The sequence below is a fragment of the Diaphorina citri genome, unplaced genomic scaffold (genome assembly GCF_000475195.1).
Source record: "Diaphorina citri unplaced genomic scaffold, Diaci psyllid genome assembly version 1.1 scaffold106, whole genome shotgun sequence".
Classification (NCBI taxonomy): Eukaryota; Metazoa; Arthropoda; class Insecta; order Hemiptera; family Psyllidae; genus Diaphorina; species Diaphorina citri.
The window spans coordinates 79125-151213 of record NW_007377543.1 but is presented as its reverse complement, the minus strand read 5'-3'; the positions used below and the strand labels follow the sequence as shown (position 1 = coordinate 151213).

At 36.5% G+C, this 72089-nt stretch overlaps 5 protein-coding genes and 1 long non-coding RNA gene across 6 annotated transcripts; 4 read left to right on the top strand and 2 right to left on the bottom strand.

Moving 5' to 3' along the window:
* The first annotated feature begins 6048 nt into the window (after positions 1-6048).
* Positions 6049-8321, top strand: LOC103524584 (tuberin). The gene is made up of 4 exons (XM_008489609.2): positions 6049-6266; positions 6425-6727; positions 7122-7337; positions 7896-8321. The coding sequence occupies exons 1-4, from the start codon at positions 6126-6128 to the stop codon at positions 8304-8306; spliced, it is 1071 nt and encodes a 356-aa protein (XP_008487831.1). The 5' UTR covers positions 6049-6125; the 3' UTR covers positions 8307-8321.
* A 2639-nt stretch (positions 8322-10960) lies between these two features.
* LOC103524582 (serine/threonine-protein kinase mig-15-like) lies at positions 10961-16428 on the top strand. The gene is made up of 8 exons (XM_026819949.1): positions 10961-11155; positions 11646-11772; positions 12307-12564; positions 13420-13596; positions 14030-14235; positions 14696-14825; positions 14979-15037; positions 16085-16428. The coding sequence occupies exons 1-8, from the start codon at positions 10961-10963 to the stop codon at positions 16166-16168; spliced, it is 1236 nt and encodes a 411-aa protein (XP_026675750.1). The 3' UTR covers positions 16169-16428.
* Positions 16429-33845: 17417 nt separating this feature from the next.
* Positions 33846-34664, bottom strand: LOC103524581 (innexin shaking-B-like). Its single transcript, XM_008489607.2, has one exon. The coding sequence runs from the start codon at positions 34345-34347 to the stop codon at positions 33973-33975; it is 375 nt and encodes a 124-aa protein (XP_008487829.1). The 5' UTR covers positions 34348-34664; the 3' UTR covers positions 33846-33972.
* A 136-nt stretch (positions 34665-34800) lies between these two features.
* LOC103524580 (nose resistant to fluoxetine protein 6-like) lies at positions 34801-58945 on the bottom strand. Its single transcript, XM_008489606.3, has 11 exons — positions 57904-58945; positions 52329-52498; positions 51911-52095; positions 51132-51313; positions 50842-50889; positions 50438-50605; positions 49362-49584; positions 43199-43328; positions 37148-37322; positions 36679-36821; positions 34801-35641 (listed from the first exon to the last, which is right to left on the bottom strand). The coding sequence occupies exons 1-11, from the start codon at positions 58916-58918 to the stop codon at positions 35510-35512; spliced, it is 2571 nt and encodes an 856-aa protein (XP_008487828.1). The 5' UTR covers positions 58919-58945; the 3' UTR covers positions 34801-35509.
* Positions 40351-42885, top strand: LOC103524575 (cytochrome b5-like). Its single transcript, XM_026819952.1, has one exon. It carries the CDS (start codon positions 40534-40536, stop codon positions 40927-40929), a length of 396 nt encoding a protein of 131 aa, XP_026675753.1. The 5' UTR covers positions 40351-40533; the 3' UTR covers positions 40930-42885.
* An 11049-nt stretch (positions 58946-69994) lies between the features above and the next one.
* LOC113465437 lies at positions 69995-70467 on the top strand. The gene is made up of 2 exons (XR_003390153.1): positions 69995-70135; positions 70411-70467. It is a non-coding gene; the product is annotated as an uncharacterized LOC113465437 (long non-coding RNA).
* The last annotated feature ends 1622 nt before the right edge of the window (positions 70468-72089 follow it).

Below are 72089 nucleotides of genomic sequence, written 5' to 3'. Positions count from 1 at the left end.
AATTGTGGTATTTAATAATATTAGACTATTTTACTATTTGTACGCATTAGTATTTAGGTTAAGCTTTGTTTTGATATTTGCAAGATTTTCAATCTTCTTAATGTGAGGTACCTATTCGAATTTTGGTGTTCGTGCTTCGTGCACAAACTCATAATTTTAACTAACTTTTGCTAACGAAGATTTGGCATGTGTGTTGATGATTTCTGGTTTATAACGGAAAGTAAAACAATGTAGATATTAGGTACATTAGTTTTGTTTTTCTTCAGGGCTACGTCACTAGAAATTAGGAATGAGTATCTCCCATCTTATTTGATTTTCCATATTTTCATCTATTCTGAAGAGGTGAACTTTAAAATTAGGAAAATTAATTTCCATATTATTTCTTCTTTTTTAAGAAGAGTCGGTTCTGATGTAGGTAATAAAAAAAAGGTTTCCCTCAAATTATTCTTTCAAGTTCTTTTTAGTTGAGTTTTCTTAAACAATTTTCCTTTCGACTTCTTTAAAAAGGCAAAAGAAAACTGCCAGTCTTCTCTTTCTTTCTTCTTTTTGATGTATTGTTTGTTTACTAAAGTTTATTTAGGAAAAACCCGAATGTGAAAAAGTTATTTCATAATTTTCAGGTACACCTATTTATCTTACTGTACTACCGTACTTTTTATTTTATTATTTACATAAAAATGAAACTCCAGCTCCCTCTCACATCTCACATACCTAATACAAGACAACAGGAGGCAAGTTGAAAAAAGTGATTTTTCCGCATTTCCTCTCAAGAAGCATGACATTCCAGTGAAGAAAAAAAGGTCAGAACGTAGTTTAAATCAATAATAGCAAACAAAACTGGAATACAAAAGCAACAGAGATACAAACATGACAATGTGAGCTCAAGATCTCTGCATGTACCTGTAGTTCAGAAATGTGCCCCCTCCACTGAATTTTATTCTCAGGCACCTGTATGATAGTATGATCTAGGTATCAGCTATCAAACAATAATAAAATCTTTAGTTAGTTGTCGTTTCTCTTGAACGCGATCTTTTTGAACTGAATTTTTAATTTAACAATCAAAGATATCTACGATTTTTCTTCAAAGATTCTATTGTTTTAGTTTTTCCGGGGATTTAATTTTTTGGTTTCATTAGTGTTTGTTGAAATAAGAATAAAAAAATAATTAGAAATAAATTAGGAAAAAATAAATCGGTGTTTATAAAACTTAATTTCTACATTTAATTATTTAATTAAAGTGAATATTTTTTGTCAAATTGATTGCTCAAACCAATAATACGTTAGATCAAAATTTAATAGGTACTACCTAGTTATTTACCAAATCCTACCTCAGTAGTTTTTTCCGGCTTTTTGAAGTTTTTGTGTGTATTTTTTGTGTTATCTAATCATCCTTAGTTTTTTTTTATTGTTTTATATTATAATTAATTGTTCAAAATCCACCTATTTTGTGCTAAATCTATTATTATATTTTAAATATAAACTAATATTTTCCCATTTTGTTCAAAATTAATCTCCAAATAAGTAGCTTTAACACAGGTACAATCCAGAAGTACTTACTTTAGGTACAGAAGTAACTCCTTAAGTGAAAATTGATCTTTGTTTACTAAAATAAACAAAAAAGCTTTTGCTTAACAATGAAACAATGCTAATCACCCACTTCATAAAACTTCCTTGTTGAAACATACCTTTCTTATAATCTTGGCTCCCGAAACTATTAGGTACAGTTTTTAATAACTCTCAACCAGAAAATCTATCTTAATCTATTATTAAATTTATTGTTATTTTCTCTTTCAATTAATACCTACTCAAATGATGTACTTACACACAAGTTGGTAGTTAGAGTACCTATAAACATACAATTTCAAATCTTTACAGTAAAACGTGTTTTGTTTAAAATGTCTTTATTAGTTTGATTGTAATTATGTAGAAGATCATTAATTATCTTACTATTGATAAAGAAGAAAGATCAACATACCTGTGTTTTTTTTTTTACTTTTTTTCCCATTCTAAAGTTAGTGCAAGTGATAATACCTAACCAATTTAATTGATCCTAGTGCATTTCTCATTTTCGAGTTGTGTCAGGAAGTATTTTTTTTTGGTTTTGCCAGGAGTGCTACCTACCTACTTTTGGATATTTCTGCCCACCATTTTGAACAGGTGAGTTCTATTTATCATTATTTTCCGTATTATATTACCTATACAATACACAAAATGTATGTTGAATTATGTACAAACGTAGTACCCATGTCAATCATAAATATAGCTCTACCAACCATCATACATGACAATCTTAGAAGAGTCCATAGCCGGTAGATCAAAAATATAACCGAATTTGTTGTCATCTTCATATTACCTATCTGAATAAATGTAATTATGTACATAATATGTACCTGCCTATGTAAATGTACTACCTGGGTGACATCATGGACAAATGGGCTACACTCTTGACATATTGACAACTCCAGCATTGTAAGACGCAATTTTTCAGGAAAATATTGGCATGTGCAATTTATAGCAATCACCTTTCATTTATTAATCATACTTCTGAAAACACCACTGAAAAAGTGAACGTGGGGACTAACGAAAAACAAAATGCACCTATCCAAGAAATGACAAGGAATTCAAGGAAATGAAGTGTAAAAAACTTGGTCCAATATCAGTCACAACAGTTGTTAACTCCTTAAAATCAAATGGTTGTAGTGTTAGATAATCTTACACAAATCAAATTAATGTTAATTGAAGAAGCACCTGCAATCCCTGTGGATAGCAACAATGGCAACAGAAATACTGGAATATTACGGTACTTACCTATTTAATTTTTATGGCCGTCCTTTTTTAAAAAAAAAAAAAAAAATGAAGTATAACAATACTTACTAATAAGGTAAATAAATAATCAAGTTTGTCCCATATGTACCTAAAGTATTTTTTGGATAAACAATGTAGGTAATTTTTATCAATCATTAGTGAGATAGTGAGTCACTGATACATTATTAGAGTAGTTGGAAACAATATAAAATCAAGTAACGAATTTATTACTGCAAAAAATACTTATCTACCTCAAAATGCTATTGGTAAACAAAAAACAATATATTGAGTTAAAGTTAAAGAGCATAAAAAAAAGAAGAATTGAATACGTATTTGAGAAAAAAATATTTAGGACAGAATGTGGTCAAGCTTCGAGGTCAGAATAAAAGAGAGAATAAACAACAGAATAATTTGGTTATTTGGAATTTGGGTAAAGAATTTGGTTTTGTCAATGATACTGAGACTGGTAGCCTAGTTACGGATCATCTCATATGAATGTAGACGTATTGTTAATGCTGACAGTGTTGAATTTGATGAGCTTTCTCAAGTAGATTTTTATAACCAACTAGGTTTCAATGAATTTTTCAGCATCTGCCTAGTGCACTCTTTTATCAACCAATCTATTCTTTAAATCTTCTGTGGTATCACTATTTAGAGTCTATAATAGTTTGACTATGCTGAGTTAACTAACTAACTTGTAAACTTAGGTATTATCAAATTTTCATTGAACAAGCATCAAAACAAAGAAGCAAACATGTTTCATGAGTTATCAGATTTTCAATTAGTCTCAAAATTTTCGGCCAATTGTGCCCTGGTACTCATAGATGCATACGAGGAAATACTTTACAAAAATGATGTAGAACATGAAAAATGAGAGCAATAAGTTGCTTTAGACTCTGAATGCGCGCATCACTGACACCGAGTCTTCGGTTCTAACTGACTACTAGTTAGAAATGAAGTACGAACTCGAAAATGAAAATAATCTACAATGAACATTTTTGAATCACTTGAAACAATATTGTATTTCCTAACACAACATATTGCATTGGTCTTTGAAGTTCTTTAATAAAAGATGGAAATGATGGAATGCTTTGGCCATACATACAGACTTATGGAAATGAAGAAACCACAATTTTGGTCAACTGAATTTGTCACGTGCAACAAAAGAAATTCTTCCTTCTTTGAACATATTCAAAACATTTCTGCACACTGAAGAAGTTAATCATAACCAGAAAAGAATTAATTAGTCGGTATTAATTAAGTAGTGGTTCTTGGTTTTTTTAGAACTATTTTTCTTTTAAATAGTAATTAGTGACGCTAAGTTTCTATTGTTATGATCAAGCTGGCAGCTTAATTTCAGACTCTGATCTGGAAATCAGGCTCTGATTTTAAAAAAACCGCCCTCTCTGGAGCAAACAATCTATGGATTCTATGGAGAACAAAAATAAAACCAACAAAAGAATAGGTAAATTTTCCTAGAGATTTTAGTCTAACATTTCTCAGGGTGCAACACCTACGCTACGAACCAAAACCAAAATAGATCAGAAGGATCATCTACAATATTCTACATAATCAAATTCAATGCCTATACCTAATAGCTCAGGTATCCTTACTTCAATCAGTCAAGAGAGTTCGGCCAAATCCCATTTCATTATTGGAAGAAAAATGTATCCGGTGCCCATTCAGCAGAAAAAAGTAAAACCAAGTAGTGTAGTAGCTATCCCACATAAAAAGCCTCTGGTGCCCTTACATTGTAAGCCCTCTCACAACATCACCTTATTCTGGTCCTAATTAAAGCTCAGAGCATGCATTGTTTATGAAGAATAGTTTATTGTTATCTAAACTGTACTTATCTTTATGATAATGTATTTCTAACATATATGTTGCTACTCTACTGGTAAATCATATCTTAGACAGGGTGGACGAAAATATTAATGTGAAACCTTAAGTGGTCGAGCATTTTAGATCTTAGCTTGCCGGACTTGTATTAGGGTAAATTTTTTGATGCTTTTGGTGCTCTCCGTGTTTTGGTAGGTATGTCTAATGTTCAATTTACATACATGACTAGGTTTGAGAATTTTCACCAATGATTTTGGAATTTTGAAGTTCCGTGTCTTATTTCAAGCGTGCCGAGAGGTGCGCTAACGTCAAAAATTCGGAGCGCCTATATTCACACGAATTGGAGTTTCATGGTTTTTGGCATTTCACTGAGACACCCATTAACATAATTTTGAGCAATAAAAATCACAACAACAATAACAACGAGCACACACTTAAGGAACAACAAGCATCGGAAGTCTCTCATGTGTGGCAACCCGACAAACATAATAATCATAATATATGCTCCACAAGCTTACCAACCTGTGTATACCTAGGTAATAATTATGATTAAAATATTTAATTATTTTAATTAGGATACGCTACCAGCAATTATTGTTCTTTTCTTCTTCTGCGCGTATTATTGTTTTATGAATTTGTAGTGTAGGCCAAATTAGAGGAACAAACGAATGGTCTGGTAATTTTAGAAGTGCATGCAACAATAGGCGGTAAGAATTTGATTTGTGCAAAATTCAGAGGTTTTGGGCTTTCATAAAATCCGCCCGGGGCGGGAATCGAACCCGCGGCCTAGCGCTTACAAGGCAGACGCACTACCAACTAAGCTAACTAGGCTGGCAAGTTTAGATTTGATTTATTTGTAGTAAATTAATATTTTTTTTACTGGTTGAGAATTATCAAATTCAAACTCTTTGAGTTGCTAAACTAAGACGATTGTTTTCATTTCGAAGTTAAACAATTTTATTGTTACCTTAGACTCACATGGTCTGTGTCATAGCATGCCCGTTGTCCATCCTGTAATATGTCCCTCATCAGATAGGCGATTAGAAACGAAACAGGAAGACACAAGTAACACGTACTATTTGCAATCAGAGTACGAGTGTTTTTTTACTCTGGGAATCAAACCCCGGACCTTATACATTACAAGGAAGCGCATTACTAGAGATAATTTTTTTTTGTCGATTTTGAGAATCGAATTGGAGACCTTCTGTATGGGAAGCGTGTGTGTTTTTGAACATTTGAAATACAATAACTCGCAGGTATCATAATAAATTTAACAATAGAGACAAAAAAAGGGGGCCATTTATAAACCTAAATATAAGTTTGGTACTTTTAATATTATAAGATATTTTTTTTTTTTTTTTTTTTTTTTTTTTTGTTATTAAGATATTTTATTATTCCCTCTGTTTGAAGGTCATTACCCTGCTACCCGTTCCTCATCGGATGCCTCCAGTGTGAGTGAGGAGGGGCGCAAATATCCCAACATGGCGGACAACAAGTCTGCCTCCACCTCGAATTTGACCTATACACACACCTCCCTAGTGACAAGTAAACCTCCCCTAGCAGCCAGTGCTGTGGGTAACTCACAACTCTCACCCCGTCTCCAGTCTAAACTACTGGGAAGGGTAAGTTTGAACTACACAATTGAGGCTCTTAGTAATTCTGTGATATCCACGAAAATTGTGAAAAAGCTCTCAGCTTCACCACAAATAAATTATGATTTAGATTTTTAGATTAAGATTTTAGTTGAAATAATGGAGGTTCTACAAATTCTATTCTACAGGACGGGGAATCATCGGCTCTACCGCCCCTCAAGAGAGGCCGCGGTCACACCATTTCAGTCATGAGTCCTGCACATCGCAACAAACACTTCCACAAGCTGGACCTCGAGTCCGTCAAGCGATCCATGGGCCGAAACTCGAGGGAGCCTGTCCGATATGGATCCAACCCGAGTGCGGTGTTCCTGTCCCTGTTCCATAGTCCCCAGTTTGGGGGAACCAACGAGAAGCCGATCCTCGTGTCCAATGAACAGGGGAAGCGCGCTATATCCAACCTCGACTGGATTCCGCCCTATGAAACTCATAAGGTACGTTTTATTACCATTTGTTTTTTTTTTTTTTTTTTTTTTTTGTTTTCCCCCCTAAAAACCTAAAAGGGTTCTTTTTTTTCCTTTTTTTTTTTTTTTTTTTTTTTTTTTTTTTTTGTACTTATTTCATACCTATACTTGTACTTATTTCATACTTGTACTTATTTCATACCTATACTTGTACTTATTTCATACTTCTACTTTTACTTATTTCATACTTGTACTTTTACTTATTACAAGTAGAAGTACTTGTAAATAGCCGAGCAGCTGCACTGGACGGTAACGCTGCTTTCGCGATCTTTTTCCAAAAATTATCTAGAAATTCGTTTTAAAAAATGCCCTTTTCTTTTATATCAATATTCCTTTGATTTTTACTTACTTGTACTTATTTCAGGTGGGTGTCCTGTACGTAGGTCCGGGCCAGGGTAATTCTGAGCAGGAGATCTTGCGCAACCAGTACGGTTCCATCCGATACATGGACTTCCTACAGAGACTCGGTACGCTCATCAAACTCACGGACGCGGACCCGCTCAACGTGTTCCTGGGCGGATTGGAAACCAACGGATCCGACGGAAAGTACACGTACAGCTGGCAAGATGAAGTCATGCAGGTGAGTGAGCTCTCTAGGCTTGCACGCAGGAGGTCCGTGTTCGATTCCCGGCGGGGCCGAGGTTTTTTTCGGCTCTCTGCTTGGAGTTCGGGGTGCACTCAGCCTCGTGAGGACAATTGAGTAGCTACTACTCATCGAATAGAATGGAATATACCCTGCTTATCCTGCCAGAATGAGACTGAAAAGTCCCTTTACTCCCGCAGTCTAAACAAGGTCTTTTATATTTCATAGGTGGGGTTTACAAAAATGCAAAATAATATAACCTTGTTAAAAAAATAAAAATAAAAAATAAAGAAAGGGACTATCAAGTCCTATTCGAGCAGTACAAATAAGCACTACTATTGTCTGTACAGTATTCTACAAGGGCTGCTACTCTCCAATGCCAGAACACGCCAAGTTGTGCGACAAACAAAAAGTACTCCTCCATTCGTTTTCCTCTATTATTATTATGTTAAGGCGGTCTCTTCCTGATCCCTTGTGTGCCGCGTCCATTTCAGTTTAGGACTATTGCACTGGATGTTGTTTTCCTCTAACTAATGAATTTATTTATGTCGTCAGGTTATATTTCACGTAGCTACCATGATGCCAACTTTGGAATCAGATCCGAACTGCAATAACAAGAAGAAGAATATCGGCAATGATTATGTCACTATCGTGTATAATGAAAGCGGCGTAGACTACAACATACGCACTGTCAAGGTAAGATTATGTCCAGTAGACTACAACATACGCACTGTCAAGGTAAGATTATGTCCAGTAGACTACAACATACGCACTGTCAAGGTAAGACTAGCAGGTTGCCCATGCTTCGTCACGGATAAAATTGATCATAACTCGAAATCGGTTTGGATTCATCAAAATCCTTTCTCTTATCTAGAACATATTAAGAATCTTCCTACCAAGCTTCAGCTTTCTAGCTGTTTGGGTTCTGAAGATAAAGTAAAGCGATCACTGTGTGAATGGACCTAGCTTTTATATGTAAAATTTATTAAAGATACTCGGTTCAAATTTGTCCACAACACAAGCACCCTTTCGTGGATTCGTAGAAGCTTAACCCATCCTTTAGGGCTGTCTACCCCCTACACCTAAGCCTCAGATGGGGCTTTTTGTGTACCCTTTAGTTTGGCAAGTATGTATGTCTTTTATTTTCTTTAACGCCAGCCTAGTTAGCTTAGTTGGTAGTGCGTCTGCCTTGTAAGCGCTAGACCGCGGGTTCGATTCCCGCCCGGGGCGGATTTTATCCTGATGGGATAATGTTCGTTCTCGGAACGGCTGGCTTTCTCCTATCCTGTCTTCCTTCTCTCTTCGATTTCGGGACGATAAGACCATAGCAGTTACAGTTCCCTCTGTCAAACCTCTTTAAAAAAAAAAAATCTTTATTGATAGAGGGAATTGTACCGACGGAGGTATTGAGACTTATGTGGCGTATGGTACAGGTGGGCCAATAAATGGTACGTTTTTTAGGTGGGCGAATAAATGGTACACTTACCCTACTTACCTCTTTATTGATAGAGGGAATTGTACCGATGGAGGTATGAACAGTTCCCTCTGTCAAACCTCTTGGGAGGAAAAAATCACTTAAAAACACGAGCCGTTTCTCATTTCCCAGCATCATAATTTAAATACCTACATTCCTCCCGTGGGTACCTCAAAGCCGTGTGGCGGCAATTGTCAGATCTTGACAAAACTTCTGTTTCACTTTTGGAATCACCCTGTTTCACTTGAAGTGCAACACTTGATTGTAATAGGACACTTTAAGGTACCTGTCCACATGTAATATTTTCAACAGACTTATCTGTTCTTTCATAATATTAAGAAGAAATCATGTCCTCCTTCTTAAGAAGTGTTTAATATTTTTCCCTTTACCGATGGTTTCGGCTGCTTTAAAGTTTAGTTTTTTCTCCTTATTCTAAAAAAGTAAAAAAAGTTAGACTCATAATTTAAATACATTCCTCCCGTGGGTACCTCAAAGCCGTGTGGCGGCAATTGTCAGATCTTTTGAATGAAGCGCCCTTGTTGTGTGTTTCTCCCCAGTAATAACCAGAGACATCCAGAATATGGCAAATAATATGGCGCCATGGCAATATGGCATTTGAAGGTCTCTGGTAATAACAGATTTAATGAGATTCTATGTCAGAAAGCTCAAAACTCTCGCTTTGCTCAAAGCTTGTACCGCTCTGTGGTATTCAGCAATGTTTATGAAAATTTTTTTTTTTTTTTTTTTTTTTTTTTTTTTTTTTTTTTTTTTTTTTTTTTTAAGTTCAACAATTTTATTAATTTCTTTCTTATTTACAACCTCGCTGTTTTTCCAAACGAATGTGTAGATTATTTCACCTTATCTTAATATTGTATAAAAGAGAAAAATAATTATTATAAATTTGTTTAATTCGATTTATATTTAATTTCATTTTACTCACAATTATTATTTATAATCAACGTAATTTTGACAAGTAGAAAACACCACCATTCACCATCGAACCATCACGAGAAAATCATGCTAGTTGTTTTGGACTGTTTTTTTTTTTTATTATTATTTTATTTCGGCTGGGTTATTTTCCTGTCTGTATTGGTGATATCTTCCAGGTTGCTTTGTACCGTTGTCATTGTTTGTGTTCTTGCCCTGTTTTTGTGTTCGTTTTTTTAACTAAAAGTGTTTTAATTTCCTATGGGAGTTGCCAGCAGTTTTTGGTTCTACAATGAACTAAAAAATGTGTGTAAGCAGGAATGTTTGTCACAAATGTCGCTACTTGATTAATAAACCTAGCCATATTTTATGACCTGGCTTGGACTCGAACCACCAACTTCCAGGTCCGAAGTCCACCGCGCTAACCACAACACCACAAAGATTGGATTCATTTGAATTATTTCTCGATGAAAACTTTCCAAAAGAACCATAAGATCGTTGATCTCTCAGTGGAAAATTAAAATACATGTTTTTTTTTTACTTTCCTTTTCTTTTAACAACTGTGGCAATTCTGATATGAAATTAATTTTGTGTTGCTTGTGTTATTAACTCTCTCCTTTGTTTCCTTTTCCTCTCTCCCTCACCCTCCATTTTTCCTTCCTCTCTATTTCATCAATACCTATTCCTCATTTCCTATCATCACTCTATCTCTCTTTCTTGTCTCCTTCTCCTTCTCTATTCTACACTAACATTCACTGTTTTGCACTGCACTACACTATGTCACTTGTTTTAAGTAGTTGTAAGTCATAAGTTAGCTGTATCTGTGTAGATCTACTCAATAATGTAGCCTTTTGCAGTCGATTTTGAGTAAATCCTCATGTTATTGAGCGATTTTTTCACTTCATATTTCTTTGTATTGCTAATTTTAGGAGGCTTTCCTCCTAATTGGACCAAGTTTCTATGTAGTTAGTTGAGGGTTTGTTACGTTTTTTTCATTTCCTAACAATTGCGAGAGAGGAATCCTGTTTTCTCAAAATTTAATATAAGATTTAGAAAATGGTGGTCTGACCAGGGTCAATTATTGTTCCAAACAGGGGAAAAGGCATCGAGTACCACTGTTTACCTTGAGCTTAAAAAAAAAGAGAAACTCGCGGGTGGAAAATAGCACTCGTCTTTCTCCCTGAAATTCCTTCTGACTAATTTTTCGAGAGAAAACAATATGATGTGTCTAACTGTTCTTACTGTTCCGCTGGTTTTGTATTTTCAGAACCGAGATAACAATCATCGTGGTGAATCGTACGCCTCTCAGAATACACCGGGAGCTCGCACCTCTTCAGTTCTACCGGATCTACTCACTCAGACCTCTTCCAGTTCTGGTGCCCCGGGACAACGCCAGGACAAGTCTACTGAAGAGGTGAGAACACCATTTTTGAAGAGGTTTGATAGAGGGAACTGTAATTATAATTACTAAGATCTTATCGTTCCGAAATCGAAGAGAGAAGGAAGACGGGGTAGGAGAAAGCCAGCCGTTCCGAGAACGAAGATTATCCCATCAGGATAAAGTCTGCCCCGGGCGGGAATCGAACCCGCGGCCTAGCGCTTACAAGGCAGACGCGCCACCAACCAAGCTAATTAGGCTGGGTCACCCCTGCTGTTTTATGTAAACCACAGGACAGGGTAAATGCGCTTATCACAGGCTCGCCTTTCTTATTAAAATTCCTTGTATTTCGCACTTCTCAAAAGTTATGACGTAAAATTAGGGAGAAAAACATTGCACAACCATTATATTTGCTGCCGTGACGTCAAAATTTCATTAAGTTCCTTTCATATTGCTCTTTTTAAGATCTGCGCTTGTGCAGAAACCCAAGAAGAATATAACATTTATTTTTCTCTCTGGTTTCCAGTCTCGTCGTGAAAGTCATGTCAATGTAAACGTTACACCCACATGTCAGGATCTAAGTTCAGACACACCGGAGATACGCAAGTACAAGAAGAAGTTTGGTAGTGAAATCCTGTGCGCTGCTCTGTGGGGTAAGTTCTGTTGCGTATTTTTACTGGGGTAAATTCTGTGAGAAATAGTTCTCTGTGTTTATTGGGTTAAGTCTTGTCAATGGAAATTTTGCATTTGAAGAAGAAATTGGTCGATTCCTATGTAAAATGTTGTGAAAACCCAAATTCTGAAGTCAAAACGGCGAAAATGTATTAAAAAAATGTTCGGTATAGAAGGAACTGCAACAATGGGAGTCTTATCGTTCGGAAATCGAGTTTGCCTCAGGCAGGAATCGAACCCGTGACCTAGCGCTTACAAGGCAGACGTGCTATCATCCAAGCTAACTAGGCTGGTTAAGGCTAAAAATAGAGTGAAGTGGAGAGTATAAATCTTTATGCTCTTCGCACTATGAAGTTTGAATTTGTTTTTCCCTCTCTACCTTCTCCATGTTATCCGCTCGACTGTTTTTAGGGTAAGGAGACCCTTTAGTCCTATTCAAGCAGTATAAATTGTTGGAAACTTGTTTTCACATTTTACTGATGATAATAATAATAAATTATTCTTTCCCTCCGCAGGTGTAAACCTCCTGATCGGCACGGAAACAGGCCTCATGCTGCTAGACCGCAGTGGTCAGGGCAAAGTCTACCAGTTGGTGAACAGACGTCGGTTCCAACAGATGGAGGTACTCGAAGGTCAGAACATCCTGGTCACCATATCCGGGAAAAGAAACCGAGTGCGAGTGTTCTACCTGTCCTGGCTGAAGAGCAAGATACTCAAGATGGACGGACAGGTTGAGAGACGGAACGGATGGATCAATGTGGGAGACTTGCAAGGTAACATAGAACGTGGAAACAAAGTGTAGAAACAGGAACAATATTTAGCAAAGTCTTGGAACACTTAGCAACGTCTAGGAACATTTAGCAAAGTCTAGGAACATTTAGCAAAGTCTAGGAACATTTAGCAAAGTCTAGGAACATTTAGCAAAGTCTTGGAACATTCAGCAAAGTCTAGGAACATTTAACAAAGTCCAAGAACATTTAGCAAAGTCTTGGAACATTTAGCAAAGTCTAGGAACATTTAACAAAGTTTAGAAACATTTAGCAAAGTCTAGGAACATTTAACAAAGTCTAGGAACATTTAGCAAAGTCTAGGAACATTTAACAAAGTTTTAGGAACATTTAGCAAAGTCTTGGAACATTTAGCAAAGTCTAGGAACATTTAACAAAGTTTAGAAACATTTAGCAAAGTCTAGAAACATTTAGCAAAGTCTAGGAACATTTAGCAAAGTCTAGGAACATTTAACAAAGTTTTAGGAACATTTAGCAAAGTCTTGGAACATTCAGCAAAGTCTTGGAACATTTAGCAAAGTCTAGGAACATTTAACAAAGTTTAGAAACATTTAGCAAAGTCTAGGAACATTTAAGACCTCTCTGATACGCTGAAGGCTTGGGTTCTAGGAACATTTAGCAAGTCTTGGAACATTTAGCGAAGTCTAGTCTTCTAAACTCTGACATTTAACAAAGTAAATGTTCCCAGACTTTGCTAAATGTTCCTAAAATTTGTTAAATGTTCCTTGTGTTTGTTAAATGTTCCTAAACTGTTGAAATCTAATTGCACCTAAACACTAGCACAAGTTAATTCTACGTTATTCTATTCATATTCTATTGATATTCTATTCTATTTTACAGGTGCAGTACATTTCCGTATTGTCAAATACGAACGTATCAAGTTTCTGGTCATCGCACTCAAGGATTCAATAGAAATCTATGCATGGGCACCTAAACCCTATCACAAGTTCATGGCATTCAAATCATTCGGTGAACTCGGATACCGACCCCTCCTAGTAGATCTGACCGTAGAAGAAGGTAAGTGTGAAATAATGGATTTGTATTTTAATTTGATTTATTTATAGTCTGGCTGGGGGACTTTAAACAGGGAGTATACCAGACCTAGAACTCGTGAACATCGTCAAATGTCGCAAACTTCAATACTTAGGTCACATAATGAGGAACCACCAAAGATACACCAAAAGATACGAGCTACTGCGAGGCGGAAAAAGAAGCCCAGGAAGAAGAAGAATTTCCAACCTCAGATTCTGGGTTCAACAAGATCTTAGCAGAACTGTTCCGGATAGCAACCAACAAAATCAGAATAGCCATGATGATCGCCAACATACGGAATGGATAGGCACGCGAAGAACAATACCAGCCTGAATTTTCCCTTGCTAAAGAAATCGCACTCAGCGAAGTAAGATTTATTTTTCGTAGCCAAAACCTAATGTCAGCCTTTATATTTCAGGTACTAGATTGAAAGTGATCTATGGGTCGGCGGATGGGTTCCATGCTGTAGATCTGGACTCAGCCATGGTCTACGATATCTATCTACCTAAACATATTCAGGGACCAATATGTCCACACTGCATCGTGGCGTTACCTAACTCTAACGGCATGCAACTACTCCTCTGCTATGATAATGAGGGAGTCTATGTGAATACTTATGGAAAGGTAAGAAGTTGATTGATTTGTCAGTTCTAATTCTAGATTAAAAGTCCTTTGTGATATTTTTCGAGATGAAAACATGAAGGACGGGATCGTTTGGGGACAGATCGAGAAAAATCACACAAAACCTGTTCAAATTGGATAGACTTGTTGTTGTTTACTAATTCAAAGGAATTGAGTATTAGATCAGGTTCCTAATTGGGTAGAATTGGCAGAAATCATAAAACAAAACCTTACTCATTTACAAAGTGTAGCAGGCTGAACTTTTAGATCAACCTAAGGTCCAAGTTAAGGTCGACAATTTTACATACTAGATCTATTGTTAGGTGCCAATTTTAATCGCATTTTCCGAAAGGAAAGCTCACCGAAATTCACTTCAAAACATTTCAGAAATTCAGTTCAATTTTCATCATATTTTCCGAAAGGAAATCTCACTTGAAAGCAAACCCTTCATTTTGTATTCCAGGTATCCAAGAACATTCTGCTACAATGGGGTGAAATGCCAACGTCTGTAGCGTACATAGGTACCGGCCAGATCATGGGATGGGGTAACAAGGCTATTGAAATACGCAGTGTAGAGACTGGACATCTGGATGGTGTATTCATGCACAAGAAATCTCAGCGCCTCAAGTTTCTCTGTGAGAGAAATGATAAGGTGAGCTTAGATTATTAATATTATTATACATAGATCATGGGATGGGGTAACAAGGCTATTGAAATACGCAGTGTAGAGACTGGACATCTGGATGGTGTATTCATGCACAAGAAATCTCAGCGCCTCAAGTTTCTCTGTGAGAGAAATGATAAGGTGAGCTTAGAAATTTCCCTTGTTAATAACAAAGGTTGAGTAGCCTAGGGCATCCACGCGTGAAATTTTGTATTAAAAACCAAATGTCAGCCCAACCCAATCACCCTAGGGCTGATTGAGAGGCTGACGATAAACGCCGACCCCGTCTGAAGACGTTAAAAGGCGAGGAAGAAGAAAATGAAATAAATTGGTTTTCAAAAATTATGGTACCTACGTTTTTTTTTTCTCATTATTTTATGTCCTGAATATACTCAAGTTTAGTGGTTAGCCAACTTGATCACTGAATTATCATTGTCATGTTACATTTGATCATCAATAAAGTTTGCTAATCTTTGATTAAGCCTAAGTGTGTTCCCGGTTCCCGGACCTGAACTTTCCTTTTTTCTCACTTACCCCCTCCATTTGCTCATAAAACTCCTAAGTAAGTGTTTTATTATTCAAATACAATCGTAAGCAACTTGCCTCTTCAGTGAACAGTGAACACGTGAACACTAAAGTAGATATAAAAAGGAACAGAAAAATGGGGACTATAAAGAAACAACTAGAATTTAAGTAAGTATTGGTGGTGTAGTGGTCAAGGCGCTCGCCTGGTAAACAGGAGGGCGTGGGTTCAATCCCAGCCGAGGTATGGAATTTTAGCCTCATATAATTTGAGAATTTGACCACAATAATAGTAGGAGCCCACTGCTGGAGTAAAGGGACTTTACAGTCCTATGCGAGCAGTATAAATAAGCACTACTACTATTACGAGTATACCACTGAGGTTGGCTAAGAAAGGTTGAGAACAGCTGTCGGTAGAGCTAACCGATGATATTCCGCCCGGGGCGGATTTTATCCTGATGGGATAATGTTCGTTCTCGGAACGGCTGGCTTTTTCCTATCCTGTCTTCCTTCTCTCTTCGATTTCGGGACGATAAGACCATAGCAGTTAAAGTTCCCTCTGTCAAACCTCTTAAAAAAAAAAAAAAAAAAATAATAAAAAAAAAAAAATAAGCACTATTATTATTATTTAAATTCTAATCCTTATCTCTTGTATTTATATTGCAGGTATTCTTCTCCTCGGCTAAAGGAGGTGGCCATTGTCAAATCTACTTCATGACCTTGAACAAACCTTGTATGGCCAACTGGTAATACCACCGCCATTTTGAATCAATACAATACAATGCTCCGCCATTTTGAATCAATACAACTTTCGGACGCCATTTTGGATTAATAATAAATACTCCGCCATTTTGAATGGATACAATTTCCAGACGCCATTATGATGGATCATTAGTGTGGACTGGTAACACCCGCCTCCATTTTGATTCAGAACTATACTAGTTTACTAGTGCGCCATTTTGAATCATGCCAGGCGCCATTTTGATTTAATGAAGACTATTTCTGGCTCCATTCTGTTGAATCCTTATTGTTAATTGGAAAGTTATTGTGTGTGCAATTTGTAAAGATAATAATCAGGGCTTGGTGTAGTTTTGTAATTTACAAAATTTCAATAAACAGATTAAGGTTCGGTTTATCAATAGATCTGTTGCGCTTACTTGGGTGATGTTTCAAAGTCATAGAGGAAAAATGAGGACCAACGGAATTTTTCTTTTTCTTCTACAAATTCTAGATCCCGAGATAAATCGATTTAAAAAATACCGGTAATTACGCTCCCGTAGGCGATGACGTCATAATTCATGACTCCCGCTTCGTTTGTTTGTGCGCAAGCGTTTCTGCGCATTTTTAGGTTAAGTCTGACGTCACAACTCTTTGAACTTTTTAATTAGAACGGCAATTAAAAATTGAATTTTCGACCTTTTAAAATTACTTTCTCGGAGTTTTGACCTCAGATTTGAATTTTTCCCAACTTTTTACATAGGAATCGACCATTTATTTATAATTTTTACCCATTTGCAACTGCTCCATTGCTTTTATCGGGCTGTTAAAATTATCGGCCAGTTAAAACACATTAAATTTGACAGCCTGATAAATGCTATTGATAAACCGAACCTGAGATACAACTTTTAAGAGGGTCATTAAGGGATAAGTATGTTATGACACAGACTAAAAGAGTCTGAGAAACTGTTTCGTTGCTGTCGAAACAGGCAAAGAGACATTATCTATTTTCTTTTTTGGCACATTTTTTGAAACGTCTCCTTTATTTAGTTAGGATTTACGGATACGAATATTACGTAAGGAGCGCTTGTAAAATACGAATTATGTAAAAGATTTATATTATTATCATTTTGTAAATGATTTTCTTTCCCTACTCTTCCGTTAGATTAGATTTTGGGCAATAGACAGTGAAATAGATTTAAGGCAATAGAAAATTTGATTTAAGGAATAAGAAATTTTGAATTGATAAATTTAAAATAAGAGTGAATTTTGATTTTAATGGTAAACGTACGTAAGCAGAGTTGAACTTTGGTCACTTCTGAGCAAACAAATTTAGAATCTGGACAATCTCGATTTACGTAAAAGGGGAATGCGGACTTAAAGCATATTTTTTTATCCGTATTATTCAGGGAAATCTGCAACAGAAAAAATGATAATAGACCGTCCCAAAATTGTCCAGAAATATCAAACTTCCGGAATTTTACCCAAGAATTCCAGATTCGATTCCCGGAAAAGTTATAATAAATAACTGATTGACTGATTCCCTATTTAAGTATTTAGCAATAATTCGTATTTTTGCTATCGACTGATACATAATGCTCTCTATCTTCTACCTCCGTTTGTTCTATTTGTTAGAACACATTAACAAAACTCTACATAACCATATGTACTTGTGTCACATTACTGCAATAAACTTCCTTTCTTTTCTTTTTTTATTAAATACAAAAATAAAGATATTTTATTATAAAAAAATATATGCGATGGATAGATATGATTCCTAAAGACATTGAAAAAAGAGGTTTAGATCCAAACTCTGTAGTAATTAACGAAGAAAAGTTCAAAGATAGAACATGGTGGAGAGGCTTTGTTCACAGTCAACCCATTTCTGGAACGACTTAAGATTTGATGATGATTAAAATAAAAAATCTTTGACATTTTTAGGTTGTTTATGATTACTTGGGGTTATACCCAGGCCCATCTTTGAGTGACTACAGATTAATCCAATGGGAATAAGTTAAACCTCCATTTGTGGCTCTGGGTATACCTTTTAGTGGTATAAGTATCACAGCAGAATAATTTATTTCTTATTTTAACTGTTTCTGTTTTCTGTCCATCTTTCTTCATTTCTCTTTTCTTCTTGATTCTCCCTTCTTCTTTCTCTTCTGACTAGTCTTGAATTTGGGTGCATTCATTGAATAGTGATTATTCATAAAATAAAATTAAATAGTGATATTTGGGATGAAGCAATCAATCTGTCTAAGAAGCTTCATGGTGGATTTCACCAATGACTTCATGAGATATTTCACTTATGGGAGAATTTTTAATGATCCAAACTCGAGTTTTTAAAAACTCCTCCTTTTTTGGATCACTAAAAACTTCTTCTTTGGATCATTAAAAACTCCTTTTTGGATCATTAAAATCAGTGAAATCTCTCAAGTCATTGGTGAAATCCACCATCAAACACACAACTGTGCCGTGATTTCAAATTGTTGAAGTTTGCACTAATATGAGGGTACTTACTTACCTAGTGTGTAACAAATTAACATTTCATTTCAAATGGAAATTCCAAGTATACCTACAGTTTTATTTTAGTTTATTTTTAATTCTTTCAAAAAAGTCATGTAAAATATTTCTATAATATAATTTATTATCCCCTCCCTTTAGTTATACTCGCGTATTATAAATCTTATACTTCCCAAGAATAAATGGAATTCTTCTCCCATTTTTACGACCTACTTCTCAGATAAATTTCCTTTGAGGAAATATCAGAAATTTTACTGTAGGGGATTTTTTCGGAGAAATTCCCCGGTGCGGTAATTGGCCATTGAGAGATAGATTTACATTTACGAAAATTTATTCGAGAAATTCCACTGTACGATAAAATTGTCTCTACGGAAATTTATCTTGTAGTCGTGGAAATTGAAGTTTGAATCGTACGATAAAAGACGCTTTGTTTTCGGGGTTATTTTTGGGCTTGTAAAAATGTTCGATTTTTAGCTAAATCTCTTTTAGGGGTAAGCTATTATTTTTTTTTTCTTACTATTTATATTATTAGTTATTATTTTATATTTTTTTGGTAACTATTTTTCAATTGCAGAGGGGGAAAATGTGAGTAGTAGGTACGAAATGCAAAGTGGGAACTTTTTTATGGAACGTGGGCTAGATGGAAAAGTTCACCCCAGACAAATCCTGTCATAAAAGAGTCAAACGTGTGATAGAATGAGACCTTTGATCCCCTTTGCTGAAAAATGGTTACCTTTCTTAATTTATTGTCAACTGGAAAAAGGATTCTACCCAGATATTCAAGAAACCAAAACAGGTGGTTGGTAAAGGGACTTAGTTGGGAAATGATGATTTATTTTATTGATTTATATTTTATATTTATACTACTTGAATGGGACTAAAATCCCTTTAGCCTCGCAGGAGGCTACTTTCATTACTGTGGTCAGATTATCAAACAATCAAATTTTATCCTAAAGATTATTTATCTGTGGGATAAAATTTCATGCCTGAGCTGGGATTGAACCCTCGCCCATTTTCGGTATTGTTTTCTATTCTATTGAAGAATGGCCCTTCTTTCAAAGACCCCTCATAAGTAGGTGAACTTTTTTTATACTCTCGTGTACATTACAATCCAACTTATTCTTTTCTATACTTATCCAATATTTAAATCTTTAAGTTAGTTCTATATCTATTTCTTTTTATACGGTACTTTTTTTATTATCCCCGTAGGCATATTTTTTTTTATTAAAATGTGTATTATAAAAGTCGAGTGCTCTATCAACTCCAACCCTACTGAACTTTTCAATAGAGATGGGTTCATAGTGAGTGAGTCGTAACAAATAACTCTTTTTCCAGTGAACTACTCAATCCAATGAGTCTAATGGGTAACTCACGCTTCAACTTTCTCTACAAGGAGGAATTGACTCAATAGCCGAGTTAGTTCACTGAAAAGAGTAGTTCTTTTTTGTATCTCACTCACATATTTTTGTCCTTATGTAGGTATGTAATCCCCTTTTTCTAATTTCCAAGTCGAAATAATTAGGGTATTTTGATTTACCTATTGAAATGTTGAAATAAAAATTTTTAAACTATAATTTGAGGGGGTCAGAAAACAACATGGGGAATGCATATAAAAATCCTTTTTCCAGACTAAACACGACTTTTATACTCGTATTTTTTATTATTTGTTGAAATTGTGTACAAAGAAAAAAATAAAAAAAAACAACATTATATTTTATATCTCAGAAATACAAACAAAAATATATACATGCTTCTTTTTATTATACAAAGTATTTTGTGTTTTTTTATTTTATTTCATAGCTCTTTTTCTCGATTTTTTACATTTATTTATGGCTTAAGGCCCGTATCACACTGGAAGATTTCGAACTCTTTGAAAAACTGGAAGCAAGCAGCTAGCCTAGGCTGGTCCGATATCTGTGCTTTTCCTTTTCAAGTAGACCGGCCTTTGAAAACCTGTCAACTAGGTTAGGTTGGTTATGGCTAGGAGCCCTTGAGAGAGAAAAAAGATGGGTCACCGACGTTTTTATTTCGTAGTAATAATGATACAACCACACTAGACGCCACATTAGACTCCAATGGTCTGTGTCGTAACATGCCTATGTGGTAGTATGTCCCTCATCAGATGGGCGATAAGAGACACAATAATTCCCATTTATAGGTGCTGGCTCAACACAAGAACATCAGAAAGTAACCCGTTGAAATATTTTCAATCGAAAAACGAGTGTCAATTTTTGTTGATGGTGGGAATCGAACCCGGGACCTTGATTGCAACCGGGTTACCACTGGGCTAAAGCCATATTTCATTATGTGACTACTTTTTTTTTAATCATCATACGAAATTTCTCTTTGAACTAGTCTGGACTGGCAGCGGGTGTGGTAGGGGTAGGGGGCCATTGTCCAAACTAGTCCAAAGAGAACTTTCGTATGATGACTGAAAAAAAAAAAGTTAAATAATAAAATACAGCTATATTTGAAATCGAAATACGAGTGCAAATTTTTGTCGATCGATGGTGGGAATCGAACCCGGGACCTTCGAAGCGAGCGCGTTACCACTGGGCTGACTGTGCCCTCATTAAGCACTCACATGGATTTGTCTCTTATACCAGAACCTGGCGCGGAAGTCATCTGAACAGGTCAGGAACGAAGCCGAGGTAGGCGCATGACACAAATGTCTCACCACACCATTATGACCGAGCGATAGGAGGTTCTGGCGCGCCGCGTTGCGCGCATTCCAGGCGCATAGGGACGTTGTAGCTTCGTTGGGAAAGAGGACAAAGTCTTCGGTGTGATTAAATACGGCTTGGGCGCGGTCAATTTCACCTTTGTATGAATAGAGGACCAATGTCCACATAAGTGGACATATGTTTTGTAGTCTCTGAGGACCAAGATTTTTTCTTTCATTTTTCTTAGAATTTTTTACAGATTTGAAAACTAGAAGTCTTTTCTGACACATTGGAATGAAAAAATTCCAATAATTATGTTTCCTTTACCTTGAAAACCCCTGCTAAAAATTGTCCATTTTTGTGGACATTGGGCCATTACTAAGACAAAAAAATCCAACACATTTATATTTTCTTCTCTTATCATTTTTATTTTTTATTATCACATACTTAGTTTCAAATAAATAAATAAGGCACATTTCTTGGGTAAGTTCAAATAAACAAACAAGGAACATAATTATCTTGGTGGATAAAAAAAAAAGGTAGGTAGGTACCTAATTAAATAAAAATAAAAAGGCACACGTCTTGGTGGGTAACAAAACAAAAAAGTACCTAATTAACTAAAAAAAAAAAAATAGGAACATTTGTTTCTAAGGAGGGTAAGTATAGGAGTTGAAGGAATAATTCTAGCATGTTCAGGAGTTGAAGGAATAATTTGGACGTCCTGTCACAATATTTTCAAGAATCTCTTCACTGCTATTACTCATATTAGGTATCATCCTCATTTCCTTGTCTTGCTTGTTGTGCAAATGCTGCATAAAAATCCTTAAACATGTCCACTTCTCCTTCTGGTTCATCAATCTCAAAGTCAGGTGAAGTCTGACGTCACACATATTTGAACTCTTTCATTAGAACGGAAAATTGAATTTTCGACCTTTTACAGTTATTTTTTCGGAGTTTTGACCTCAGATTTGGATTTTTCCCAACTTTGTACATAGGAATCGACCATTTATTTATAATTTTTACCCATTTGCAACTGCTCCATTCTCTAGAGCTCTAGACTCACTAGCGTATTTAAAGTTTCAGGGGGTGGGGAGTATTTGAGTACTACTTTACACAAATAGAATTAGATATTCGCAACCAGGCCCGGTCATGCAAATCACTGCAAAATTTACTATTCAAAACACTGCAAATTTACTATTCCAAACACTGCAAATAGATACAGAGGTAAACATTGTACCTAGACACACGAGTATTACAGAATTACGAGCTGTGCGGATTGTGCAGCCCCAAAATAGCATGGATTAATGTAGTCGTGACGTAGGTTTAAACGTTGAAACGTATGTATTGTAGGCATATATTATTCAGTTGGTTCTTGTAATAGTGGGCTAGCTTATTGTTATTAAACCCATTACCCATGAATCTGCGGTTAAGAGGGGTTTATACGTTTATAGCTTATACTACTGTCGACTGGTCCATCAATATCATTGAATGGGGAGGGGGCGAGAAAGAAAGTTCAATTTTCGGACACTTTAAATGATCCCTTATTTCATGGGGAGTATTCTGAGATGGAAAATTTTCGACCAAAATCGGCCGCCGTAGGTGGCTCGGGACTTTTTTGTTTTAACACGTATTCCGCAAATGTCATAGAAAGTCGTGTGATGTTCACACCAGATTTTTTTCAATTTCTCTCCTTTCATCCCTCTCTCCTTTTTTCGTCATCAGATCTCTCTCTCACTCTCATGTTCTTCCTCATTATTCTTCTTGTTTGTTTAAATATTTCTTTTTTAATTGTTCTTTAAAAGTTTTTTAATTGTGTGTTTCAACATGCAAAGTTTCTCTCTCTTCTCTCTCTCTCTTCTCTCTCTCTCTCTTTCTCCTTTTATTTCTTTTCCTTCTTCCCTTTTATTCTCTCTGTCTCCCGCCTTCTTCTTTATCTTACATACATTGTTTCACATTCTTTAATGAAAAAGTCTTTATTATTATTGTTCTAAAGTTTTTTCGCTGTTAAAGGCTTCAAACGCGTTTGGCAGTGTAACTGGTGAGGTAAAGTTTGGATTTTTGTAGAGCTTTTGCGTAAAAGGGGCGCTCCGCCCCGCCAATTAACTTATATTATCATTATTGGGATTAAAATAATAGTTCAAATATAATAATTATACATAAATAAACAAGATATAGGCAGGCAATCCCGTGTATAAGCTTTTGGCCTTCAATTCGAAGATTTTGCATTCACAAATCTGTTCATTTCTTAATAAATCTCAAACGATATGTCCGATTTTAATAAAATGGGGCAGAAATTATCCTAATTCCCAATATATCTTAAAGTCTTCAACTCTTTACTATGATTGAGCTGTGTGCAAATAGGAAGATATCACATAATTCGAGAAAAACACAACAAAAGACTTTCAATATACAAATTATTATTTTATTATATAAAATCAATTAGTTTTTAATTAAATTTATTTAATACCTATTTGGGGTTTTTTAAAAGTAAGAACTTAAGAAGGTATTCACAAGATGGTAAAAAGGTCATCATAGCCTAAAGAAGCTTATAAACAGAAAACTTCAAGAGTTTCGATTTCAAATATTAAGAGTTACAATTTCAAACTTTGTTTCCAATTAAAAATCTCAACTTGGAAGTGTTTGAAGAGTAGATGTATGTAACATTATTTTTGACGCACCTCTTTTCAAAGGACATATTTGAAAAGGTGGTATTTTTTTCGAAGGAATACCAAAATTGTGCTGAACAATCAGAGACAAGATTTTCATCCTTCTAAGAACTGAACCGATTTTGGAAATTCAAATTTGGAAACAAGGAGAAAATTTATGTAAAATTTTGTCAATTTAATTATTAAATATTATTCGTTATCGCCATTTTTCCAATTTTCGCTTCAAGAAAAGGAGAACCAAATCACATATCAAGGGTACCATCACGAGAAGAAATTTTGAATTTGAACAAAAAATATTCCTATAGCGGGGAAACTCCTGTCCCCAAGAAGGGCTCTCCTAAGAATTTCGTCTCTAGCTATCGTCCTATTTCAATCCTTTCTACCATTCCGAAACTCTTTGAGTCTATCGTTCTTCAGAAGCTCTTTCCCCATTTAACTCGTCTCGTCATTTCAAATCAACATGGATTAGGCCGCGGGTTCGATTCCCGCCCGGGGCGGATTTTATCCTGATGGGATAATGTTCGTTCTCGGAACGGCTGGCTAGTCTTTCTTCTGTAGCGCGTCTGCCTTGTAAGCGCTAGGCCGCGGGTTCGATTCCCGCCCGGGGCGGATTTTAGCCTGATGGGATAATGTTCGTTCTCGCAAGTAGAGTGAATCCAGCAGTACGTGTTGAACACTTCCTCAGGAATTTCCGGGCTGAAGATGCAAGAGATGGGGTTGCCTACGAATTGGCGGGCCGCCAGCGTTATGCATGCCCCCAGCAGGATAGCACAAGTGACTCGGTAGTGCAGCTTCAGAATGAGGCCGTCTATTTGACAGTTGGATTGGGAGGAGAGAATATGCTTGATGTCACCGAATAGTTCCAACATTTTAGATTCCGATTGATCAACTCATTGTGCTACAGCAGGGTTTGATAGGTATTTTCACTGGTAAGTATGCCATTGCTTCTGGAATCTGGACTATCTACAGATTTTGCTACAAATGTTTCAAACAGAGGTGATTCTTCTAGGAAGAGAATTACGCTATTTATTTGACAAATACACAGGGGATAGGGATACCAATAAAACAGAATTAATGGGTATTATCTATAGGTTAAAGCTCGAGTTGTTTTGCGGCTACTTCTTGTAATTTTATTGTTCCATTTTGGAGGCTAATCTCAGTATAAATCAAAAGATGCGGTTGCTATTTTTCAAACATTCTTTTCTTGTGTTCATTTGGGACATACAAGAGTTATCGCTAAAATTGCGGATTCCTCGGTCATTTGTGTGCTAAAATGCGGATTCCTCAATTATCTGTGTACTAAATTGTGGATTCTTCACTTATTTGTGTTGCAGATCGAAATGTGTCCGCGTGCAATGGTTCATATTTCAAAATTCATTGTAAAAAGAGTATTGTTATGAGAGTATCCACCTCAGTCACAAGTTGGTGCTTGTCCAGATTATGTACTCGCAAAAACTTCGCAATATTCTCGTACGAAATGAACTCAAAACTTCGAGTTACGTCCTTTCACTGTCGTGGGAACAACACATAAACGGCAAAGCCTTTCTTTCAGAAAAGGAATTTTTGGCGTGTTTTGGGTTCAAATTTGACTTGGCAAAAAATTATCTTTTGTACAGAGACAGTATAAATGAGAATTAGCAATTTTTCATTTATAAGCTGATACCTGTATACGTAGCGTCGGTTAGTAGGTAAGTACGTATACGAATGAAAGCTCAGGGACCTATCCATGTACGTACTTCGGTTCTTTTTATTTTAGGCGTATAGTTCTTTTCCGCTTACTATTTTCCGTTCCTTTTTTTTTTTTTTTATCATTATTACAATTTCGTTTTCTCCTGGGGTAAAAACTTGACCCTTGGGACTGCAAGGGTGCCAATACAAGGAGGTAAATAGACCTGCCAAAAAAATTTAACGACTCCGTTTTATTGGAATGCAAAATGTAATGCGAAACTTTGCTTTCAATTTTTCCCTACCGTTTCCAACTGTGCTTATGCTTATTGTATTATGATGTCCAAGTAAATGCTTCATTTACGGGGTTATCCGGAAAACTTGGAACTTTTTTCTGGTGGAACTACAATCAAGAAAAAAGTACGAAAATAATTTATTGTGTACTTCCTTATCCCAACTTATAACTATTAGCTGAATTCTCTTTAGGGATGGGCTCTTAATTTTATTTTGTTAAAGCGATCCCTTAGATCCCTTCTGTGCAGCGTCCTTTTCATTTAGGACTAAGCACTGCACATCTTAAAACCAAGTTTAGTAGGTATAAGAGTATTACTGAATTCAATTACCCATTTCAAATTTATACAAAATAACTATGAAATTAAAAACAAAAACTTCCCAATAGGCTGAGATATACAGAACGAAAGTAAAATTGAAGACAAACTAGAGAGACAATTACTCGTAGAAGAAAAAATGCACCGTCAATAAGTCAGTACCTACTCAGTACGCTGTTCTTTTGAATGAAAACATCATTTAAACACCCTGTAGATGCAACTGAATTGAAAACAGACTGGAATATCTTGTGTAAAGTTTCGTTCAAGTTTCGACTGTCCATTTCCCATCATCTTCCTGCCAATGCACCTAGGTGTATCCCGAGGTACACGTTACAGAGGCGGATATCAGGATAACTCAAATTCTTAATTCTTCGACAGACGGGGTCGGCGTTTGTCGTCAGCCTCTCAATCAGCCCTATCTAGGGTGATTGCTTTGGGCTGGCATTTGGCTTTGGCTACAAATTTTACGAGTGGATGCCCTTCGCACTCCACCTTTGCTATTTCTTTAGCGAGGGATGTAAGGGAGCAAGGGACGATAACTCATATTGGACACTTGTAAATGTATTGTTCCCTTTGAGAGCTCACTGAATGAAAACATCTGGGCAGTTCGAATGGTCTTGTTTGTCAATCCAGTGACTATGGCAAAGATTATATTATCCCAGAGTGTAAAGGTTATTTTATCCCAGAGGATTCTATCTAAATCCTGTCCAAAGTCGGAACATCCAAACCAAAATACATGTTTATTCAAACTACTGATACTTATATCTTGCTGGACAGATACTTATGTCTTGATCAGACTAACATACTTAGATAATTCACAAACACATCTGTGTCTTGAATTCCTGGATCCTGAAATTCCCTCGGCTCTACGAAGGATAACTTCCCGTTCCTGTAACCACAAGCGTCCATGCCTGTGGTGTTCCTATCCTGTTTGTATTCCTGTGTTCTTACCGGGAACTCCTCAGGGTTTTCACCTTAACTTGAAGCTTTCCAACGTCTTACTTCCCTCTTCTCCTGTGAAAAGGGAAGCATTGTACTAACTGGGGACCTACTTATTGTTATACACATGATGTACGTATCCTTTCTATCCTTGGCTGCATACGTATCCATTCCCTCACTCTATCACACCTAATAGTGACGAATACGATATACAGGAGATGTTTTCGTGAAATAGTTTCAACAATGGGACTAAATGTTCGGGCAAAGAAGAGAAAAACACGGAAAACTACACTTGGTTGTTCTCTGAAACCCGATCAAAGATATCCCTAGGTCGATATTAGGACAATCAAACTAAAGATGGAAAAGCACAAACTATATAACTAAAGCACAAACACAAGCTACGAAAGCTACAAATCGTTCCTAGACACTTCTGATTCGCGGGGTAAAGATGGACTAACAACCTCTGAACTCGTTTTATGTGCCAATTAAATATAAAGACTTAGCGCCAATCAATTTAATTTCAACTTATAGGACTTCACACTTTAATATTATTTCAAGCCTTCCCTTTCCAATAATCCCCTCCCACCTATCAGCCTGTAATCCCGTTAAGGTGAGAATGTTTGGAAGATATTGTACTGGTTTGAAAAGTTTTCAACCAGGGATCTAATTTTGATTTTAAAACTAATTGATTCAGAGATCTCAATGTAGATAATCTAGTAATGTCTACGTTGTGAATCAATAGGGGTACCTATACGAGTAGATACGGAATCGGAAAAAGATAGGACTGAAGGCCTTTATTTCTTTATCCTTTACTATACTATGAGGATGAAAGTACAGTAAACTGAGACTTCCAAGTTCGAGCTCCTTATCCGGCAGGGAATTTGAAAACCAACAGGGTGAAAGTGTTATTGAACTCAGAAATTGGAACAAAGTCACACCCACTCAAAGTTACAAGCGTAAAAAAGAACCACACACGAACACAATGCGAATACTGAGACTGTTTGCGAATACTGAGACAACACCTTCCAACTAACAAAGACACGAAACCCCTCCGAATTTATGAGGCGCAAAACAGTTGACATTTTGCTGCTCGGTTGCAATTATATCAGGAATCCGTAAAACGGGATTTGTACATTGATTTACAAATAATTGGCACGGCGGTACCTTTCAGTTAATGAGCCTTGACGGTACGCATTAACCTGACATGCTGAATTTGAATTGCAAAATATTTCAATTTTCTTTTTTATTGTTTTTCCATTGGGTCATTTCAGTTTCCCAGTTTTCGTTACTTTCATCATTGGGTGTATTGTGTATGTAATAGATATTATGTATGTAGCTATCTAGGTAGTTAAACTGTGCAATTTTAATTTCTATACATAATTATATTGACATATTATTCTATTCCTTTAATTACATAATTTATGCCTTTTTACTGAGATCTTAGGACTCAGTAGATCGAAATATAATAATCAAACAAGCCTCAAACTCATATCATTAAAACATTTACATTTATACTCATATTATTCTAGATTTCCTTACGGTTGAGATAGGCTGGGGGAGATTGTTTTATTTTGCCAGATTTTCTGGAAACGATGCGTATAGCTTTCGCGTTGATATGGAAATAGATTGCACGATCTAAGGCTCAACTCTAATCCAGTGCATTATGCTTTAGGCTAAATATAAATATAGTGCTTATTGTCTTACGTTTCTTTTCTTCCAGTGAGGGGGAAGATAGTAAATTCCCTTACCTAATTCAAACAATAATGTACTTATTAGTTTTGAATAAATAAATTAATAGTAATAGTTAGGTAATTAGCAGTAAGTATGGAATTGCTCAACTCTGATAAATAAGTTAAAATACAATTGCAGTAAAATATAATAGAATACCCTGTTTACATTGCCTGAATGAGACATAACGTAAAAGAAATCAAAAAGTAAATCCCAAATAAGAGAGATAGGTTATTGGGTATTGTAAGAAGTATAGGTATTACGAGTAGGTTTAATATTGTTTCACGTATTGGTGGAGATGTCTCAAACACCATGCACTGTTTACTGCATTGATGGTGATTCAGCCATCTCCACTCATCAAGCAAAGACTAGGTGCCTACTCTGTTAGCAATAGGCACATAAGTAAATAGTAAAATCGCAGTTCATGGATCCTGGGAAGCTTTTGAATTGTAAAAATTTCTCGAATTGTCGTAAAGTGTGCTTCAAACTATATCTAGATTCTCAAGCATAGAATTCCTCAAAAATCTCACTTCAGCTGCTGTTATGGTATGCCGCCAAATCTATTTCCGTCAGATGAAATTTGTCACGATCTGAACTTCAAATTGAAAATATTATTGATTTTGTTCAGTTTCTTCTATCGTAAAAGATGTTGTGTAATTCATAAATGTCAGTTGTATTGTGAGAGAAAATAACACTATCGGAAATAAGAATATCCGGTATTTTGTGTGCCTACAATGGTATTTTGGCCAAGCTTTATCCGACAACTGATACAGCAGTTTTATTCATAGGCATCATAGCTGATACTTGGATGGGTCACTGAAAATCAACTTTGCCTTCTTGTATTTGAATTGTTAACACCTTCCATCTTCAAACAGGTAGTTGTTTTTCATGCAATAAGTACGTCTGCCTTTTTGCCAACAATATCAGACTTATTTAGATTGAAATGAATTTACTCTGGATTGAATATTGGAATAAGTAAATGATTGGGTAGGTCGTGATATAAAAATAATGCAAAATATAAAGAGGTACACATTTAAACATATTATAAACGGGGTTGGTGAGAAGATGGGATAGCGTGTGTGTTGATAACAACCCAGCTTTCCTCATTAATGTATTAGGATTCCAAGACCGGAGAATTTTCAGAAGTAGAAAAGGTTAAGTGGCAGAGAAAGTCTTAGATATTAACATCCTGTTTCAACTTTACATTTCCATCAGTCTTATCGTCATTCTGTTCCGATTTTGCCGGACCCTGTACATCATACAGCCTCATAAAAATTACATATTTTACTCTCCACTTCAATTAAAAATTTCTATTTTGATTTATATGGAAAATGTTGTCTTACCGCTCACTTATGTTTGAACAATAATACAAACCATACGATACGATAAAATGTATCAGGGGGAAGACTACCCAATTATGACGACCAGGAAATGTGTATGCAAAATTTCAATCAAATTTACACGTCTATAATGTGCTGTCTTAGAACGATATGTAAATCACTATCTTAACTTCTACGAGAAGTCTAAACAAGACAAAATTTGGAGCTTTTGGATACTCCTACAAATTGGGCTGATTAAGAGGCTGACGAAAAACACCGACCCCGTCTGTACACGGGAAAAGGCGAAGAAAACGAAGAAGATATTCCTACAAACTACATAGGTAATTTGGTAGGTACCTAATGCAATAATTATTAAACCAAGCGATAACCGCTCTTAGGACGGATGAACCAGAGAAAAACTCTTTCGGACGCGGCAAGTAAATACTAGAGGTAACATGTTGCGGAGTGGTGATGCGAAAATTAGGTTGTGTTCGAGGAAAGAATACGTCGGAAAATTGCTGGTGTGAAATTCTTGCATCATTGATACGCTCAGGGAATTTCCTCCAGTCACTGCTTGCCTGGCTAGTTTAAATTTTATTTCTCTTTTTCCTTTACGAATAGTGGAAAATCTTCATTGTTTTTAGATTTTTAACTGCGAGGAAATCAGGGCTTTTGATTTATGGCGGTGGCACTTTGAATGCATCTCAAGATTGGACTTTTCCCCGTATGGGAAAGGATGAATGGGGACCAATAAAACAAAAGCCAAAGGTCTTTGGCCCTGGTCAGAGAACCCAATTGAAGAGTAGGAGCAATATATTGAAACAAGTCCACTTTGATAAAGGACCTTTCGATGAAGCCCTTATGGGTACAATCAAGGTTTGAAGCTTCTTTTCATATTCTTGGTTAATTGTTTCCCATCAAACTTGTCATTGTTTTGACGTGGGTAATGGGTACGCACTATTCTGAAAACAATAAGTTTTTGTGAAAATCTTCTTTTCCGAAGTGAGTAAAAAGTTTTAAAAGAAATGTACTTCAATAGGTACGCCTTTGAATTATTCTTGTGCGTCAAGAAGTTACACGATTAATCACAGGTGAAATTAACAATCTCTTGTTCGCATCAAATTTCCTCATATTTTTCTGCCTTCCCTCTGCTTCTAATAATAAAACTGTATCGTCTTTGCATCCCCCGAAGTTATGTTAGCGTAATGGGACCATTCATAAGCTAAAAGTCTAAATAGGACTTTTGGTTTGGCACTTTTTACCCTTCCTTACTTATACGAAGGAAAGTAATGGGCTGAAATTTTCGATGGTCAGTTTTTCATGTCCAAACTTCAAAAATCATTTCTAACACGATTTCTTTTCCACTTAACATAAAAATCTCTTGAATAGCTATCCGATATCTCCTCTCTGCACAAATGTCCACAGAGAGGGAGAAGAGTGATATTTATCGTCAGCGTCTATGTTACTGCAGTCAATGCTATAGCTTTCACTGTACGCACATTTATCTATACACCTTGCTCTCTCTATGACTAAAAGGAAGCGCGGAGGAATTTTCATCTTGAGGACCTTTACGTGATGTGCGTGAATGAGAGGACGACTTGAATTTTAAATGTCCTATGATGGTGTGTACTTGTAACTTTCAAATCACGACAGAACGGGCAATATTTATTTTTTCCCCTTTCTTTTTTTTCGAAAAGGGTTATTTTAGCGTCTTTCCTGCGACGTGACGTCATTTTTATGGCTAGGATTCTTAATTTGCCTTTTCTTTGGTTGAAATACAAAGTTTTATGAGTAATTTCAAGATGATCCCAACATGTCACTTTAGAAATTTTGGCAAAATCCTCTCTAATCGCATATCTAGAACATACCTATTATGAATATCAATTTCAGCTTTCTAGGTGTTGTGATCTCGCTTTTATATAAGAGCAAAGATTCTTCATTCAGTATGTTCAGATCAGGTGAAAATACAATAATAATTGTTCAATAGCAAAATCAAGCGTTAAACAGCAAAATTTAGTCTCGGAAATCTTAATTTCCAAACTCGCGAGAGAGCATTGGAAATGCAGTGTCCCTCGGCATGTGGAAATATTTTGTAAAACTTAATGTTTATGACTTAGTCACAATATACCGCCTGCCTGTTCCCTACTGCAAGCTTGTATTAATAGAGCACATCCCAGGCGCAAACATAGAATATTGAGAGCATCCCAAGAGATTAAAGTTCAGATGTTGTCCTAGAGTACGTTCGTTTCAAAAGTCAATCGGACAAAGGGTTATTTTCACCAATAATACTTTAAATAAGATGGCAAAGTTGTTGAGAATTTACATTAACGTCACATGTAAAGTGTATGAATATTTGCAAAAGGGAACTCTGGCCTTTAGTGGTCCCTGAGAGACAATGGCTAGAAAGCAAATAGAGTGGGAATAAATGTGTTTAAACTTCAAGAACAGTCACTTTTTAGAGACAATTTTCGTAACAATCGGAGGAAGTAAATGATCTTTATTTTGCCTTTAAAATTGCCTGAATCTTGTTCAGTATTCAGATATCAAACATCCTAAATGCGGCCCTGCTTGAAGTAACAATTATTGCAATAAATTACCCACTATTGTAGGACATTTTAGTGGTCGAAAAGAAGTACATTAGAAAAAACCACAAGTCGAAAAACCACAGAGAAAATAAAATCTTTACGTGGAAAAAGGTCAAGAAATAGAAAAGATGCGGTAAGAGAGACAAATTTTTCATGCTTATCGTGCTAGTTACTCAGAGTTAATTTTGGGAAATGCTATGACAAAACCAACTTGGTATCACCAAAGTTGAAGATGAATTTGAAACAACCAATTTATGATATGATTTGTACATTTTCAACTCAGTTGTACGAGTATCCTTATATCACTTGCTCAAATAGGAAAATCTTTTGAAACTAAGATGAATTTGAGCTACGAGAAAAATCTTTCTAGGGGTTTTTTTGTTGTTGCTATAATTGAATTGCGCTCACTCTATTTAGGTAAAGAAAATGACCCATCCAACAATCTTCATAATAGCAAAGGAACTGATTCGGTATACATAGTTTGAGGAATCCAAACTTTTCATCATTATTTTACTATAGTTCGCCAAGTAGGTACATAATTATTAGCGGATCACAAGTATGCAGGGACTAGCTTTCGGATTATTATAGGTATTTGTTCAAAACCCAATCGTCAAATTTAATTTTAAATAGTCAAAACATTACTTCATTTAATTTATTATTGCAAAATTTCCAAGTTACAGAGGTCGTTCACCCTTCAATAGACCTGTCCAAAGATGTTTGTTGCATTGTATTTAATAGAAAAACGTAGAATTGATGAATATCTCGACGTATTGGCAAAACATGGATATAAAAATAGTTTGTTGCAAACACGGAGTAAAATTTCACTTTCAAAGTAGGTGAGTAGGAAGAAGGAATATTTTCAATTGAATCATCGGAAACTTGAACACATTTGGACACAAATCATACTTCTATTTTCACACATTTAGTAAGATAATTTTATAAATAAAAAGATTTTCACAAACTGTACTTTGAATTTCAAATTAAAAATATTGATAATAATTCGACAAGGAAAACATTCCGCAGTACAGGACGAGGATATATTAACCTACGAGTAAAACACTAGAACAAGTATTACCAGCATAAAAGCTAGCAAGATAGCCTTTAGTACATGAAAGACTCGGAATACAACAAAAAATGAAAATTACCTGAGTTTTACCTGGAAAAATAAACAGAAGCAGACCCACTGGTAGTAGCCATAGGTTTTCCTATCCTCCACTTTGCCCCGTGAGTTATCTACTCCTGGATAAGGGACTGCCACACCAACTTTCTTCTTGAAAGCTGCCCGGATGGTATAGGTCGAATGAATCCAACAATAGGTATTGAGTACATCCTCTGGAATATCCTTGGTGTGAACACAGTCTATTGGGTTTCCAACATACTGCCGCGTGGTTACAATTAAACTGAAAGCGATCAAGATCATAACGGTAATGCTGTAATGGAGGCGAAATATTGGCGAGTCAATATGAACGTGACTGACTTTGATGAGGTTCTTTAGTCCGCGAAACACGTCAAGCATGACTTGGTTACGATACAAATACAAACATCACTGCTAACACGCGGCAACATTCCTACCCAAACCCTCACAACCATGTGTCAGCCGTCAGCAGTACTCTCTTCGCCACACCGGACTCACGGAAGCTAAATTTAAACTTCGGCCTCTCTCGTGCATCTCCGTCACACCTCTGAATTTTGAATTTTATTACTACAAAATACTCGCGGAGCGGTAGGATTGTTTAAATTTCGACTTGTAAACATTTCGCAGCCTTCGCCCCAATGTATTACAGTTTTTATCGCTTAGAAACAATAGGTAGAAGTAATCATCTGACCGGGCACTTAAGTCTAAGCTCACGGTTTATGCGTGAGGATTATACTCCACGGGACCTTGATTTGACGGGCATTATCTCAAAACGGACAATTCCTAACATTCCGCACAAGTTTCACTTAAGTTATGAAAACAACACAAGCTAAAGAGAATTCAAAGTACATTTTCATTTATTACTCACTAGTATACCTACTCACTAGTGCATAAATCATAGAAAGTTCCACAAAGGGATGTAAACAATTTTTATTGAATTATTTGAGAAACATCTTACACAGACACACTCTAGTAATAAGTTAGATTTAAATGGTAATAAACTTCTTCGGCAATAACTTTTGGTTTATATCTCTGGAAATCCCTTAGTCCCAGGATAAAAATTCCACATGGCCAGTGCTATTAACTAAGTGTACGAATATATCTTCGAAAGACCGGCCATTCATGTCGGGGTTTGCCTGACAGTTTTGCCCGACAGGGTTACGTCTGTCACTGGCAAAACTGAACGCGAGTGGCCGTTGTAAGAATAGCTCTAATAGTCATTAGGGCCGTCTAGCTTCAAGACAAATCGGCCGTCTGGCCTCCAAAGACGGTTGAATGCCAATAATACAAGCAAGCTTAGTGGCACACATGGGATCAGTGAGTAAAGCTTCGTCATTTCCTACTGATCCAATGTTTGTGTTCTGTTGTTGTTAACTTTTATTTCGACATTTCAATCTTCCTCCACCAAGGGGGTTTGTCCAGAGTGCCGAGGGATCTAAAGTAGTGGGGTTGACTGGACATTCAAAGATTTGCGGCACATCATGCACAGCTGTTCTGCAAAATGCAGAATTGTGTTTTGTTTTTTTCATATTGGTGAGAGATTTCATTGAAGTCTGTGCCTTCTCTTGGTAGGAGAAATGATCTTGAGCATGGTAACAATGGGTGCCTCAAAAGCGAGAGATACGAGGAACGAAATGAGGTAGGATGTCACTAGTTGACCTATGAATAGAGTGATCTGAAATCAAGAAACAGTAAATAAGAGTACATTGAAAGGAATAGGTTGAGACATTCATTATAAGATGCTAGAATTACACCATTGAGAGTGGTCTGTCCCAAGTGATTTGATTACAAGTTACATATTAACATATGTCGTTTATCGTTTAAGTAAGTAAGTAAAAGTCGCAGAATGGATTTAGGCTTTGCATAATACAAATTTGTAAATTTGTTTGCATTCCGTAAGTATGCTAAATATGGACCCCGTCAGTTCCAATGGATTGGTCCAAACTATAACAACAAAAGTGACGTAACGAAGTCAAATTTATTGATTTCTTAAATGAACCGTTACGAAAACTAGTAAATTACACTGCCAAAACAATTTCAATTCTCAGTTTTGAATGTGAATTTAATATTTTTGGTTCCGGTTATTTGCAGAAAACAAGAAGGCATAAAATTGAAATAAAATTTCCCCGTAATTTTATTTTCTAACACGTGTAGTAAGTAGTTATTAATCTGTCTTGGTGGGAGGGGGGGGGGGTTTCCTCACCAAAAAATGGGAAAACTGCTTGTTATAATATTTTCAATGTTTGGGGGGGGGGGGGGGGGGTTTCCTCACCAAAAAATGGGAAAACTGCTTGTTATAATATTTTCAATGTTTCATAATATACAAACCATAAAATTTTCATAATTTACATAATTTTATTACCTGTTGAGGCTGAAACCGACGAAAAATTTAGCCTAGCTTTGTTGCTTACGTCAGCACGAACAATAGGAATTGGAAATGAGACAAACGGAGAGGTTGAAAGAAAGTCATTAGTGATTAGTACCTACTTCCTGTAATATCCCTTTTCCCTGTACATCCCCTCCTGGAAATCCACCACAAAAGTACTCACGTTTCCATTAATGATAGTAAAAATCTATGACCTCACCATTATGAAGAAAATCAGAACTCATCAAAATTTACTTCACAGAACATTATAATTAATCAGATTTTGACAGACTATGATCAAAGTTGTGGGAGGACCGAACTGAGGATCTCTGGACTGAAGAACTTACCACAATATCTTTGCCCAAATGCATAGGACTATCCCGGGTCATAACCATAGATCTCATGACAATGGGATGAACTAGGTACGCGCAATAAGTCACTCGACTGAACGGGTACAAGCACTTTGCAGAGAGGAGAGAATTTACAAAGCCTAAAATAACAAAAATTAGTAAGTAGGATTAAACACGACACTTGGTAAAATAACTTCAAATAATAGTGCTCATTTATACTGCTCGCATAGGACTGAAAAGTCCCCTTACTCCAGCAGTAGGCTACTACTATTATTGTGGTCAAATTCTCAAATTATTTTGAGGATAAAATTCAATACCTCGGCTGGGATTGAACCCACGCCCTCCAGTTTATCAGACGAGCGTCTCGTCTTGACCACTACTCCTCCGAGGCAGGAAAATAAAGGGACTTTTCATTCTCATGCCGGCAGTATAAAGAGATAAACAGGGTATATTCTATTCTACTTACCTCCGTACCCCGTAGAACAAGCTATGACTATGAAAGCCAGAGCTAACGCCCACAACGAGTGACTGAGAGCGGAATATGCGGCAGCAGTTAGGGGATGAAGTGAAGACCCGTATACTCCAAACACCATGCCTAGCAGCAAGAATATCGATAGGAACCAACCCGTTATTACGGTCAACTGAAAGCAAATTGAGAAGAATCACAAAATTCAAGGGTTAGAATATTTAAATTTGCCTTTGGGCAGCCACTCACTATCAGGTAGAACTGACAGGCGGACCTTTTCAGCCGTACCTGTCAGGTCTACTTGATAGAGACTGGCTGGTCTTTGGAAATAATAATAATAATAATAATAATAATAATAATAATAAAAATTTAGGGATGGCGATTTTTATGGGAGCTGACGCCCTATTCAAGTTGAATTTTTATGGGAGCTGAGATAGTAAAGAAGCTTGATATTACAACTTTCCATACCACTAAAACATAGAATATACCTTGTTTAGTCTCATACTGGCAGGATAACACAAGGTATATTCTAAAGCCAACACCTGAGAATCAACAGGTAAAAGCCAACACCTGAGAATCAACATGTGATCTTTGCTAGGACATTTCTTTATCTCAACTCCCTGTACCGTCGTTATTAATCAATCGATTAGTTAGTTCTCCATAAATCATTACCGTTAATACTCGGCGGGATAATTCACTGCCTAATTACATGGTCAATTGATCACATTACGGTGCCGAGCAGTCTAAGTCTGCGAATAATAAATCCGTTCTCGCCCCATTATAATTATTATTATAACGAATTGCTGCCTGGTGGGACCATTAGGCTATAATTTATATTTTCAACAAGAGAAATGACATCTTTATCGAGACCTCCCTCCATGTTGCGCCTTCGAATTGTCCGAATACTACGTGCAGGATAATCTGAGATGTAATGGTTTCATCTCTTGCACACAAATTACGAGTATAACACCTATTATTATCCCAATATCCCATCAATCATATGAGACCTTGTTTAGACTACTGCTGGGGTTAAAGGACTTTTTAGTCCTATTTGGGGAGGATAAACAAGATATATTCTATTCTATATGCAGTCGAACCCAAATGGGACCCGTCTAAACGGAAAACCTGGATAAGCGGGAATAAATTGTCGGTCCCCTGGATTCCCAATCAGGCAAGTTCGAATCTATAAGCAAGGATCTTTATATAAGTGCAATATTTATTTTAAAAATGTCGTATCACATACACAAGACCTTGTTTAGACTGCGGGAGTAAAGGGACTTTCCAGTCTCATTCTGGCAGTATAAGCAAGGTGCATTCTATTATTTTCCCTCCTTCAATTACATATTTTACATGATTAATTACAATTTCTATTTAGATACTCGATTACTCGTACATGTAGTCTGCACTGATTCCCTATTTGTACTCATGGTCACATGAAGTTCCCATGTGTTTACCATGCAGCAGCATCTAACACTGTCTTATTGTATAGTGCTGCTACTATGTGCTACTCGTCACAACTTTTTGTGAGTGTAAGACGAAAGAGAGAACAAAATCAGACACGATTTTTTCTTTTTATCGTTCAAAAATAAATAAATAATAATAATAATCAGGTATCAAAATGGTTACAAATATACAAATACTCTTATCATTTTGATAACAGGGTCTGAAAAGAAAAAATAAGAATGTCTGAAAAGATTCCATGTTCCATGACTTAACTATGGTTTGGGGACTTTGGGGTTGGTGACGGTACAAAGTACATGCGATTGTACTGGGGTTTCTCTCATTTCGAAAGACCAAAGGTTAAAATTTATTTAAGGAAATAAATGAAAATCACGATTCATATTTAAATCATTACATTCATTATACAGCCGTTTAAAGTAGGTACCTAAATAACCATTTATTTATTAACAAATACACAGTACCTACAATTGTACAATTCAACATCATTAAATATAATACATGTTATGGCTTACTCTTTATCCATGGAGCAAAAAAAAAAAAAAAAAAAAATAAATAAAAAATAATATCTGGTGTGAACATCACACGACTTTCCTTATCCTATTGAATGATGATGCTTAGTTGGGTGTTGTCCTATTTTAACTTTTACAATATCTCTAACCGTTTAGTCAGTATCGCATTTGCGCGTGCGCAAAGGCAGGCTAGCAACCGTGAGCTCATGGTGGATTTCACCAATGACTTAATCAGAGATTTCACTAATGGGAGAATTTTCAACTATCCAAAAAAGAGTTTTTCATGATCTAAACAGGAGTTTTTAAAAACTACTCCCCTATGGATCATTAAAAACTCCCTTTTGGATAATCCAAACTCCTTTTTGGATGATTGAAAATTCTCCCATTAGTGAAATCTCTCATTAAGTCATTGGTGAGATCCACCATCAAGCCGCCTGGCATACTGGCATGCTCAACGCGCACTGAGCCGCATACAAACACGCGTAGTTATCACTATCACAACAAGCTCGCTATCATTAGGGCCTTATGAGTTGGCATCATTATCAGCAAGAGTATTATCACGAGGAATGAGATGCCCAGCTGATGTGCGCACTGTATCATAGCGAAGTTAGGAGCGGCTGCACACAGAGCCTGCAATATGAGAGTGATTTGCTTGTGAATGCGCGTACTATGCGCGTTAAATTGCCAACAAACCTGCCTCGGTGGCGTAGTGGTCAAGACGCTCGCGTGGTAAACAGGAGGGCGTGGGTTCGATCCCAGCCGAGGCATGGTATTTTATCCTCATTTATTTGAGATTTTGACCATATAATAATGGCGCTATAACCACATCGGCAGATATTTGCCTGAATTTAATGTGAGGGGGGAGGTTTAAATACGATTTTACGCAATTATGTAGGTGCCCTGGATATTATAATAATTATATTCATTAGAATATTATTTTTCTCTGATTGAAAACAGAGTTTCATTTTTTTTTTTCAAAACGCTAATAAATGGTAATTTACCTACAGATAATATACTAGGTTGTTAAATGTGATAATTTCCCTTGAAGATTATTTAGGCTCAGACTCTTCGGGATATTTTATAATTTCATTTTAAAAAATATTGTTAGAGGATACCTACGTGTTTTGAATCACGTATCCAGAGCGTTAGTTGTGTTCCACGGTCCAATGTACGCCAGTCTCAGTACTAACTGTACTAATGATGTTGTTTAGAAACCTGGAATTGTTTATTTCGAATCGGACCTCACTAGCTCAGTTCAAAGTATTCAGTGAATCAAACAACAAGACCGTCAAGGTATACGTGATCAATATTCAAGTAAAGTAGTTTGTGCTATTAGGAAATAGTTAATTTCTAGTGCAGGTGGTGTGCAATAACAATTTGTTCAATTATAGATTTTTGATTAATCTAAAATTCAACATGTCCAAAGAATTTACCTACAAAGAAGTGGTCGAGAGTACAGACAAAACTGCCAATCTTATTGTCATCAAAGGTGTTGTCTACAATGTAGCACCTTTCCTCAATGAACATCCAGGAGGTGAAGAAGTTTTACTAGACCAGCGAGGCCAGAATGCTACTGAACATTTTGAAGATGTTGGACACTCAACCGAAGCTAGGGAACTCATGAAGAAATACAAAGTAGGTACGATATCAGACCCTGAGAATATTCCAGAATCAAGTACTGGAGGTTCCTCAAGTTATGACGGCAAGTATGTACCCCCCAAGTCCACAGATGAAGAGTCAGGGATGCCCTCATGGGTTGTACCTTTAGTGTTTGGACTCCTAGTGGTTCTAGTATATCAATATTTCCAATGAAGTATTGGATAGAGGAGAACTCAAGGACGCAATGACTTGCTCTTTTATTTACATCTCGGTTCTTCCTCATTACAAACTTGTGGGTTTCTGTCTTTGGGTGATGGCTTGCACCTTATTTATCAAACTAGTTCTTCATGTCACCAGGAAAACCAGATGTTTTCTGGAAATTCGACTCATAGGTTGAGTCGGATATGAAAAACCCGCCAATGTCAAACATCAGTTACATTCCTGTGGAACTTCCTCACAAGTTTTCCTTGGATTAGAGCCTTACAACATTTACAACGGTTATACTTGTTCGCGTTTCAAGGTATTAGACTTAGCTAGGTATCTATTTCAAGGTATTTCATTATTCGCTCTTTCATTTCAATCTTTAAGGAAGATTCGTTTGGTTTTGTGACACGGTCGCTTCGTATCGAATACTGCTTCATATTACCAATTTAATACCTACCAGTAGGTACATAGATATTAAATATACATACAATGACAGTGAATACCGGTCGCTTAGAATTGAAGTCTTCTTTAGACTCCAATGTATTTGGCTCCTTAGTCCCAAGTTCAGTCATGTTTCGCCAAAATAAAAACCTAAATAGAGGATCTCTTATCTGATTGGTTGACTGCCAATTGTTTACTGCACTCGACCAACTAGAAACGAAAAAACAAGCCAATACAGTGACCGTGAAATTGAACCTTGAACCCTGCAATTTATTTGATCAGGGGCCCCAGTTAATAAGTACTTAGACTTAGCTAGGTAACTATTTCGTAGAAAGATTCCCATTTCCATGAGGCTATATAGGAGTTCAATGCATGAGCGAGAAGTGAGGCTTTATATCCAAGGTCGGATTTCAACTTCAAATTGAATAAAAGGTCTATGAAATCCGGTATAAATATTTCAACACGCGGTTTTGTCATTACTTTACTGACCCCGCCACAAGCTGGGGATTTTTTCCCTCTTAGAATCTGCCAATGGCTAAATTTGTATCTTTTCTAAGAAAATCCTGTGTAGAAACCAACGGAGAACTTTTATAGCCACCTAACACCGTTATTCTCCTGAACTGTGTTACATGAGACGTTTGCTTTTATCGAAGCTATACGGTGTTAGGCCAGGTTATGTAAGTCGGCATGATTACCGTACGTCCGAGGACGTGATAGATAGCGTTCAGAGGAGAAATATTACATGATTTCATTCAGTGCGATCCAGAGGTCAATTAGGTACCCAGTTATATTCACTCGGTAATTAACGATAAGATCGCATGAGAACATTTCCAAACTGTTCTTGTAACACGAGCGCTAAATAAATCAATACTATTATGAACGATTATCATAGATAAAAATCAGAAAATTTCAAGTAATTTGAAACCCTATGCAGTACATTATCCAATAGAATTAATAGTAGGTACCTTATGTATACTGTCGGCTTGGAATAGACTATTTCATTACGGCAAAAGACCTTTTTTTATTTGTTGAAATCTCTGGCCCAATAATTGTAAGGATAGTGTTGAAAATATGAATTATTTCCCAATATTATGTTGATGTGATGAAACCATTTGTTGGAATATGTATTGGGTATTGTGAATGTCTAGGTTCAATTTGTTTCAGGGATTCTACCAATTATGGCCGAACTTACCACAGAGTTTTCAGTTAATCCAGAGTTTGAGAAATGCTGGCCTGTGTAAATCAAATGGGTGACGTCAAAGAACACCCCACTGTGTTAATTCTCAGTGGTAAGATCGGCCATAAATAGTAGAATCCCTTAGAAGAAGTCTTCGAAAAGTATAGGGAGACACATTTTACCTATAATATTACACAGATGTGAGGAACTTGTTCAATAAAAATTATTCTCTTGGACCTCTGCGTGAAATGACCCGCAATAAAGGAATACGTTCGTGTGTTCAAGTTGGTGGAAGAAAGTGGTCTCGTGAGATGAAGGTGAAAGTTAGTCCGGTACCGATAGAACCCTAGTCCGGTTGACCTCCAAATAAGATACAATTTACTCGGCCTCAAGTATGTAGAATTGCACTAAGAGGAGGGTTAGAGCAAAAGAATAAGCTACTTGGCATGTTGGAAAACCTTCGTACTAGCATTGTGAAAAATGAGTTTATGCAGTCTAACTACCTAACTGGTTGCTACGTACCCAATTTTGCGAATGTAATTGAGCGGTTTAATGCTAAACGACTTTATAGCGTTATAAATTGGTTTTGCGTAAAACGGCTAGTCTAGCAGTAAAAATAGGATATATTCTATTCTAAGTACACATCAGTGAGTCTCTTACCTTGTTCATCTTAATCGAGCAATCTGTCTTGTACAAAATCCAGCCCACAGATATGCCTATCAAATAGGGACCTAGTCGGGTCCATGGTTTGTCATAAATCTGATCGAATAGTGTGAGAGGATCATCGGTACTGGAAAATACAATAGTCCCGTATTAAATACACAACAGCCAGCCCAGTTAGCTTGGAAGGTAGCGCGTCTGCCTTGTAAGCCCTAGGTCGCGGGTTCGATTCCCGCCCGAAGCGGATTTTATCATCAACGTAAAAGGTTCGCTCTCGGAACGGCTGGCTTTCTCCTATCCTGTCTTCCTTTTCTCTTCGATTTCGGAACGATAAGACCTTAGCAGTTAAAGTTCTCTCTATCAAACCTCTTGGGGGAAAAAACCAAGGGTGGTCAAAAAGCATCATTTCCTGTAGCTTTTTCATGACATGACCCTGGATGAGGCAGTCAGGGTCGAATGTATGGGGACAATAGAGAAAGCTGGTTGAAATCCTTGCGAAAAAGGCCAGTAGCATAGGTCACTTTTGCTATAGGTACTAGTTGGGTAAAAAAATAATAATAATAATAATAAATGATTTCTTCTTTTTTTTAATTTCATAGGTAGATTATTCCATTTTTCTCTTCCGCAAAGTACCTACTTAGGTTTCGCCTATATTCATTTCTTTAAACACTTTTGAGGTCAAAACCTTCATTGTCCTGGCCAGTTTCTATTGCTACAACTTGAACTCTACTTGTAGACTATTCTCCATAATTCCAATACAATTTTTCCCGAGTTTCACAATTTCTAGATGTTCTCTTCGCAATATAGGAGATATAATTTATGCTAATCTAATCGTAGTGTCATAAACATTATGAAACACGATGGAATAATCGTTGCACGCAGTTTATTACGTGGCAAACACTTGACAAAAAGAAACACTGAGATTGAAAATCGTCAATGTACGTCAGACACGTAAGATGCATTATCTCATAAGCCGATATCTGCTTATGATGCGCTTTGTCGATGCAAACTAAGCTAGATAAACCGTTTGCTGGTTTTACTCATAAATTTGCAACGTGAAAAAAGTTCCGTTTTCTAGCAAAAATTGAAAATCGTTAATGTACGTCAGACACGTAGGCAATTCCCGGGGACTATCACATTTCAAATCATTTTTTTTCCTTCAACTTTTGTATAATTTAGTGGGTAATTTTTGAGAGCAGAAATACCTTAGATTTGCTCTAAAATATATTTCGTAAGATAACACTTCATACCAAAGAAGCATAGGCATTAGGCATTCTGTCATTCAGTGGAACGAATTGACCGTGGCACTTAGAATGGCCAATATACCTACCAACAATGGTTTCATCAGATCAATACTTATATTGGGAAATAAGCTACATAGCCACATAGGCAATATCCGATTCGGCCAGTGACTGCTGATTTTACTAGCTCATGATTCTTTGAAATATTTTTGCTATTAACTAGAGAACAACCAGGTTTGGGGGAAATCAGCGATTATAAAATTGTTCAGATTTCGAAATTGTAGGTTTCCCTGAACAATATTTACGTAATTTTTCAAGAATTCAAAGCTTGTTTGCATGCTCAATTTTACATGATTTTAATTCTCGATCTCTGTTTTTTCATTTAATGATTCCATTATTTCATACGAAAAACTAAAGATAGACAGAAATCAAAATACCATTGATATTTCCTCCTCTGTACCCAAATATTGTTAAGTTTTAGTTAAATTTTGTTATTGATTTGTAAGATACATTCTTTTAACGAGGAATTCCTTTTTTTATTTATTTTAAAATATATATAATTATTATTGTACATATACTCGTATATGAAATGTCTTGAGTTATTTAAATTCCTCGGCATGATTTTTAATAAGACAGTGTAAGAACAGAGAGAAATTTGGTGGGAAAAGATTTCAAAATTGATATAAAGTAACATTTGTAAATTTCAAGTGAGGTTTGTCAATCTTTGTGTAGATAAATACAGTTACACTGTTTCACAAAGATAATAAAGCTTACTGCAAAATTTGACATAGTTCAAGGTATCATGTCAAATATGCATGATTGATAGGTACATTGGATATTATTGACTGAAAGCTAACAGACTGACGTCACACGTTAGTAAGACTGATGAGCGGAACAACAATATGAGTTCAATCTTGGTTTGAAGCTAAAAAGTTTGAAATCAAGAATTTTTCCTTCAACAATGGAGCAGTTGCAAATGGGTAAAACTTATTAATAAATGGTCGATTCCTACGTAAAAAGTAGTGAAAAATGCAAATCTGAGGTCAAAACTCTGAAAAGGTAAAAAAGGTCGAACATTCAATTTTTAATTGCTGTTCTAATGAAAAAGTTCAAAGAGTTGTGACGTCAGATTTCACGTCAAAATGCGCAGAAACGCTTGCGCACAAACAAACGAAGCGGGAGTCATGAATTATGACGTCTCGCCTACGGGAGCGTATGTCGTGACGTCAAAGTTTACGATTTACCGGTATTTTTTAATCGATTTATCTCGGTATCTAGAGGTCGTAGAAGAAAAAGAAAAAATCTGTTGGTCCTCATTTCTTCTGCTCTATGACTTTGAAACATCACCCAAGTAAGCGCAACTGATCTATTATTAATCTTTGATCGATTACACAGTAAGTATGAAAATTGATTTGGACGAATGTGACCTAAATCCTGCATCTTGCTTGTAAGGAAGCAAGATCTTTAAAGTATGATTCAATTGTTCACACATCATAAAAAAAGTATGTTCAATTAATGTCACAACATTTTTTATGACGTTCATTTATTATGCAACATATCCTGTTGGTAAGTTTTAATGTTATTCGGATATCTTTCGTCCAAGTTGGTTAAGGCATTGTATTTGTAACCGGAGAATCCAATATTCGAACACTTCCTTTTGAATCCCACCCACAACATAAAAAAATCCAGTAAAAGGAAGGGCATTTGTAAGATACAGTTCAAACAATTAATTATATCCAACACCTATAAACAATTAAAGTTATAGTTGTAATGCAAACAAGAAGAGCTTGTTTCGAATTTCTTACAGTAAATGGCCTCTTTTTGACTGGATTTTTCAATGTCTTTGTGGGGATTATTGTAGTTCACAGAAGGCAGAGTACTTAGTACCTACACCCTCATTCTAATTACAAGGTAGGGGGAAAACTATTACCTATCTTTTTTTCTCATTGATAATTTTTTGTCCCGCCGGGAACTGATCTCAGATTTCCAGCAAGCATCTCGCAAGGCCGCGGATATCACTCTAAAAAATCAAATAAATCAACTACTTGTACAGTTCAAGTTTTTTGTTTAGAACGGAAAACGTTTTTACCTTTTATTTACTCTCATTCAGGTATACTAGTCTCGTAGAGATAAGATAACACGAGCTTATCAGCAAACGAGCATCTTGTACTCTCCTCAGGTACCTATTTACTGTAAACTCATCCATGCAACTCACATTGAGTTTAAACCTCTGAGAACTGTGGTCACCTCTGCCAACGAGGTCGGGATTGTCTCTAACCAAGTTGTGACGTCAGATTTCACGTCAAAATGCGCAGAAACGCTTGCGCACAAACAAACGAAGCGGGAGTCATGAATTATGGACGTCATCGCCTACGGGAGCGTATGCCGTGACGTCAAACTTCACGATTGACCGGTATTTTTTAAATCGATTTATCTCGGTATCTAGAAGTCGTAGAAGAAAAAGAAAAATATCCGTTGGTCCTCATTTTTCCTGCTCTATGACATTGAAACATCACCCAAGTAAGCGCAACTGACCTAATGAGAAATTACAGGTATTATCGATAACTCTCTAATCGAGACAATTTTTAACGGAACTATACATAGGTATATGTAGGTAAAAATATTTTTACCTCATTGAGCTAAATCCCTAAAGGGGATTTAGCTCAATTTAGATCTTGATTAAACTAAAAATGTTCTCAGTAAGAGCTTTTGTTATTTTTAGCTAAATCCCTAAAGCTAAATCCCCTTTAGGGATTTAGCTAAAAATAACAAAAGCTCTAACTGAGAACATTTTTAGTTTAATCAAGATTAGGGATTTAGCTAAAAATAACAAAAGCTCTTACTGAGAACATTTTTAGTTGAGGCAAAGAGTTGTGACGTCAGATTTCACGTCAAAATGCGCAGAAACGCTTGCGCACAAACAAACGAAGCGGGAGTCATGAATTATGACGTCTCGCCTACGGGAGCGTATGTCGTGACGTCAAAGTTTACGATTTACCGGTATTTTTTAATCGATTTATCTCGGTATCTAGAGGTCGTAGAAGAAAAAGAAAAAATCTGTTGGTCCTCATTTCTTCTGCTCTATGACTTTGAAACATCACCCAAGTAAGCGCAACTGATCTATTATTAATCTTTGATCGATTACACAGTAAGTATGAAAATTGATTTGGACGAATGTGACCTAAATCCTGCATCTTGCTTGTAAGGAAGCAAGATCTTTAAAGTATGATTCAATTGTTCACACATCATAAAAAAAGTATGTTCAATTAATGTCACAACATTTTTTATGACGTTCATTTATTATGCAACATATCCTGTTGGTAAGTTTTAATGTTATTCGGATATCTTTCGTCCAAGTTGGTTAAGGCATTGTATTTGTAACCGGAGAATCCAATATTCGAACACTTCCTTTTGAATCCCACCCACAACATAAAAAAATCCAGTAAAAGGAAGGGCATTTGTAAGATACAGTTCAAACAATTAATTATATCCAACACCTATAAACAATTAAAGTTATAGTTGTAATGCAAACAAGAAGAGCTTGTTTCGAATTTCTTACAGTAAATGGCCTCTTTTTGACTGGATTTTTCAATGTCTTTGTGGGGATTATTGTAGTTCACAGAAAATCTGATTTTAAGGTGGGTTTTTTTTTTTTTTTTTGACAGAGGGAACTGTAACAGCGAAGAACAGCACAGGAGAAAGGCAGTCGTTTCGAGAACGAACTTCATCTGTACAAGTTGAAGTTCGCCCCGGGCGGGAATTGAACTCGCGATCTTCCGCTTACCAAGGCAGGCATGTTACCTCCCAAGCTAATTAGAATGACAAGATGGATTGAACTGTTTGTTTTAACTCCTAAACATTGCGGAAAAAATTAATTCTTTAAAATATACAACATTTTTGTCTGACTTAGTATACTGTGTCAATTGGCAACTCAATAGTTGAGCAGTTCGTGCAATAAAAGATATATGCTGAGACTTCTTTTTGTGCTAGAGGCAGGTAGGTTTTATACATGACGGAACTGATGCTTTTTTCATGTTGTTTATTAACTTTGTCCGATCGATATAATACAATAATTAGATGAAAAAGTTCCAGGTTCTTCCATTACTTTCCTTCGACCTTGAATAGTAACATTTTCGCAACCTTGGAATGTAAATTTCTCAAAAGTAACTTCCATGGTCAAGTGGGTATCACACCCAAGGCAAGCACGGTACCTCCCAAGCTAATTGGAATGACAAGATGGATCGAACTGTTTGTTTTAACTCCTAAACATTGCGGAAAAATTGAATTAAAATGAGCAATAATCACATCGTCAAATTAATTAATTCTTTAAAATATATAACATTTTTGTCTGACTTAGTATACTGTGTCAATTGGCAACTCAATAGTTGAGCAGTTCGTGCAATAGAAGATATATGCTGAGACTTCTTTTTGTGCTAGAGAGGCAGGTAGGTTTTATACATGACGGAACTGATGCTTTTTTCATGTTGTTTATTAACTTTGTCCGATCGATATAATACAATAATTAGATGAAAAAGTTCCAGGTTCTTCCATTACTTTCCTTCGACCTTGAATAGTAACATTTTCGCAACCTTGGAATGTAAATTTCTCAAAAGTAACTTCCGTGGTCAAGTGGGTATCACATTTGCACACTGAAAGTTCCGGGTGTTCCAGTACTGTGACAAAACCAGGTTAGACAAGAAACGTCCGACAAATCAAAAAGTATCTGCGTGCTACCTACCAAACTACTAACTTGAAGTTCATACCTATATTAAGTGTTGGCAAAAAAAAAACAACAACTCCTTTTCTTCTTCTTTTTCTTTGCCTTTTCCCGTGTTCAGACAGGGTCGGCGTTTTTCGTATACAATATGTATAAGAAAAAATAATGAAAAAAAAAGCAATTTAATTTTCGATTAATGTCTCACCTGAAGAACCGATAGCCAACGAGTCCGACAAACTCGAGACAACCGGATGCGAAACCGGTGACTTTGGTGAGGCGATGAACGTCGATCTTGGCAATCGTTCTGAAGTAGAGGAAGGACACCAGAAGTCCCGAGATGAAGAAGAAAGTGTCCACCGAAAACGTGGCGTTGTTCACCACTTGAAATATGAACTCCTCTTGAACCACGATGCGATACTCCATGTTATCTACAGGGGGAGAAATGGAATTGGATTTAAGGTTCGATCTTATGAAAACTCATTTACGCCCGATCTTACTACAGAGTTTTCAGTTAATCCAGAGTTTAAGAAATACTGGCCTGTGTAAATCAGATGGGTGACGTCAAAGAAAACCTTTGACACTGTGTTAACTTTCAGTGGTAAGAGCGACGATTAATAATAATAACAATAAAACTATTGACGTCCCGTTATAATATCAAGTTCCTGTGAAACACCACAAAGGAAACGTACAGTTGAAAGCGTGACAAAATTCAATCCTTCAGACATAGACCTAAACCATGTCACGGATTCGAACCAGTAACCTTTACATTACGTGTCCACGAGATTAACCACTTGATCAGTAACATTTCTGTCACTCGAACCCACAACCTGCCAATCTCTGTCGGTTACCTACTTCCTTTGACATAAAGAAGGTTCCCAGATGACCAGAAAGGGCAATTGATTATACCTTTCTCTTGGTTTCAAATACTTCGGTGGGTGACTGTCTGATACTCTCATGTTGACCCGGTATCGACAAAGGATAAGTACAAGTAGTGCTTTATTTAGACTGTCAGCTTAGAACAAGGTTTGTCAGCACAAATATAATGTCACCACAAAAAATATAATCTTGGAAGTTGAGATATGTATAGAGTGAGTGGATCATAAAAAAGAACTATTCTTTGCAGTGAACTACTGAGTCAATAAGTCAGATCTTATCTCCTAACACATATAGGGAGTTGAAGAGTGAGTTATCAGTTTCAAGATCGGATTCATTGACTGAGTACAGTGCTTTTATATATATAACTCACTTATTCCTGTCACTTCTTTAAGATCACATACTTACCAGCATATTTGAACGCAATGATACAAGTGTGGCCCAAAACCACCCAAGCCATGCTGAGTGCTCGGAATCCATGCACAGTAGGAATAGTGTCCACGCCCACACTTTGGTCACAGATTTGCTTCATATTCCGAATTACCGAGAACGACAGCAACATTTCCGTCAGCAAATCTGAAAACAAGAAAAGGCAATGTTCATTTCTTTTTTTATTCGTTCTTCTTTACTTCGGTGGTGTAGTGTTCAAGACACTTGCCCTGTAAACAGGAGGACGTAGGTTCAATCCCAGGCGAGGTATGGAATTTCATCTTGAACATAGTTTGAGAATTTGACAATAATAGTAGTTGCCTACTGCTGGGTTAAAGGGACTCTCTAGTCCTTTTCGAAAATTACAATATTATAGTACTTACCATTAACTTTTATTTCACCTGTTTCCAGTACTGTACCGGCAGGAGAATCTGAAATATAAATTAATTATTTAATTAAATTTTAGCTTTGCTATCATGAGTAAAAATGTATCCAAATCAAAGTTGGTAATTTTTTTTTACGATCCTAAATACAAAGATCAAGCGTTGTGGCACGCTCGAACGTCAAGAGTTCAAAGCGATGCCCAGCCTATATTCAACACGAAAAACACCTTTCTGTGTGAAGCATATTAGCAAACTATAAACACGGAAAGTAGGTAAAGTAGCAGACTTACCGTGACCCGAGACATCCAGCTTCATTTCATTCGAAGGCAATCCCGCATTGGATATCGCATAGTTGTAATTATCGTACATCTTCTTCTCCTTCTTGTTGAGATCACACTCATCCTGCCGAGACAGATAGAGATCCAGACACGTTCCTGCAGCCAGCAGAATGGCGACAATCAGAGTGACAATCCTGCGAAGGGAATAATAGAATAGAATATACCTTGTTTATCCTGCCAGAATGAGACTGAAAAGTCCCGTTACTCCCGCAGTATAACCAAGGTCTTATAATATATTTCATAGGTGCAGGGAACAATGCAATTTAATACATAATGTGACCCAGTTGTTTTGTTTTCGATTTGTAGGGTTTTATTTTTTAAGGGGAGCTCTTGCAATCAAAAAGAACAAAAACCAAACAGCAAATGCCAACTAAAGTAGGACTAATAAGGATTTCATGCCGCAGTTGGAATTCGAATCTACGCCGTCCTGCTTAAGAGGCAAGTACCTAACCAACGTGCAACGCCTTGAAAAAGATAGGCATAACATTAGATATAAAAGAGGGATATACTAACATAGGACTAAAAGTCCCTTTACTCCAGCAGTGGACTACTACTATTATCGTGGTCCAATTCTCAAATTAAATGAAGGATAAAATTCCATAATTTGGCTGGGATTGAAACCGCGCCCTCCTGTTTACCAGGCGAGCGTCTTGACCACAACACCACCGAGGCAGGTGAATCCCCCTATTATATCGGGGTATTGGCCAAAATAGTCTCGTTTGCACACTTACCCCAAACTCCATACCAGAGGATCACGTGCCATATTATAGTACGAGTGGGGAGGTCTCACATGGGATATAGCCACAGATCTTTCCGAGGAGGCTGCCCCTTCTTCCGACGAATGTTGAAGGATCTGGGTCACATCTTGCTGAAGACAGGAGTATGGGAGGCACACTCCAATAAACTGACGGCGCTCCTACAAGAAAAGAAAGGGAAGGACACGTTAGAAATTCCTAATCATGAGAAAGGCTTTCAGATTTGGAAACTTCAATACGAAACACTTTTTACAATTTTCCCCCTGGTTTTTTGAACTTTAAAAGATTAGCTGGTTTTTTTTTCTTGTTATATTTTATTATTTTTGTGAAATTCTCTGGGTTTCGAAACTAGTAAACAACCTGGTACACAGGTATATCTTGAACTTTCCCTTACCTTAGGTTCAATAGAGGCAAATTCAAAATCAGCCCTCGCAGTAAAGAATCCCAACTTGAACGGAACTCGGGATGGATGCTTGGAAATTCTGGCACACAGAGAAGAAGATCCAAGCCAGTAGGTGTTGCCATTGTAGAAACTTCCACCGTAATGCCCGCTTGCGTCAAACACTGGGGAAAGTAAAAACAGGGAGATGAAACACACTGCCAAAACGGGATTTCCAGTTAGATAAATAAAATAATAATAAAAAATTCGAATGTCAGAATAATTCGATTAAGTAATAGTTGAGGTGCAAACAAAAAGATGTAACTGTCAATAGAAAGTATTTGCGGTCGAACAAAACTGAAGACCAGAGACATTAGCATATTACCGCGACAATACCAATATCTTTCTATCCATATCTGCACCTAAACATACTGCATTAATATCTCCTGATTTCAGAGTAGGTAAGCATTTTTTAAGCAGCCGTTTACCCCAAACTCCAGACTAGCGGGTCGCGTATAATTCGAAAATAATTGGAATCGGGGAATCCTAAATAAAAATCCTGCCAAATCCCAATTCCGACAAAATAGACCAATTAGGTTAGATTTTTGATACCTTGGAGTGATATTTTCCCTATAAATCAAGAAGAAAAAACGTATTTGAAGACCAAGATCCAATTCCATCAACCGTCCCGTTCCACATAGCAAATATTTACTCAATAAATAATGATAATAACCTGCGTAGAGTAGCGTGAGTATGTCAGTGTGTCTGTGTCTATGAATACAATAGCTTCATCACCATACCAGCAGATGTGATCCATTTCTTTTGAATTCTATCTGGACTAAGGAACCCGAATTAGAATTATTCAACAACAATCATTCAGTGCTGATATGTTACCTAACACTCTCGGTGCGCTATTGAAATGTTCATACATTATGTCATGCGTTTGAAGATACCAGAAGGTGTTAGAGGCTTATAGAAATACCTGAGCTAATAGGTGATATTTGGTGAACTCTTTTAAACAGTATATTTCTGTGGATTGTAAAGGTTGCTCGGTTTTATACCAGACTATTAGTTTGGAAATTTGAGTACTTTAAGCCCTGCATGGGGCCAACTTTTTAAAAAATTGCCTTGGCTTGAAACATAAATGACAAAAATTGAAGCACAAAAATCAGAATGTAAGAGTTAAATCAAGGTAAAGTTCGTGATCGGCAACGATTTCACCCTTTGCTTATTATAATGTAGGTAATTATGTAACCCAATAGTCTTGAAAAATCCGGAGTAAGTAAATAGTCATAGGTATAACACAGAAATGCAATAAATGTTGTACAAACTAACATTGAATTGCACAGCCATTCATTTTTAAAGATCAAACTGTCATTAAATTGTAATAAAAATGTCAGGACTTATTTGTAATAGCTCTCATTACAATTTTTACTACTCTTTGTATTTTATTATGCTACTAAATAGTACATTTCATAATGTACCTACACTGAGGTGGTCGATTTTACCATCAGTATTTTTCCCTACTGGTATTACTGGTATAAGTCGCAATAATCACTATTAATTAAGGAAAACTTAAAGCACTTCTTGCCCCGCATCCAAAAATACGTCGTCAGTAAAAAAAAAAAAAAAAAAAAAATAAAAACCTTTTTTCCCCCCCACCAAAAAAACGTCGTCAAAAAAAAAAAAAAAAAAAAAAAAAACAATATGAAATCTTCTGAGATCATCAATCAGTAGTTGAAAACAATCCATCTCTTTTATTTCTTCCATTGATTGGGGTCACAGAGAACTATAGGAAAAACTCATAAGGTTTGAAATGCATGGTGATTATTTCATACTAATGGGCAGATTCTATCGTACAAGATTTTTCCTTAAAGTTTGTTTTTCTCGATTTTTTTCGAGGCAAGGTAATTTTATTTAGTTGTATAGGATAGGTACGTAATACTTCCGTGTTTATACTGATGCCTGACTGCGACTGAAAAAACTTCTTAGACACGGCTCTTTTCTTTTCCCAAGTACTTAAATGACCGATAGTACTAACAGTGACGACCCAAATCTTCAGCTAGAATTTTCTCAGAACTATGGACTCGTGAAGCTTAGTACACCTATGGGACCTTTGGTTCCTACACTTAAGTCCCTAGGTGGGCTTTTTGAGTGTGGTGCTAAGTACGACTTCAGTTCTAAAATTTTACACTCGGAAAGCCTCAGCATTGCAACATGAGTACCTACCTTACTTGTGTTTATATTCTGTATTTTATCTTGAGAAATCAAAAACTGGTGACCGAGATAGGCAACTGATACGAGATTATAAGAGGTAGGTAGCTGTGATCTTATTTTGGATAAGGTTCGACCAGGATTTTTCTTGATGATCAAATTTCAAGTGATAACTTGATCTAATACCTGTATAATTGATTACAAAACGATGCTATCTATAGCTGATGAAATGATTAAAATGTACGTGTACCTACTTAGGTATAAGTACTTTTTGTGTATATTAAATAACAGGACCCCCCCCCCCCCCCCCCCCCATCTCACCAGCAATAGTAAATTGCAAAGTATTTACTCAAAAAAAAAAAAAAAAAAAAAAAAAAAAAAAAAAATGTCGACATTTTATAATGGGTGAATAGATTAGAAAGGCACTTTTTACAGAACAAGAACGCATAAATATGCTCGTAACAGAATAAAGTCTAAGGCCGACACTGACTCACTATCAAGTAGACAGGTACACTTGATCAGGACCTAACAGATACACCTAATGCGAATTTAATATTGAGTGCCTGTACAAGTAGTGAACATTCAAAGCATCTCATATGAAATTTATAGCGTCAATCATTTCTTAATGGCGGGTATACCAGGATTCTTCCATACGTTTAGTCATTAGCAAATTTGAAATCCTGAGGAATTTTCATGTTATTCTATGCCTACAACAGCTGATGTGTTGGACCACAGAAATGCAGGAAATTCTAACGTAAGTCGTAACTCTTAAATCTTAGAATGTGAAAATCGAAATGACAGTACTGTATGTACCTACACCCAAGTGTAGACACACTCATATTTATGAACAAAAATTCTCGGTCTCAGATCAGTCTTAAGCAAATTTTGGCCAATCAGATATTTGGAATTGATGCTTGAGCACTTGCTAAGAGCCAGTATTTTGTTTACAAATATGTGTTAATGTGGGTTAAACCAAGTGATAACTAGTTTTATTTCAATGTGTAAATCCTGTGATTGTGATCTAAATGAACTGCAAACAAATGATGAAATGAGAAAAGTGATGCACTTAGTGAATAATGGGATTTCTTAGTTTTACAAATGAGATCCACGCAAGAGTATATCCTGTAATTTAATTAGCCCATCCTTTTTTTAATGGGATGATGCTATATCTATACGTACATAACTTACGAAAAAGCATTACTTCAAGGTAGAATTAGCCTAAGCTCCAACTCATCTCGTAGTCTAGTCCAACCTCAATTAAAACAGGACAAGTCGAGGATTCGAACCCGTGCACTCTTTACTTCTTTGGTTCTTAACCTTTTCCCCGACCACTAAGCTGTCAAGAGACGCTGCGCTGCTGAGCCATGTTTGAGATAGTTCAAACAATGCGCGTGAACTGAGAAAACCATTAGGTACTATTGTAACTATAACATGGACTTTTCGTACTATCTCTATCTGTCTGTCTGTATGTGTACAGTACAACCTCCCTTCCAACTGGTCCCGTACAACGTACGGGTCAACCACTAATGCCAGAATAAACTTACTGCTGAACATTCAGTGAATTTAGGACCTAATTAACGGTACTCAATTGATAACAAGATTTTTCCATCAGGAATTCGAGATCCGATGAAACGAAAAGCAATGCAAGGTTTTTCAATCGGAGATTGAATTGAATTGATTAGATCACGAGACCTTCATGCTTTAGATTATCTTCCAGAGATCTAATCAGATAGATTTCTCTTGTAAACAAGACTAATCTCATATCCGCGAATGCTTTATCTAATTTTAATCGAGGTAGGACGCTGTCTTCACCTAGGTACTTTGAAATCAGCCATTGATAACTTACTCGAGATTGACAGCAGAAACTCGCATAGGTGTGACGTGACATTAGCATGATTTTAACAGTAATGACGACTAATGGCTAATGAAATATATACAAGATTAGGTGCAGACTATGGGGGTAAAGAATTATTCAATCTCATCCTGGCAAAACAAGGCATATTCTATTTTAAATTGAAATGCGGGTCTTTTCTGACGAAATTCCTGTGTGCGGAGTCCACTGTGTGGGACTATTGCACCCCGAAAGCATATTCTATATTACCTATTCTAAGTTGTAACTTACAGGAACACATCTCTTTTCAATATTGTAAATAAGGTCCCCTTAGATTCCTGTACATCAGGTTTAAAGATGCTGTAAACCAGGAATCCGAGATTCAATGATGTTTGTTCGAGACAAACTCGAAAACTTTGCACTGTGTATACAGTATGCTTGATATCATAAAAGGTATCGATCTACATCCCAACACAATCGTTAATCATAAAAAATGAAAGATGCCTACTGTCCATAAACTAGTCTAATGATCCTTTGAGAACCACTGGAATAACGCAAATCTACGGTGCAATTTGTGAACTTGGTGGTAACCACTGTTGAGATAGTAGCCGTAATGACCATTTTGCAATTTATTGGTTTTCTGAGCGATGCACCTATTACTGTTCCAATGTTGAAACTTATTCTTCCTTGGAATGATGAAAACAAAGAATACGTGAGATATGCATTTTCATTTTCAAAGTGAGTTAACATGACCAATTGCGTTCTTTGAACATCAAGACAGTATCTAATACAAATACGCTCTTGGTAGTACAGTGTTTAATAGAAAGTAAAAAGCTCCTTCGGTAGCCCAGAGGACGTGGGTTTGAATTCTAACCGAGGCATAGAATTGTCATTAATTCGAAAATTTGACCATGATGGAGCTTATTTCTGAGATTCGTGAGTCTCAATCAAGAAGTAAAAATAAAGTATCATGAATCATGATCATCTGACGTGAAAAGACAGAAGTGTGTTGTAACACGAGTTTCCATTCTTAGCGGAGGAAATGGCTTAGATAGTTACGACTCAGATCCTTTTCCTGAGAACAGCGGAAAAGAAAATCTCGTTAGATTTATGAATGCCTTGTCGGTAGTTTTAAATTACAGATCGTTTTCAGTGTTCTTGAACTCGACTGTAAAAGTTACAAGAGATTGGTACAGATTGTGTAATTATGTACATTTACATGGTTAAGTGCAGTGCTTCACTATCTACGTCTATCTATAATGTTATCAGCACTGCATCATAGTGCCATAAAGTAAATTGGTTTGTTAGTGGTCGAAGTAATGATCTTAGGGTGGGTTTTCGCATGACACATGGACAAGTTATGGAGGTTCTCAGAATTATAACTCGAGATCGATTAGGAAAGCGCTTGTGAAAAAGAAATGATGCAAATGTTTTAAAAATTACGAGAACAAGGGGTTTCCAAGTATAAAATCTGAAGCTATCAACAAACGTTGCTAAAGCTACATAAAGTAACAATAACAAGCAATTACTAAAAGCAGCACTTACTTTTCAAAGCCCAAGGTATCCGGCTGTTAAGTGCCTCAATATAAAGAGCCATGTCCTTCTTACAGGGGGCCGAAATATTGAGTTCCTCCAGTCCTGGTAATCTCTCAGGTTCGTAGAAATCCATCAACTCCTTCAGAGAATTCACGTTGAAGCGTCGGGATATGAAGGGTTCCGGGGGAGTATTGGGCGCGCGCTTGTATAAATCACCGGCTTCACGAGGTATCCTGTAGGTGATAATGGTACTAGGTTCCCCCATAAGTTCATCGTTATCTTCATTGGAGTACACATTTACTACATCAGAGCTTGAAGCTACTGTTTCCCCAGAGGAGTTCGCCTGTAAAGTCTCAGATTTAAGGTCAAGTGTTTGGTCGGACTTCGATGATTTAGGTTTCAAGTTAGTCGGCGTTTTGGGTGTGTCTTTTTTAGCAGCTTGATTTTGTTGGTCTAAAGATTTAGGTTTTGAAATGGGGTTGATCTTTTGAATAAAAGTTCCGACCTCTAAATTCAAAGAGCCCAGATCTTCATCTTCACCACTTAGCAAGTCTTGGTCTACAAGATCAGAATCCAACTCCTCATCACTCCAATCAAACGCATTGGTATCATTATCCAAACGAGTTATATTTATCAAAGGCGTCAGAATGCTCAGCAGTTTTTCCAAACTTGAATTGTCCTTCTTGTAGTCGAATTTGAAAGTTTGAAACTGCGGATCCTTCCAGTCGAATTCTTTGGATTTGTCAGTTATAACAGGATCAATGTCCTCTAGCGTATCGTTTAACGTCGCTTCAAAATCATCCTCCGATAACTTAACGGATTTCAAGAACACGGTTTTATTTTGTGGCGAAACTTTCACATCCGGTAACTTCGTCGGTAGAACATTTGTTTTGTACTTTGGAACAGCCTTTTCAATCGATTTGGAATAGGTAACATTTTTGGTAACATCGGTAATATTTTTGGTTTCACAGCGTATAAAAATGAAAAGCTTGAACACAATGAGTGGATAGAGAGGAAACTTCATGATAACACGAGAGAACTGCACATAGCAAACTAATAGACAGAACTAAGGATCAGATCTCGGATGATAAGCAGTGGCTATCGTAGTAAAATAGTAAACAGGTAGGGAGAGGCGCCTTCGTGTTACATTCATTCACAAGAAATATTTATCACTCGGTACAGATAGCTATTCGGTACTCGTAAGGACTATTTTCTTGGTTACATATTACCAGGCACCGAATCAGACACGTGAAAATTAACCAATGAAAACGAATTGGTTAAGTATCACTCATTTTTTTTAATTCTTTTTATTTTTTGATACTATTTTTAGTTGAAATAAAAGAAATTAACAGAGCTTTTGCCAAGGGAAATTTAGCTATCATTTGTTTAAGGTGTCTTTAAGCTTTATACTTCCACATTGCAAGTGGTTAATAACAATCGTAACACAAATAGGTACAGGTAGAACATATTATTAGAAAACATTATATTATTTATGTAGGTATTACAAAATATACATTTCATCTTCTATAGTCGACGAGATCACAATCCATGTTAAAATTTTCGTCAACTCTGGGAATCGAACCCGGCACCTTTGACAACCGTGTTACCACTGAGTGTCAAGTTCCAACCCTGTTCACAAGTAGATACTTGGTATTCCATTACGGGGTAGGTAACTAATGGTAGTCATACTCCTGAACCAGAGTGGTGAAATAGATCACGTTAATAAGCAAGTCTTCGATTCCCATTACCCATAGCCTATACTCAACGCTGCCTTATTAATGTATCAGTAACGGTTTGTTATTTTTATTCAAATAAAACAGTTTTCCTCCAAACAATGAGTTAGGTCATAGGAACGCAACGTCAGGTAATCTAGGTAAGCTAATTATCGTGCTACCATTGGTTACTTGGGAAATTCTTCAACAATTATTGGTAGACACAAGTCAATGATAGAAGTGTTTTGATATAAACTAAAACACACTTCTCTCACCTAAAAATTGTTTTTGGGACGATATGGCCTTAGCAGTTAAGGTGTGTCCACACATAGTCAACTGACATCGATCGATGGGCAGTCGACTATATTTGGACACACTTTTACAGTTCCCTCTATCAAAATAAGGTTTTCTTTAAAGCCGTGCTGAAGGTTTTCTTCTAAGTCCCAACCTATTAGAGGTCTACAATACAGATGCGTAAATCAAAGCATTAATAGTAGGAGGCATGATGAGTAGTTACGTAGACAAACACAAGAGGAAGATAGTTCTACTGACTGTTCAGAGTCTTCAGAGGATATTATACAAAAATGTTTTGTACAGATTGTTACAGAATAGTTACTTAGGGGTTGTAATTAATGTGTATAAGCTTTAACTTTGTTCTTGCCATTACCTAGCAAACGATAAGGGATACATTACCAGTCGAGCGCCTTAATCACTATTGTTACAGAGGCTAAAGAAAGTAGTTCGCAGGTGAAGAAGTTATTAGCGATCGAATATCTTTCGTGACGTTTGGGCCACTCTGTACTCAATACTCATATCTCGGAGTATCATAAAATTTTAACATTAGATTTCTGCACAGTCATCATAAGTTTATGGTACCTACCATAAAGCAAATGCCATCAATATGAGCATATCTGACAATGGACAAGGAACTGATGTAGATATAGATATTGGTTTCAAAAACAATACATTAGTCATGATGATATAACTGATAAGTTGACAATTCTTAGCCAGACAATTCAAATTTGAGGTGTGGAAATAAATGAAATGCTTGTGGTAGTCATCCACTATCACTTGTGGTATGCCAAGGTATATCACAGTTTTATTGGTCTCAATGGCCTTTTTTCGTGCCATATATTTGTCCTATCTTGGGTACCATACTTATTTATGCATTCCACCTCATCTTTATTGGTATAGGTACTTTCTTGTCACGGCCATTTATAGTACAGTTGGCATTTAGCCCCTTTTACAGCATGCTTCCATTTGATGCGGTCTTCTGCATCTACTTCAAATTAGTTGTAGAACCGTTCCATCTTTATCCAATTCCCACCAGCCTCGGGTCTTTTCCTACAGGTTTCTTCACCCTGGATACTTCATTTGTTCTCTTTGCTTGAGTGCTTCTTTAACTACACGGAATCTATGTCATACTTTGATGGACCTTTTCTTCATTATCTAATCGATTTTTTAAATGCACTTGCAAATTGTATGGTTCAATATCCTGCATACTCCGAGGTTGAACCTATTGTGGGTGTGTATTTGTGAACTCATTGGCCAGTCACACATACATGACTAAGATACCTTTCCAGAACACAATAGCCATCATCATAATGATTGATGGAACTTTAATTAAACGTTTCAACATTTCCACGGCAGGCAATACACGGTCAGAGTTTTGTCCAATTGTCCGATTATATTAAATGATCCCATAACTAAATCGGACAAAAAATATAAACGTGTATATTCGAAACACACGTGTTCAATATAATTTGCCTGATTACCATCTCGCCACATTAGTGTTGCTTCTGAGGAATCTTAATGTTTCTGAAGTTATGAAGATCTTTTTCCATCAAAAAGTGATACAATTTTCACTCTTCAGGCCTGAAGTATGTAAACCGTCAAATTACATATTACTTGATAATATGAAGCGAATAAGTTTTTGATTTTCGGTCTTATCTCCAGTATTTTTAGGTATAAAGTTTCAAAGTAGTTTCATTGCCAGGCTATCATATAAGTTCAGACATAAGTAGGTAAAAATTGCACAAGTCCAAAGTATGAAAATTCTCCATAGATCCAGTGTATGAAAATCCCCGATATAACTGTCATCAATTCTGTATGCGTCATGTTTCGCCCCAGATACGTTCCTAATGCTGTCATTAGCAATAACCTAGTCCTAGTCCATCTTACCACAGTGCCTATACCATTCCACAAGTGTGAATTATGCAGGCAACACGAGGTCAGTACTAAGCGGTGTAATTACTACAATAAAAATAGCAACGATACAACGCACGACTGCTGGATTAGAGCGGAATTTAAACTTGCCGGGGGTAATATTAAAACACCCCTTCGAAATTATGACGTATGAGCTCACTATCTTTAGAAGAGAATGCACCTTGTTATCCCGCTGAGGTTGGCAGCATAAAGAAGGCACATTGTACAATCTTTTTCAAACAAGGAGTTACTAAAGTTCAACTGTTAGCTATGACACATAAGCTTTTCTTCAGTATCTAGCAAAGATCTAACTGTATTGTTTGTTAATACTTCAGCTAACTTGTGATTTGTCCAAATTGTCCATCTACCTACCTCTTATGAATTGGGGGCACTGTTAGATAATTACACTCAAATATGTATCAGGCCTATCGCTTATACAAGACTCAACTTCTGATCCTGACTAATTCAATTTGCAACGCGTGATCAATATTGGTCGCAGGAAAATTCGAGCACAAGGCATTGGCAAAACATTGAAACGTACAGCGAAGTAAATCGGTATTCAAGGTGTACATTCCTCTTTGTTTTCACATTCACGTGTTTGATATAAGCTTTCACAAATGGCTGTTCGAAGTGACACTACCAAATTTTGATGTCAATGGAAGTCGAACTCAAGCCTCTTAAGATATGAAGCCAATGCTTCATTTTGAGCTACTCGGTTTGCCGTTTGTCAGTGAGAGTCTAAATTTTAAATTGGATGTACATTGGGCTTCGGGAGTTTTTCAGAGCTTCCTTTTTCATGAACTTTACGTCACCAATATTTCTGTTAATAATTACATAAATCTCCACTTACGCATATTGTGGCTACCTTTTAAAAGATTTCCATATTGTTGCAATAATGTTTACCTCTACCTCTGAAAATTTCTCAAAATCATTACGAACTTTAATGAGCACATCGATTTTTCCATCTCCTACTTTGGCTTTATCATGAACACAGGCAAGTTCCAAGAACTTACGAAACGCCTTATTATTCGATAGACATGAGCATACTTATTTCAAAATGTGCGATTTGAATAACAAATCAATATAAATAATTGGATAATGATTGCGGAGTTATTACTTATTGAAATAATATCACCATTTTCCCTTGAGCTCCAATCGTCAGCTGGTCAGAGACAGTTTATGGTTGAATAAATTCCTAGCTAAGGAAAACCGAGAGACCCAACGCAGAGTTAGATTTTTAGACTAATTTTAGAACACTTTAAGAGATGAAATGCTTTAAGTTTAATAGTTAAACTCATCAAGAGATATATGTTTTAAGTTCAAGAGATAAACTCATTAACTTCAAGAGATAAGAGCTTCAAGTTCAAAAGATAAACTGATTAACTTAAAGAGATAAATGCCACTGACAAGAGAGAAGGACCTTTTTACAAATGTTACGTTGTGTTAATTTCAAGCCCAGTTCCCACTATGCTGCATGTTACGCTCCAGTCACTTACAACTTACAAGTACAGTAGAACCTCGATTATTTCAACCCCAAAATAAGTTCAAAATAGAGTATTTATTAACCATTTTGTTCTTTTGTACATCTAAATTTTGCCCCCTTTTCATTGTTTTATACGGAATTCCAATTATTTCAACTACCCTCGGTCCCAGATAGTAGAGGCTAGGTTTCCATATATTCCGCCTGATAAATAATTCAATTTCTTTCAAACTGGGCACATTGCATACTTTGTTTAAATACCAGGCGTTCATTATATAAAAAAAAAAACAAAACAAATTGCAAGCATTCATTCGATAACGATTCTTCTTAATCTTTGGTCCACAATTCAAAGTACGCATTTATCAGGCTGGCGAAAATAACTACCCTCTACATTTTCATCCCATTCATAATTAGACAAAGTTAATAATTACCTATTTATTATGTAGAAAGTTCTGGCACATGTATACTTATTATTGTTCTCTAATTTCTCACAGAACCTCGTTGAATCTTACGAGACACGACAAGTTGTAGGATGATAACATTGGTAACTCTAAATTTACTTTGCATGGGTATTACGTCACTGACAATATCGAAGTACTAATTGATATACAGGGAGATTCTGAAAAAGTTTTAAAATCACAAGATATAGGATCATAAATAAATTGTGAAGTAGCTAAGAGCAAGTGCATTAATTTTAGTGGGTAACACACGTTTACGGTTCAGCCGCTATTTAACGCCAAATCTTAGTTCAAAATGAGTTCGAAATGCTCAGGCCTTTAGATTTCAGCGAAAGTCGCTCGAACTTGGCACGGAGATTCGATAAATCATGTAGATTAATAATATCCTTGGGCCTTGTTTCCAGAAGGTACGGTTCTCACGACTTTACCTTTAGCCACTGAGCGCTCAAATTTTGCAGACACCTTCCATATTTAACGATGATCAAAAGTGTCCGCGGGCCGGACCTCGAGAAATGTACGGTTATGCCGCTATTTAATGAGAAACTTTTAGGTTTAAGATACAGGTTACTGTGTCGCTAGCCCGCTGGTCTTCTAAGTTCAAATAGCTACTTAATTCTTACCTCCACACTGAATTAGCTTCGAGAGTTATCAAGTCCTGGACCACCCTGTATAAACATGATACAGCTAGATCGGCAAGTTCCTCTAGTGCCATTATTGTCAAGACAATCCGATCGAACCAAATCTTAGCTTGACTTCCTCCCTGGAATATGAATAAAAAGAGGCTCAATTAACACATATTAACAGTAATTAAAAAGACTAGTAGAAGGACAATGACTTTGATATAATTTCTCTGTAAATAACTTTTAATAAATAAAAAAAAAGAGTAGTAAACCAGTCTAGTTAGCTTGGAGGGTAGCGCGTCTGCCTTGTAAGCGCAAGGTCGCGGGTTCAATTCCAGCGAGAGACGGATTTTATCCTGAACGGATAAGGTTCGTTTTCGGAACGGCTGGCTTTCTCCTATCCTGTCTTCCTTCTCTTTTCGCTTTCCGGACGATAAGACCTTATCAAACCTGATGTTTAAAAAAATCCGAGTGACCAGGGACAGAGAGAAAGAGTGAAGGAAGCTGAGGGAAGGGAGGGAGAGAAAGAAAACAGACAAAGTTGGGTGGGAAGGAGAGGCATAATCAAAAGCCCCCCAATCTGCCACGGGCTTATGCTTCAGGTCCTTTTCTCAATTCGTATGAAGATACTAGAACAAAACAAAGAACAATACACGTAAACAGACTAGACAATAACCAAAAATCTTGCTGATATTCTTGGGTCATTACAAGACCTCTATTCAATTGACACACATTCATTTCAAGTTATCACTACTTGTTCACCTTATTAAAATATCTTCACAAGATTTAACTAAGCAAAGTATCGTTAAATTATTTAACGATTCCAGTAATAAGATCTCCTAAAATACTGATGAATAGAGTAGATTAGAGAAATATTCAATACCAAGAATTTTTTGTTGTTTTAACAAGTGTCGTGGACATATCTCCATTAATATTAACAACAGACTCTAGAGAAGGGAACCTAGGCCAGATTTATGTCAAAGGCATTCTCTACCGCTTAACTTATTGAGGTCAAATTCTAATAGAAACGACAGTAATATTCCGTGCCTTTGTTAGGATCAACTCTCAGCAAAATCAGATTATGACGTGACGTAGATACTTTTTGAGCAGTCGTCTTGCCTGGATTAAACTCGATAAGATGCCTAAGGCAGTTTCTGCAACTCAACATGTAGAAATTAAGTTTCCAGGGTGTGTAAACAAGTACACTTACCTGCCTACTTGTTGCAAACCACACCAACACATGTGGAAGGTAAATTAGATGGGTAGACCACAAACCGCAATGAGAATTTTGAATTCCAGTTAGGTGGCTAAGAGAAGAATATTCTAATACCACAAATAATCCAACCATTGTATTAAACAAAAAAAAAAAAAAAAAAAAAAAAAAATTGAGCAGACAAAACACAACGTGGCCGATTGCATGGGACAAATTCATTGCAAATTTGACAGAAACATTGCAAGATAATAAAATTTGAAAAATTCATTTTAAACAAACTCATTTCGTGAGTGTAAATTATACGCTAGATTTATGGTTTATAAAACATGACAGTGGAATCACTGTAGAATTTTAGGTATAAGATGCAATGTTAAAAATGACAACTGATTTGCCATTCGTATACTAATGGTCAAAGTTGTACAAGAAGCAAAAGTTTGAAGAATAAAAACTATTTTTGTATTTGCTATCATCATACAAAATTATGCAGGTACCTATTTACATAATGACAAATCGTAAAGTAGGAGAGCCAGATAAGCTTTTTGTATTTGCTATCATCATACAAAATTATGCAGGTACCTATTTACATAATGACAAATCGTAAAGTAGGAGAGCCAGATAAGCAAAATGCTAAACTCGTTATAAAGTTAGTGTAAAAATGGTTATTTAAATTCTTGTCCTAGTCCTAGGTTTTGTCAGACAGCTAGGTACTTACAGTAGGAGCGAAATCAGGAGGGTAGATGTAAATCTCCATTTATCCTGCTGAAAACCCAAAATCAAGAGGTGAGATGTCAGACCAGTGCAGCACGCCATGTCTGAAATCGAGTATCGAGAGTACAGCGACGGGCAACCTTCCGGTCAAGTTATTGCTGTCAAAATTAGGGTGCACACAGCCCTGTGAGAAGCTTAAATTTCAGCACAGTTCCAATCAGGTAGCTAAGAGACTCGAACTTACCGGACCACAGTAAAAGGGTGAAGCCATGAGGAAATTAATCACGATAAAATTATTACCTACACTTCTAATAATATTCATTTACAGCCTCATTCTGACAGAATGAACACGGTAACATTCTATAAATCCAACGAGCACACTTCATTCCAATGAAATCTGATATTGCAAATTAAAAAGATTCGCATATGCATAATCACGGTTTACCATACTGCTACTCATTTCAATCCTCTTCTGGTAGACTTGGTGGTACTTTACTGATTAAATCCCTGATATACACAAGTGGAACAATGATATTCTAATATTACCTAGGTCATTTAGTGGCAGGGTGTCCCTAATGATCTTGTGTGGATCTTCGTCTAGTTACTCATTATTCCTTCTGCTTAAATTGGTTTCAAGGGACACAATAAATATATCATACTCTGACATCTCCGTACAGTAAATTTTTACTTTCCTTATCCTATACGAGTATCCTATAGGAAGGAAGGTAAATCGGGTGATTTTTTTTTTTTTCAAACTTAAATTTAAATTCCCTTTAAAGTTATTCCTTGTAGCAAAGTCAGAAGTTTGGGGCGGGGTTGTGTTTTTGTACCTGGATTTGAACTCGAGCTCAAGTTAGGGATTCCAAAACTCACAAAATTCACCATTCTAAAATCATCTATCCTCTCTCAAGCACATCCTGACGAAATAACATAGATGCTCACTATGATAGTAATCCTACTCTCTACTGCACTGAACATTACATAAGTATCATTAGTACATTACTCTTGTCAAGGTCGCTCACACATATATTTCTTCAGCTCTTGTTTTCATTTGGAATCCCATGGTTCGAGTCATAGCATCGAGTCGCTAAGGAAGGAACATGGTTTGGTTAATGCAGTCTGCGTTGCTTTAACAGAATTAAACACAGATACATTAAGTATTACTTATACGCAATGTTTTAGTAGTAATGAAATAGGTAGGTTCTAGCGTGAAAGGTAACAGATGGTTAAAGTAAATACCGATGGTATTTTCTACCATCTAACCCTCATAGTTCAATTACAGTGGTCAAATTCTAAACTAATAAGCAAATTCCATTCCATTGCTGAGCTTGGAACCCTGAACCTACCGGTTGTCAGGCGAGCGCTAGACACCAATCACTAAGATAGGAAAGACCCTTTACGACTTTGTACCGATAGATGAAAATCCTTTAACATTTGCTATATAAATTCTGCCATAAAGGAGTGTCCACACATAGTCGACCCCGTCGATCGATGGTCGACTGAAACCGTACACTGCCTCGACAACATGGATTCACCTTTTCACCGCGTCGAAATTACTTCGATACTACACAAAGTTAAGGTAAAAATAGGTACCTAAAGACTCACTCGTTCGCCTTCCTCTTGACTGTGTACGCCATGGATAGAACCGAGAGCAGAGTGGAGGACCAAGAGACCTACTTTACTTTCCTAACATGCTCTGCCATGCCGGCTTCACAATTCAGTTTATCTTTTCCTATCTCGGCAACAAACACTGAAGTTGGGAGTGATTAGTGTTTACGTTTCGGATAATCCAGAAATTAGCGTACGCGGGTAAGTGGTGCCTTTGGCTGGAGTTTGAAATATGAAGATTTTCAGGGCTCCTTAGCCATAGATAGGAAGGTTTTTTTTTGGAAATCGTTTAGATAGGAAGTTTTTTTCATTATTTCGTGTAATTTTAAAAGTATTTTTTTACAACAACCCTATTTAATGGAAAAAGGCTAGAAAGATTTTTTTTTTTTCAATAAGGTGTTTAGAAAAAGGGTAGAAAAGTAAACGAGCACTTTTTATCATTTCTCTTAGGTTACCATTTTCGCGGCATTTGCAGTCTGGGTTATTTGACACTTACCGTTTTAAGCGAAATGTTCGGGTTTTTGAGTATGTAAATAGGGGTATAAGCTGAGATTTATCTTAGTAAGATCTACCAGTTTTTAAGTTGACTCTTACCACTGTTGTAACTTGGCTCCAGAATTCATTCATGTGCACCCCAAAATTGCTATCAGCTCGTGATTAATGTCTAGGATCACTCCTCTCTGAGTGTCTTCAGAACATTACGTCAAAAGCCCCCCAATCTGCCACGGGCTTATGCTTCAGGTCCTTTTCTCAATTCGTATGAAGATACTAGAACAAAACAAAGAACAATAAACGTAAACAAACTAGACAACAACCAAAAATCTTGCTGATCTTCTTGGGTCATTACAAGACCTCTATTCAATTGACACACATTCATTTCAAGTTATCACTACTTGTTCACCTTATTAAAATATCTTCACAAGATTTAACTAAGCAAAGTATCTTTAAATTATTTAACGATTCCAGTAATAAGATCTCCTAAAATACTGATGAATAGAGTAGATTAGAGAAATATTTAATATCAAGATTTTTTTCGTGTTTTAACAAGTGTCGTGGACATATCTCCATTAATATAATTAACAACAGACTCTAGAGAAGGGAACCTAGGCCAGATTTATGTCAAAGGCATTCTCTACCGCTTAACTTATTGAGGTCAAATTCTAATAGAAATGACAGTAATATTCCGTGCCTTTGTTAGGATCAACTCTCAGCAAAATCAGATCATGACGATACTTTTTGAGCAGTCGTCTTGCATGGATTAAACTCGATAAGATGCCCAAGGCAGTTTCTGCAACTGAACATGTAGAAATTGAGTTTCCAGGGTGTGTAAACAAGTACACTTACCTGCCTACTTATTGCAAACCACACCAACACATGTGGAAGGTAAATTAGATGAGTAGACCACAAACCGCAATGAGAATTTTGAATTCCAGTTAGGTGGCTAAGAGAAGAATATTCTAATACCACAAATAATCCAACCACAGTATTAAACACTGTTGATACCTACTAAAATCTACCTAGTAGAATTAATGTATGTTAAATTTATTTTAGGACATTTAGCCCCTTTTCAACCAAATGTGTAAAATGCTAATACAATCATAATTATCATTGTAGCCACTAGGTACTCAGCTAAGTTTAAACTTTAGATCCCAAAGCCACATAAAAAAAGTAAAAAAATCTCCAATATGAGGCTGCGCTTTGGAAGATAAATCTGGAACTTGTAAAGGAGTTACATCACACGCGTCTAGTGAACTACTACTCTAGATTTGAACTTCCAGACATGTGCCAATGAACTGGTAGATTTTAAAGCTCTGCTAGTTTTTAACAAGACATACAGGCTGCTGGACTACAGACTGCCCCGTAAGTACTTTCACAATAAGAACCATAAAATGCTAGATATCACAAGGAGCCAGGAGAGAGTGACAGCTTCACACATAGTCGACTGGAAAAAAAAAGGTGTCCTTTGTATGTCGATCGTCCATCGACTATGTGTGGACATAGCTCAAGAGATAACAACCAAATAATCTTTCAGATACATAGTACCAATAAGAACAATATTTCAGATGATACATATAAAATCACTTACTTCCGTCTTCCCTTAGGAAATTGAAGCTGACAACACCACCACTACCACACCAGCTCCAGAATTCAAGATCCAAGATTTCTATCGACTAGTAGGAATCAACTACCGAGGATTGAACAGACTTTTCTTGTCAGAGTTCCAACTGGCCCTGAAAGTAAGAAAAAATACTCGTATACTTTCTACAAAAAGTTACGAGATCCCCTCACAAAATACCCCTTCTTGGCATAAAAGAAGCTCATGTGGTATAGAAAGCTAGTAACGAAGGTCACAAATGAGATCAGAAAAACGGTTCAATAAAGACCATTAGGTGTGAAATGCGAACACAAAGGGGTGAAGTGCGTACCAATTTTCTCTCCAGCTCAATTGCCGTCACTTTAACCAATTTTTTTAGGTAGAATATTTACTATATGAGATCCATTTCTTTTTCAGGACTCCATCAAAAACGTAGGACAATTCAAGAACGATCTACGTCTCTCATTCTTCCCCTTGTTGTAAGATAATAGTCATTGATGCTAAATAAATAAATTCAATTTCAATATTATCTAGGAAATTGGGTACAGAAATGCTGTTTTAATTATCTTCCCCTTCTTACGGCCGGATCCCAGATACAGTGGTCATAATGTCACACAGAAGAATCAGACAAGCACCTGACAGTAAAAAAATTTGAATCAAAAATTTAGTTCCTATACGCTAACGCTAGTATCAAAGATTTGCAAGATAAAAATACCGTAAAACCGTACCTGGTGTAATGAGGTTACTATTACCTGATTTGCTGAGTATCTTCCCCTTCTTACGGCCGGATCCCAGATACAGTGGTCATAATGTCACACAGAAGAATCAGACAAGCACCTGACAGTAAAAAAATTTAATCAAAAATTTAGTTCCTATACGCTAGTATCAAAGATTTGCAAGATTAAAATACCGTAAAACCGTACCTGGTGTAATGAGGTTACTATTACCTGATTTGCTGAGTATACCCATTAAATTGAATAGTGACCCCCAGTTTTATATTCGAGCAGTGTTCAGGGCCTGGCCCACAGTTGCTATTTTATTTTCTGGTTATAAAGAGAATGATGGGGTTTGATGGCACAGACTGGTATAGGCAATAATATCGTCTTTTCAATTTTCTCTCTATTTGCCACAAACAAGTTTCCATTATTATTCAATCAAAATCAAAATTCTATGAATATGCTCTATAGTTAAGTTCCATCTGACTAGCAAATAAGTTTCAGTTGTCCCGGGCCTTAGACTGGTCAATTATACAAAATGTACTCGTAAATGCACAAATACATTGTTGTAGGAAGACTCGTGTTTTATTTCTTTTTCTTATAAAATAAAGTTTAGTTAAAGAGAACTAGAATAATCAAACCAATTACTCGTACATGAAAAACAAAAACAGTTGATAATGATACGAGAACAAATCATGTAAACCGCGAACAAACATATTAAGCTCCAATATAAAACTGGAATAACATCTGAACGCACGGACGAGGGTTTGTAACTATCACCCTCACACAAACATGCTTCCATTGCTACAAGTAAAACTCGAAGGCAAATGACCGGACCGAATGCTTTCCTTGTGATCCCTGATAGCACTGCTGTCGTATTTGAGAAACCGTTATCTGTAACTAGCAAAGAGTTAATGATGTCTATTTGTCCGATTCAAAGTCAAGGTGGTTGGATCAAAGGTGATGGAGCTCGCATGCCAAGCAACCTGCATCACCTTTACATTCGTATGTTGGCCACACGTATATTCGTATCATTTCTTCCTGATTAGTTTCTTTATCACTAGATTCCCTTATCAGTAGCTTCATTAGACATCCAACCGTATACATTCAATTTCCTATGCACCGTTAGGTAAGTATTCCTACAATTATTACTGAACGGTAAGGTTTTGCTTTACATTTTATACCTACGTAAACACAGGTAGGTACCTATTTCTTTACATTTTTCTTCATTCCCTCAAGTTTCTCATGATTTTCACTCTTTTTTCTTAGCGATTACGATGAATAACTCTTTCTTTATTATAATGAGCTCTTATAAATAAGTTTCGGTAATAACCTCCACATTGTACTCTCTAGGTGAGTTAACCAGGAGGAGGAAAACAT

Excerpts from the sequence above, each read along its gene's own strand:
- LOC103524580 (XM_008489606.3), bottom strand. The coding sequence starts at position 58,918 with ATGAAGTTTCCTCTCTATCCACTCATTGTGTTCAAGCTTTTCATTTTT. Across the intron at positions 52,096-52,328 it reads TTGCCTCTATTGAACCTAAG|GAGCGCCGTCAGTTTATTGG; the intron begins GTAAGGGAAAGT and ends CTTTTCTTGTAG. Across the intron at positions 49,585-50,437 it reads CATTGCGTTCAAATATGCTG|ATAACATGGAGTATCGCATC; the intron begins GTAAGTATGTGA and ends CTCCCCCTGTAG.
- LOC103524581 (XM_008489607.2), bottom strand. The coding sequence starts at position 34,347 with ATGCTTGACGTGTTTCGCGGACTAAAGAACCTCATCAAAGTCAGTCAC.
- LOC103524584 (XM_008489609.2), top strand. The coding sequence starts at position 6,126 with ATGGCGGACAACAAGTCTGCCTCCACCTCGAATTTGACCTATACACAC. Across the intron at positions 6,267-6,424 it reads AGTCTAAACTACTGGGAAGG|GACGGGGAATCATCGGCTCT; the intron begins GTAAGTTTGAAC and ends TCTATTCTACAG. Across the intron at positions 6,728-7,121 it reads CGCCCTATGAAACTCATAAG|GTGGGTGTCCTGTACGTAGG; the intron begins GTACGTTTTATT and ends TACTTATTTCAG.
- LOC103524582 (XM_026819949.1), top strand. The coding sequence starts at position 10,961 with ATGATGTGTCTAACTGTTCTTACTGTTCCGCTGGTTTTGTATTTTCAG. Across the intron at positions 14,236-14,695 it reads ATGTGAATACTTATGGAAAG|GTATCCAAGAACATTCTGCT; the intron begins GTAAGAAGTTGA and ends TTTGTATTCCAG. Across the intron at positions 14,826-14,978 it reads AGAGACTGGACATCTGGATG|GTGTATTCATGCACAAGAAA; the intron begins GTGTATTCATGC and ends GACATCTGGATG.
- LOC103524575 (XM_026819952.1), top strand. The coding sequence starts at position 40,534 with ATGTCCAAAGAATTTACCTACAAAGAAGTGGTCGAGAGTACAGACAAA.